Here is a 66498-nt window from a genome sequence, read left to right on the forward strand (position 1 = left end):
AAACCTTGTAGTCATTCTATTTAATTCAAATAAAATTTGAAAAAAGAAGAGTAGTATTAACTGGGAAGAGCCTACATGGGCCTAGGGCCTGTGCTACGCTCTGGTCGTGAATATTGGAACTCAAAACTAATAATAGAACAAATGATATTAGAAGTAAAAAAAAAATAGTAGTTTTGTAATTTTTGAGATTATTAAATGGTTATTGAATGTATTTTTTTCTCCGGCTGGATGGCAATGACAACAGTGACCATGCAGGCAATTGATGTCACATTGATAATGATACGTAACCGAGTATAAATCTAGTTTAGCTGCACTGTCGTATGAAGTATTAGTTATGGTAATTATAGTGAAAGACAAACCGAATAACAATAAATAGTGAGGAAGGGTTAGAAGTTCAGTGATAATAAGGGACAAGTCTATATAATTCTTCGCCATCTAACGATAGTAACCAATCCTTCACGCGTTTTTTAAACCAGTAAAGATTAGGTAATTGAAACACATAAGCGAAGTTGTAACTCAAACACACGTTACGGCACAAAACATGAGAAATATAATACAAATTTGTTACGCTGAATGTTTTTTTTAATATAGAAACTGTAATGCCGACTTGATGCGAGTATTACTCATGTGTTATGAGTATAAGTTGTCAACCCAAAAAGAGTATGAAAATTAGTGTGTAAGTAAATAAGAATTGCTTTGATAAACAAATGTCTTATAGTCATTAGTTTTGCCTCGAAAAAAGTAATTCTAAAGAATATTTTGTACTCTTAAAGAACATTATTTTTAGTACTGTTTTCTGTTTAATAATTAATGGCTCAAGAATATTTTTGAAAGCAGCACCATAGACTATAATACCAAATGACAGTTGGAATTGAACGAAAGCAAAATAGGCCACTTTAATTTCCTTATCTGTGAGTACTTCTCGTAATTGTCTGAAGGCAAAAATGTACTTGCGGATTCTATTTTCCACAAAATTAATGTGTTTTGACACATTCACATTATGATGTGATTTTTTAAAATATATTTGCAGGTATTGAATAGTGTCCAGGAGCGAAATATCCTCTCAAACTGGATACGTAACGTATAACCTTTTGTAACAGTGCATACCTTGAAGGTCGAATTAAGCCTATAAGATTGGTCATCGAAAAAAATGTAGAGTTTAGCCATTAGAGTTCGCCAAGTTCTGACCCACATTAGTAAAGAATTCATTAAATTCGTTGGCTACTTCAAGCTTAATTTTGTCATTGAATAATTTGGTAAATATTTATTTACCTGGAAAGAAACTTTGTTAACCTCTATACCACTCAATTTATTTACAACCCTCCCCCCCCCCAAAAAAAAAAAAATTATGGTTGCCTGTAAAGTCGGTTTTACGGGCGAAGATTTTACGTGACAACGTCTTTTTCTCGGTAGAATATTTATTGATATGAATATTATTAAATTGCACAATAGGAACAAAGAATTGAATGAAAATAAGAATTGCACAAATTTTAACTATAGAAATATATTTTATTTACTAAAACATTGTACATAATTTGAAATTAATTAAAATTTGTTATTGTAAATGGTAAAGTTGAATAAAACATTTACTAAAATTGGAATTTGAAATTCTTGCTAAACACAGTTAAATTCTAACTTCGCGCGTGGTGATTGGTCGGTTTAATTCGTTTGTTTGGTCGCACTGTTATGACAGGTTAGAGGTTATAATTTGTTATTTTAAATGTTTGACTAGCAATACGCGCTGTTTCTTCTCAATCGACTGAATTACGATTGATTGCAGAGTGATTTAAACTAATAATTTACTTAACACTATCAACATTTGTCAATAGTATGACATAACCTATAAACTCAGTTTCTCAACTTTTGTGTCAATCTAACAATTAATCAATCAATCATAGTTTACGATAATGAAATATCAGTGTACAATTATTTACCTTTATTGTTGTAGTTGTTGTAAATGACGAATCTAAGCACTCCACATTTTCACGAATAAACATAGTTATCTGCTTTATCCCGTGCGGCGGACCCACAGTTATCTGCTTTATCCCGTGCGGATCCCGTGGGCGGACCCACTGGACGGGCATCGTAACGTTACCGGGCGTTACACTTTTTCATGAGTGACTCCGAGCCGCAACCTAATTTAAGACGTTGTCACGTCAAAAAACATTTTTAAATCCCCAATAGCTCGGTCGAATTTATCACAAAAATAATATTTTTTAGTTGCTTTAAATTTCTGCTTAAAATGTTCCTGTAATTTACATAACGGGGTTTAAGCTCCACATTAAATGGTTGCTTTTCCACCACTTTCATTCATTTATTTCTTTCTCTTATAGCTTGGACTAAATCTGAAGTAATCCAGGTTTTAGCTTTTTTAACCTAGTTTTAAATTTATTCGACAGGCTATTGAAATTGTAATAATATTCTGAAATTGTAGTGCAAAAACATTTACATTACTGCTGTTAATAATTGATTGCCAATTAGCATTTAAAAGGCTATCATGTGGTAACACATGGTCGATATAGGTGCGATGTGCAGGGTCGATCTGAGAGGAGGCGTTCTGTGCAGTAGTGTGACATATTTTCATGATTGTGGCAACAACGCAAACTCTATAATATAGATTTCAATAAAAGCAGACGAGATTTAAAGTATTTAGGCGTCCCGATTATTAAAAGTAACCAAGTGTCATGTTTTATAAACGCTGACAATATTGACCTTACTATGTATTATAAACATTTGTCAAAAACTGCTGTAAAATGTTATTTACCAATACATATCAGTGACAGGTATAATATTGTAAAATGTCACAGTGTTCAATGTGAAGTATATATCTGTATCACACGAACTAGAAAATTTGATTGAAAAGAGAGAGAAAAAAAACATTGCAAAATAGCATCAACATTTTACAAAATGTAATTACATTGTACATATTTGGATTAATTCAAATAAAACTATAATTTATTTATTATTTTAAATAAACTAAAGCATTCTCAGAATTTACCATAAATTAAAATCAGTCAGTCTAGAGACCTCAACATAATCCCTAACACTGTAATAAGACCGCTACATTGACAACCGCTGAACCTCTCTTTGAAAATATGAAATTGCTTTTGTTTTATGGAGTCTGTGAAAGTATTGTAAAGTCTGATGACATTGACTGACAGACGTCTTATAAAATGACAGTTCTGTGTTCGGATACTTTAATACTGCTAGAACCTCAGAGATGTGGCGTTGTTGATGTATATTTGTATTGAAAATGTAACTGTACTATAGACAAATGTACAGTTTAGAATGCACATTGACTTTTAGCTTTATTTTTTTCTTGGAAAAGTTAGAACTTTAGCCTGCCTGAAAGGCAACACATATAAAGCTCTACGTGGTTGCCTAAAACGGCAATCTACAGTCTCTTTTAAGTTTGAAAATTAATTTAGTACGTGTGATTTCGTGACCCCCGACTACCAATGCACATCAAAGTAAATGATAAAACAGCTCATAACAAGAAGCCAAGGTTAAGCCGAAATAAGCAAATTTGTGTAGGCTTTTTTATCAAAAATCGCCGAATCTCAGTTTCTTACAAACAAAGTCATAGTCGTTACAGTTTAATTTATTATTGATATGCATGCCAAGAAATCTAGCTGTTTATGGAGAGGTTTGGAACAAGAAGAGGCTTCAAGATGACTCATGGAAAGTTGTAAAGTGGAAAATAGGTAGTCGAGGAAATCGTTGATATGAAGTGGAGGATGGTAAGAATAGAGCTGTGTATGTCAGTAAAGAGGATCAGTAAGTTGACTATATCCATATTAGGTAAAAGTGACAGTGAGTTAGTACTACAGACTGATAATCAAGACGACAGCCCTCATGACAACATGAAAATGAAAGAAATATTTTAGATCAGAAAGACCCCAGAGAGCAGTTATTCTTCCCAGACGATTTTATGACAATGTAATATACAGGGTGAACCAAGCATCTCAACAAACAATGAAATCGGAATGATGTACACCCATCATCCAATGGCCAATTCATTAGAGTCTGGCCAACATAATGATTATTCAGATTTGTTATTGTTTAGTTTTGACTTTTGAAAATAACTCCATTAGAAAATTTTAAATATAAATGTTAAGTAATTTATTTTATTTCTTACTTTATTTTGTTGTGCCTTTTGTACTTAAATTAGCTACTGTTAAGGAATGATTACACCTTGTCCACGAAAAACCGGTCGCTGGTAAAGATTAAACTCGGCGTTCCGTTCTTTTCCAAATTCCAAGTAGTTCACACTAATTACATATGTTCACAATACAAGAACTCAATCGCAATTTTTAAAATGTATTGACAAACTAAGTTATTACTTCGAAATATATTTCTCCACTTACAAAACTAAAAACACGTTCCCAGAAATATTCTGATAAAATTACTGTTATTTGGCTTTATTTTGACTGATTCAGTCAAGAGGTGGGAATGAAGTCAGGAATCATGTCATAGTGGCTGATTGTTCAATAATTCCATGTATCAAATGGTCTACACTTTGGAGCCAACAGTAATGAAAGCATTCGTACAAAACGGGTTGACGCCATATTCTACATCAGGGGTGCCCAACCTTTTTTAATCCAAGGGCCACATTGTAAAGCCTTTATGGTCAGGCGGGCCAACATCCCAGGGGATTTGGAACCCCAAACAAAACGTATTGCCCGAGGTTTGTTCCAGAAATCTTATGCAAAATATGAGTTTTAAGGTTACTTGGCCCTTGTTTCCTGATTATTTTAATTTCTTATTATTTATTAGTTGTTAGGTAAAGGTTTATAATATATTATGTTTTTAGGTTCTTTTAGTAGAAATAAATATAAACCCAGACTTTTGGATGTTCTGAGGGAACAATAAAAAAGTCACAAATAAATTGAATACATTGATTTTAATTAATCTTACTAGGATACTAGGACATACAAATTACCACCATAAATGAGGTAGTGGAAATAAACAAGTCACGTGGCGAGTGGTGACCTTGAGTTGGGTAGGGGTTACGTCGCCGCACCGCGCGCTGTGCCGTGCCTTATGCGCGCTCTATTCGCCAGCCGGCAGCCACCACCGTAGTCAGTGAAATCTGTCTGCAACTACTTTACTTCTTTCAACACTCATACTCCACCAAATGAATACGGCTCGTTCTACGTGAAATCGGCTGGACTGCTTGGTTCTCAAAATTTGTATTTATTTAATATTTATAATGCTTGTAAACAAATTTGGTTGTTTTGGCAACAAGGCGGGCCACATAAAACTGACTCGCGGGCCGGATTCGGCCCGCGGGCCTTAGGTTGGGCAGCCCTGTTCTACATTACAGCCCGTAACTACCTCGATGTTCTTGTCTCCACCTACAGATCAAGAAGTACTGCCTTTGGTAGTTTCATTAAAGCCCAAGATATCTTGTGGTAATGATGGATTCTCGTTAAAATTTCCAAGACTGCTTCATGACTTAATATCTTACCCATTAGCATACCTGATCAATTTACCATTTGGAAGGGTTTGATAAGACAAAAGTAAACAATAACAAAACTAAATAATCATTGTGCTGTTGAAACTCTGATGAGTTAACCAGGTGATCAGTGAATTGATGTACTTCAGTTGCAACCTAAAATTCTTCCTGAAATGTCTACTCGGACATATTGTTATTGGAAACATATTGACAGGAACATTGAGCATACAGTAAGAAGTTGTGAAGCATGTTGTGCGATTAAGAAAAATCCAAATAAGGTGTCTTTAGATATGTGGGGCCAGCTAGTCAAGAACTGTCAGCGTAGTTCCAATAGGGGTTACGTCGCCGCACCGCGCGCTGTGCCGTGCTTTATGCGCGCTCTATTCGCCAGCCGGCAGCCACCACCGTAGTCAGTGAAATCTGTCTGCAACTACTTTACTTTTTTCAACACTCATACTCCAACAAAGCAGTTCAACCCTATACAGAGCAAATTAATTTTGCTTGGTAGAACGGATGCAGACACGAATTTATTCTACTTCAGGGTCTTGGCTCTATGTCAAGTAGAGTCGTAGAAAAGCAGGGCGGACTCCATTATATTGTCAAGCTGGACAGAAGTTACATTATAAAAGAGACATAGACCGATTGCTGAAATATGAAGTGGAAAATCAGAAAACAAACTTAGACTCAACTGTTAATTCTAAAAGACATTACTTCAACTTTTCCACACGTCTAACCTTATATTCCTAAAATACAGAAAGAGAGAAATTGTTATCCCCATGTTTGAATAAATAAATTTAATTTGATTAAATTATAGTATTTATAGTAATAGAATTTCAATCAAGTTACAAAGTAATTTGTATTTATAAAAAGTTACACAATTACAGTTTTTTAAAATTAAATAACATGATTTTTAGGGGACGAAGAGTGCTTTCAGAAACTTATTTCCAATTATAATTCTTTTATGATAATCAAAACACGGTTCTATATGAATTGTGGAAACTAAAAGTGTTACTGCACAGTCAACAATCTTGCGGCAGAAAAAAACAAATAATTACCACGATCTCTATGTTTTTGAATCACAGATCTTTTGCATAAAATAAGCAGAAAATATCATATCCTTAAAACGAAAATAGTGTTCTATCTAGTTTTGCAACTACATTGACTCCAATAAGGAACTTGTATTTTCTTTATATGTTTATAAATTGGTTTGGTTTAATGGGCGCTCTGATATAATTCTAAGGTAGAGTACGTTAAGCGGACCCGGTTTTAATATCGATATTGACAAACGACACTACTTAACTAAAACCAAATTTACAAAAAATACAAATTTGGGAGTTCTTAAAAGTATAAGACTAAACGAAATATTTAGAAAACATTGGTACATCCTCTAGGGATTTTCAATTATCGTGACTTGACTTCATACGGCAATGCAGTTCTCAATCGCGTGGACTTCTCTAGCTCATCTGTAGATGAATTTAAAAGACAACTTTTGATTTAACCACTATTTACTCATTTATCACTATTTACATCTTGTGTCTGATAGTGTTCTTAAAAGGTTAATTCAGTGATTTGACAATGATTGATTGTTTTTATCTTTTGTGGCCTGGTACCTAACCACGATTACGCGTAGTGTGTTCAACTAATGTGATGCGTTGCATACACCTCGCTTATATTAGTGTTTTATAATAAAATTAATTAATTATTAATTAATTAATAAATAACTAATTAATAATTAATCATTAGCTCTTTTGAAGTCTCTACTTTTATATGGATTTGCATTGTATCTAGTGTGCTGTCTCATCTTGACCTCAAGTTAGAAAGCGTTTGTCTTCTTCACTCTGGTCTGTCTAGTGTCTAGCGCTTGCGTATTTGTGTTGTGGTTGTGCAGAGCGTAGAGCGTATATAGGTATTTGACTGTCTAAACTTTGTCCTCCATATTAGTTTTGGTTTTGTAAGTAGACGTTTTATTGTATAAGGATTCTAATGTGAAATTTAAACTGAAGTAATATTTACCAGGATTTATGTGGAGTGTTTGACTTGTGTTACTATTCTATAAAATAAAGCTCATATAATTTTGGAAATCAGGTAATACTTAACATTGTCTTCTTTAATAATTCCAACGAAATATCGAAGCTGCTAAATTAAGTATGCTCACAGCCAGAAGACAAAAATTGTAATCCATAATTTATTTCTCAGACAGGCCTTTTTATTTAGTAATGGTAGTCTTGTTGCAAAATTCCTACCAATTCAGTTATTAAGTATTATTGATATGTAGAACGCTAGATGTTAAATACAAGTCTAATTACTACTGCTTAGCCGGTTTTGCCTTATCTGCAAATTATCTTAAAATGTTTTATTCTAGGAGGAATAGAAAGTCATGGATTGTTTATTGTATTCTTGTTTAAATTTATAGTAGTTCATGTTTGACTTATTGGTCTTGGATGTAGAAAAATATTAAACCTTAGCATTTACCATGTTTTCTGGATTGAATTTTGAAAAAAACATTAAACTATACAAGCATTTACCATGTTTTTTGGATTGAATTTCGAAAAACATTAAACTATACAAGTTGGTTGCAGTATAATAAGCAGCATCCATGACAATTGAAACAACTGTCGATGAGAAATATCTTAACTATTGAAAATAAAAACATTTGAGTATCAGTTAGGTTATCCTATTGGGGAATTTGCTTGAGCGTCACTCGTTGTAGGCGAGCGGGACTGAATAATCTTGCTTGAGTGACTCGTGCGCTAACAATCACGTATTTGTTTGTTTTTCCGTTAGATTGCAGTTTTGTGGCCTCGTGCATCCTTATAAGCAATTATTCCGTTTCGATTTGTTATGTTTGCACACAGGTACTACAACTAATAGCTTGTTTTGTTACTGTTTACATTTTGCCATTTGCTCAATTTTCCTTACAATATTTATAACTTTCCCAGCTTGATATCAGTGAGTAACTGCTTTTGTGAAATGAAGGAAAGAATTCTCCCCATGTGTTACCAGGAGCCAAACCCACATGTTGAAGCCACTTAACCCTAGATTACTTAAGCCTTTTTATTGTTACATTATTACTTAAGTGTCGTAATTTTGACGACTCACATATATTTTTTTTTTATATAAGGCCTTAAACATGTTTTTTAATTATATAAATATTCCTGTGTTGGTTTACAACTCTTAAAGCTTTGGTGAAAAAATTTTGAAAGGTTTATCATTGCCACATCCTGTGAAAAAAAATTCATTTCGTACCTAGATTTGACAAACATTTTCAAAATACAGGGTTTGAAAAAAAAATGTTGTATACAAGAAAATTGTTATATTGAATTAAACACACATTTATATCAAATATATACAAGTTGGAGACTACTTTATTGGTATTGGAAAAATTTTTACATTTGTATTATTATTGTTTAGGTAGATTGATAAACATTAGGTTTTCAGTTCATTGGGTACTTATTTGTCACAGTCTAAGCAGCATACGGCCCGGTGCTGTCCACATATTGGATGGCCGCAGTGAACACAATATGTAGTAGTCATTCTTCTGAGGGCAGCTGGACAGTAAAAACATGTTTTTCTGGCTCCTTGAGCTCTTGGGGCTTGTGGTGCTACTGCAATTCCAAGCAGCTCACAAATTTCAGTTCGAGTGTTCCTCCTCAGTTGAGGTATTTGAAGGCGCGATCTCATATGTGGTTCTGTTAGCTCTTTACACAACTGCTTCATGTAAGCTTTTCTTTGGAGTGGTTTGTTTCCCAGCCGAAGATTGTTCATGCAGTAAATCACATATGAGTTCACAAAGGCAATGTTCAATATGCCATAAAAAATGCAGAGGGGCCATCGACGGGTTTTTCTACTGCATGACATGTCTCCACACATTTTGTCTAGCGTATCAACTGCTCCTTTTGTTGAGTTGTATGTGTGGATAATTTCAGGTTTCTTTGTGTTGGAATTAAGTGTCGGACCACTGTGCATGGTAGATAAGAGTACTACTACCTTGTTTCGTTTAGGTTTGTAAGAAACCAAAGTTGTCTCTCGGTCAAAGAGAAACATCGATGACTCTACAGGCTTTTCTTTTCGATTTCCAAGCTCACTTGGGACACCTTTTCTTTTTAGACGGATTGTCCCAACAGTTGTCAATTTGAAGGGATCCTGCAACAAGTCCTCTGCCAGCTTGATGTTCGTGAACCAGTTGTCAGTGGTTACACTTCTGTTAGAGCCGTGGATGCTTGTTGTCAACTTTTTCACAAAGTAATCAGCTGCCAGCTGGTTTCCTGTGAGAGTTTTCTTTCCCAAATATGGTTCACTATCAATCATGTAGTATGTAGTGTTGTCACAGCAACATACAAGTTTGATCCCATATTTGGCGGGCTTGTTAGGAATGTACATCCTAAAAGGACATTTCCCACGAAAACGCAAGGAGCTGCTCATCAATCGTTACGTATCTGCCTGGCTTATACTTTGTTCGGCAGTTCAAAATAAATGCTTCCCACACATCTCGTATTGGAGCAAAAGGGTCAGTGCGTTTGCGCTCATTGCGCGTTGCTTTGTCGTCAAATCTAAGACAAAGTATTAGAAACTGAAAACGATCGCAAGTCATTACACACTTGTACCTGGAGCCACTCCATTCACTGTCGAACATCTCTCTTGCAGCAAGATGGTTGTCTTTGCTCCATGCAGAGTTTACAAAGAGTCCGACAAAAGCTTTCATTTCATCTAAGTTAGTAGGTTGAATGGTATTTATTGTAGGGTCATTGTAGTTGTTACTCACCCGCTCAATTTCTTCGTTGGTATATCTGACAACTGTATTGAACATATGTTCATCAAAAATTTCCATAAAACAAGACAAGGGTAAAATAGAGTTACGGGCATTACCAACAACCTCTCGTCTTGAGAAAACGAGGTTTCTCATTGGTGTTGAAGTATTGTTAGGCTGAGGTCGAGTGTTCCACACATGGCCATTCTTAGCTCGGATAAGTCTGGCATTGGGGATGAACAGATGTGGATCAGGCGTAGGTTGATCAGAAATTGGTTGATCAGGCATAAGTTGACCAGGCGTAGGTTGGTCAGGTGTAGGTCGTTCAGGGCTAGGCAACGTTTCGGAGTTTTTATTACGTGTGTTTGGTATAGGCCTAAGTAAGTCATCATTAGGAGGAACTTCAGGAGAAGCTGAGCTACCTGCAGTAGCTGTAGAGTCAGTATTAGGTAGGTCTAGTGAATTAGTTTTAGGTACTGGGCCGTTATCAGATGATTGACGTAAAGGCAAACTTTTAGGCCTATGTCGTTTTTTACTTGTAACCGACTGAACCTCAATGTCACTATCAGACGATTCACTCACGTAAACTCGCTTCCGGTCCCGTAGTGGAGGTTGGTAAGTTTCATCAGCATCCGTGTCGTCTGCGTCAGTGCTTTCCACGTCATCGGTCTCTAAAATATCTTCTTGTTCACTGCCACCATTTTCACTGTCAGGATCACTATCCTCTTCTAAATATTTCCTTATTTGTGCACTCACACGGTCATTTTCATCACCCATGGTGTATGAAAACTGATATTTACAACTTGGAAAAACTAACTACTAAAATTAACTACAAATAATTACTGCTAAAACACGTATACTATGAAATAAAACCAATCTAACAGGATAAAAACAATCAACAACTTTCAGGGAAAAAAGTTACGTTACTACTTAAGTGTCGTCAAATTGACGAGACAGATATAAATGCGTAATGATAGAACTGACCGGTTGGCGTGCCACTCCGCGACTGGTGTTGTCTACTGGCGGGAGGAAGGTACTAGGAGTGGGGGGGCGGGGGCGCGCTATTTGTCTAGATACAGCATTTTTGGAAACGGCGAGTCGTAATTTTTACGACACATAAGTAATCTAGGGTTAAACAAATCTTGTCACAAATATCTCATATATTTTCTTCATATTCATCGCCTTTTGAAGTCTCAAAATATTAGTTACCCCCTTGCTGTTTACTGTTCACATTAAATTTCTATAACTAATAAGTTGAAATCATATGCAAAGTTAAATAAATTGTAATATCGTATAATTTCTTAGAATAAAAGTATCGAACCATTCGATAAAAGCAACTGAATAACGAGTGTAGGACGCTTATTAAAGTCTACCCATCATTTTAATAATAACAATTGAATGGAACAAACAGTTGTATCTCATCTCCCAGATAACTTATTCAGAAGCTTGTCATAAAATTGTCAAAAAGTGAAAAAATGTAAATTAATTTTGATTGTTTTGTTATTATGCTTTATAATTAAGATAATCCAATAAAAGTTAGCTTTCCATGTAAAAAACGTCGTGTTGTTTTGAATAAATAATTATTGAAACAGATAAACAAATAAAGTAATAGATAATGAACAGTTGCTTTTGATTTTTTTGTTTTTCTTACAAAAAACTTTTCAAATGTATATTACAAAATATTAAATAAAAAATTATTTGGAGAAAGCAACAAACACTATTGTAGAGCAACCAAATAGACTAAAGTGTCCTGAAAAATTGACTAATTTATCTGTATCCAAACTCATTAGGGAGTGCAAATTGCAAATAACTTTGTTTATTAATAATTTGAAGGCTGAAGTGTAATAAGTGTCCAATACTTGGTTGATACTATCAGTTCATTAATATTCACAAGTATAAAACCCTTGCTACTACTTATACCAAATTAGACTACGTTGTATTTAAAATTGTAGTATAAAAAGTAATTTTATGGAGAATAAAAACAATCTAGGATATGTATTTTTATAAAATATAACAAACAAAACAACATAACCTTTACTATTTGGAAGGATAAATGTGTCTGACACCAAACAATCATGTACATAACCACTGCATTTGCTATTATTACAGATCTGCAATATTATTGTCAGTAACACGTAATTCAGTGGTAACTATTCCTGGAATACTCTTGTTTCAGTAATGATTTCATGGCTACAGTATAATAAGAAGCAAATATTTGAGCAGCCAAGCACAGAAGGAGCCGCCCCCTCCATTGGTGGGGAGTGGGAGAAGCATATCCTTGTTTCTGTTTCATCGGCTGTGTGGATCGTGTCTTGCTTGTGCCGTTTTTTTACACAGCAGCTATTTACCTATTCTATAACTATATTGTATTTTTGTGTGTAGGCCTACAAAAGTGTCGCAGTCCAAGCGTAAAATATTATTTAAACAGACTATTGTAGCCATAGACGTATCTAGGGAGCTCAGATGTTTGTGTGGGGTTAGCCGCGCAGTGGCAGTGGCTAAGTCAGGGTGGTCGAGTGCTGAGAAGTAGCGGGGATACTGGGAGAGGGCGGCATCACATCAGCGGACAGGTTTTTACCCCACTCTGCATGAACTAAAATCGCCCAGTGTTTTTTTATAAGCGGTTTACCTATAGCATGTTTACAATTAATTGGAATGTTTTAAAGTAAACATGCCAAGTCAATTTTTGATGGGTTTCGTTTTCCTGATAAAGAGTACATCCATTTATGGGATATTTACAGGAATTTTGAGAAATATGCGTAAAGAGTTCAAAATAGAGGAAGTCTGTCTAATACTGATTTTTTGTGATCAAGTACAAGGATATTGGACAGGGCCATCTTTGTGAAAGAGAGGGTAGAGGGGGTTGTGAGGTGGGTTGACAGTTCAAGGTCACTTGGCATTAGTGAAAGCGTCATGGTATTGCACTGGTCCGCCTCACAGGCCTATCAGTTTAGTAGTCCATCTATGTCTATAGCAGGTTCTCTAGCAACCGGGATAGTCAAAGAATTTAACAATACAGAGAAAGTTATGGAAAGTCAGGGAATTTAAATATAGATCATGATAATTGTCCGGTTATTTTGCAGGTTGTCTACCGGTCACGGAAGTCCCCTGGAAAAGTTGTGGATTTTAATAAGTGTTCACCAAAATCACTGATTATGAGTTTGTCACAGAAATGTTGTGTTTTAAATATCCGTTTTCAGACATTGTGATAATAACTAGTCATGTGTCGAGGCCAAATCTCCAATCTACAGAATATTCAAGAAAGGTTCAGGTCCGAAAATCGATTGACATAGAATTTGGGAAGACTCGCCGCGTCATTAATTATCACCTGATCGTCAGTATACAAATGACAAACTAAAAACATTTTTTCCGTATTTTGTGTTTTAAATATTGTAAATAGATAATATTATTAATGAATAGTCTGAGTTTTAAAATTGTATTTTGCTTGCAATTATTACTAGATTTACGTTAGTAGATATTTACTGCCACGAGTCTACTGCGTATCTTCTGGGACAACAGTTGATCGGCATTACGTAAATTACTGATTGCGAAAGCGTGTCGTACTTTTTGTATAAACAACTATATTTTTTTATATAACCTAATAAAAAATTTGACCTAGTTCAGTAAACCATATTTTGCTAGTAGATCTCTAATTATGTACATACATCACGGCTGTTTATATATACACGACAGCTGATCTACAGTACGCCAGTCACCTATTGCTAAAACGTATTTGTTGTTGCATATTGTGTATCCAAATCCATAGATAGATATCCTAATTAACAAATAATCTTACTTTTGTAAATACCTGGCTGTTCTGTATATAGGAGACGCATCACAGCAAGTATGCTGCGTATATTCGCGGACTGCAGAAGATTGGCAGTATACCGATCACTTAAACATGTTGTCGTACTTAATGTAGAAAAAAGCGTAAATAAATGAACAAATTGTAATTTTTTTCAATCATTTTTCTTTTAGTTTGTGTTTTCCTTGATTTTGCTAGGCAGCAAAACTGTATTGATTTGTGACAATACTTTTGACACACATTATTTATAAATAAAACTAATTTTTGATTTTATAGGTAATAGGATATGGAAAATTATTATTTTATAGGAAAAAGACTAAGAATTTCTTCAAGTATTTTTGCTAGACACCCTCTCTGTAGTGCATGGCAATTAGTGGTTGCTATAATTTGTTATTGGCTTAGAAAGAAATATCATACTCATGTGTTTGTCTTTCTATTAATAACTCTTCTGTTTTAATGTATTTGCTATTTTGTATTTTTGCTGATAAAAAAGTGTAACAGGACAATTAATTCACTTCTTTAAATTCCTCACTTATTCAAAATAAATTTAAATTTACTTAATGTCATTGTAACATTTTTAAATGTTGTTTTTTTGATCAACACTAAGTAAATCATAATTATAAAATACATATTAATGTAGCTGATATATTTTTAAGGCAGTAACTAAACATATATATATATTTGCAAAAGTTAATAAGTACTTGTACATGCATAAGATATGAATGCTTCTTGTAATGACAGGTGGAGAGTGGCTAGAGTACCACATTTTCTTGTCCCGGCAGGCTTATTGCAAGTTAGTTCAGAGCTGATACTGCTGTTACTCTGCTAATTCAGTTGAATGTGTATGGTTGTGTTACAACCAAGTGGTATAAATGTATGTTCTTTGTGCAAAAGTTTTTAAGTGCCAATGTTGTTCAGCTTTAATCATTGCAGATAAGAAATATTTGTCAGTGAGGGTTATTATATTAAAGTGATTTATCAAAATTTTTGTTTTACATAAATACTTTCTTGTAATAAACTAAGTTTTGAATGTTCATGTTAAACTGAGGAACAAATGTCAACTTAAAAATTTTCCAGTTAAACTGAGTATGTAGCATATTTCAATTTTTAACACTATGTGACTTGTCAGGTCATGCAAAGTAGCAGGTTTATGTTTGGTCTTAGTGTAGATGTTTACGAAATCTGTTATAAAAAATACACATACGACGATTCCTAATAAACTCCATAGTAAAATATAAGATGATGTAGTTTTCCACTGTTCATAAAAAAGTGACTATGGTTAACCATTTTGCCAACAAAAAGAACACAAAGAAACAAATTAGTAAACAGAGTATATTGTGAGGATTAATCATGACTTTTTATTGGTAATTTATCAACACATGTGATAAAGTCATTTTGTTGAGTTGGTTAGTTTCATACAAAGCTTAAATATTTTAGCTTACTTGCTTTGTCATTTTCATTACAAGCTAAACATTAAAGGGCATTTTTAGTCTGTTATGTTGACTGAGGTTACTGATGAAAAATGGAATGTGCTAAACATGAACCTATAGTTATGAATATGGTAGTTCAAAAGTTTCTTGAACTGTATTAACACATATTCTTGACTGTCTGTTAAGCACAAATGTTTTGTTATTTTGAATTTAAGTGATGTAAATGTTGTTGAACTCCAGGCAGTTTAAAGAGAGAAAATGGATTGCAGATAACCTTCCAGATTATTATCTGCATCAACATTCATCCAGTCTTGTTCGTTTTTACCACTAGATTCATCGGTTGACCTGTCATTTGTGGCCATAGGTCCAGGGGATCTTCCCTGAGGTTGTCGTACAATATACATAGTTCGCAGAATTGCAACTGTCACTGTCAGACTCTCCATGATACAATTTTAGGCCTACTTACATTTCACAAAACTGTCTTGATGATGGCTCTGGTTTTTTCACTTAATGGAGAATGTGCCCGTTTTATTTTATTTAACTCCAGACACATGCAATACAATTATGAACACAAAGTAAACACTGACCAATGCAACAGAGAAGTTAACATTGAACAGTGGATGACTGACATCTGTGTGTGTGTGTGTGTGTGTGCGCACGCATGTGTGTGTGCGTGTGTGTGTGCAAAATAAGTAGATTTTCATTTACATTATTTTTTTTTAATTTTTTAAGAATTTCCTGAAAAGAGGATTTTGGGATCATAAACAAATATACACAACATCCTAAAAATAGGACATTGGAATTGAGAGGGCCAACAAAATTAAATTTCTGTCCTTGTATGTGTCCGTCTGTTTAAATGATACTTTTTGAATAAGTAAACTTGTAGTGTTAAACATTCTGTTTCATCTCCACCTCTATTACCTCTATATTGAAATTAAAAATGGGAAATATTGTTCTGATATAGGAGTTGCTCTCCAAGCCAGGATTTTATTTGCTGTGGGGTGAAAGTGAAGCCTGCTATGCTAAACTGAGTCCTGCATGTGTCTAAACTACTAACTAGACAGTGGAATGTATAGATGCAGCATTTTTGTCATCATTAGGCTTATTTTTTATTTATTGAAGAATAATGATGAAAGAATTTTACATTTATCCCTACATTTCATTGCGAATACTTTGATACAAGGGCTATTCAGAAAGTAAGGAACATTTTTACCTGATACTGCCAGGCACCTGCCAATCTTGTATATATTTGTGTGGTTGTGCTTGGCACCTCAGTCAGTGTCCAGCCGTGGCAACCTGAACATCTCTCGCACTGCCGGTTTTTTTTTTATATTCAAATTTGAAATGTGTGCTGCAATTGAAAATCTCGTCAGTTGTGAAGTGTGGTCTGTGATTTGTTTTTTGTTGGCAAAAAACTTTAAACCAATAAAAATTAATCGGGAACTGTGTGAAGTACATGGGAACAACGTAATGACTGAAAGTTCTGTCAGGAAGTGATGGCAGAACAAATGTTCATGAACAAGAAAAGAATGGATGTCTGAGCATTACAACTGATGGACTGGTTGCCAAAATTGACAAAGAAATTTGTGAAAACCGCTGTTTCACAATAACTGAGCTTCTTATAGATTTTCTCGAGCGTGGTGCAACAATAAACTCTCAGCAGTAATGCCAAACATTGCAAAATCTTAGGAACAACAACAAGCGGCCAGGAAAATTGTCATCCAAAATTTTGCTTTTGCTTGGCAATGCTCGACCTCACACGGCAAACCATATGCAAGAACTCTTGAACTCTTTCAACAGGGAAGTTTTTCCTCATTTCTCTTGAAAATCCTCATCGTGCTCCAAGTGATTTTCACTTGTTCTCGAAAATGAAGACCTGGTTAGCAACACAGTGTTTTGAGAACGATGAGGAGCTCTAAGTACTTGTCACTGAGTGGCTGAGATCACAGGCAGCAGAATTCTATGACACAGGAATTTCAAAGCTGACTGTCGATCGCTATTATGTGTCTCGATTTGTAAGCTGATTATGTAGAAAATTAGTATTTTAGTTCCCCTTTCAGATGTATATAATTAAATGTTTTTCTTGTACTTGTTCTTGTTTTTTAAATTCCAAAATTTTCTTTACTTTATGAATAGCCCTCTCGTATATAATATGTTTCATTTGGAAAATGGTATAGGTTAAAACATTTTTATAAAAAAATATCAGTAGGCCTAAAATATTGTAAAATATACCAGTACAGGCAGATTCTAAATCTACTAAAAAAATGTAATTTGAACTAATAATAATATAAAATAGTTAATGAGATTGATAAGTTAAGCTTAAGTATATTTATCTTAATGTTCAGTTATGTAGTTAGTGTATCAGTATTTGATATGTTACAGATCGAGTGAGACTTGATCAGTGGCAAGATGGATAATGACAAGACTTTTCCCACAGACGACCCCAATGTCACACTCACCATACGGCTCATTATGCAGGGCAAGGTCAGAAAATTTCATTGTGGTATTGACTTAAGATATTTATACTTATTCCATTAACCCCTAATGAATATTGAGATTCTGAAATGTTCTCATTATTTAATGTGGTACTTATTTTACCTCATTTACTCTTTGCTGTGACAAAATTCGGAAACTTCGGCTGGATTCAGTAGTTTATATATGTATAATTAAAAACTGACAAAATTCTTTTTTATTTCACTTACATAACTATAAGTTCTCGCTCACCAACATAATCTTCCATACCTTTCCATGTCAATTTATCTCAGCTTACGTCTGGATTTTCAAACTCTTCTTGAGCGTAGTCTAGGTCAAATTCAATGTCAGAATCTTCTAAATTGTTATAGTCTATATGGCTGTCAATTTTACTGGCTGATATTAATTATTCAAGCCATAACTGTTGAACAAATTGTTTAAAAAAAGTTGTAGTTGAAGCTAAAATTGTGGCAAATGACAGTAATGTATCCAATAATAGACTAAATTAAAGCTGCATGGGCCATCGTTAAAAGAGAGCTTGGTGTTCAGAGTAATAAGAATGAAAAATTTTATTAAATATAAATGGTAGTAAAATTAGTGACCCTTAAAACTTGTTGATCATTATAATTCTCACTTTGTTGGTGTTGTGGATGAGTTGAACGTACCCAAAGTTGTAATAAAAACCAATGATAATATTAGAGCGAGTGTTCAAACACCAGAGTTAAATTAGTTTCATTTTGTAACACTAGTAGAAGTAGAAAAACTAATTCTTAGTTTAAATAAGAGTAGGGCATGTGGTTAAGATGGTATTCCCATATCTTTGTTAAAATTTTCTGTTACAAGTAGTAAGTCCAATTTTAGATCGTATAATAAATCAATCATTTAATCACGGACACTTTTCAAGTAAACTTAAATTATCAGAGGTAATTCCTGTGTTTAATAAGAATCACCTAGTAAAATATTTTTTATAGACTCATCTCGTTACTGAGCAATATTTCAAAGATCTTTGAGAAGGCAAATTATAAGTTAACAACATTTTTAGAAATTAACAAACTAATATGTAATGAGCAGTATGATTTTAAGAAAAACAGAAGCACTGACTTAGCTCTTACATTTTTGATCAATAGTGCTTCAAGGTCCTTGGATGAGTTGCAGTCTACATCAGGTATTTTTTGTAACTCATCCAGGTCTTTGACTGTGTAAATCTTAAACTGCTCTTTTCTAAATTATCTCAAATTGGAATCAAAGAAAAAGCATTAAACTGTTTAGAATCATATTTGAATAACAGAAAACAAAGAACTATCATGAATGATAATTCAGTTAAAATTACGTTTAATTGGGAAAACACAGCTTATGGTGTCCCACAGGGTTCAACTTTAGGTCCAATTCTTTTTCTAGTCTACAGTAATAATTGACCAATTGACTTTCCAAATACTAATTTTATTTTATTTGCTGACGGTCCAAATATACTAATTCAAGAAAACAACATAACGAGCATGGAGGAATCAATCATAAAAACTCTAAATTTGAACACCCACGTTTCATCGTTGAGAATATCTTCATTTTCCTGGATGCAGTCCAAAATTTCTTGTGAAATTTCCGGTTGCGACAGTTTTTGTTCCTTGCTAAAGACATTCGGCACCAGCTTCACACACACTCTTCATAGCAAGGTCCTCTGTTACAATGGTGTGGATGGTTTCCGACTGAAAGGCTGGTCATCTCACTGGTTAAACGCCTGTTAGAGTCCAAAACTGTTTTCACTTCGACCACCTGAGCATCGGTTCAAGTGGTCGTCTGTTGCAGTGATCTTCTTCTACGAGCACCTGGCCTTCCTTAAACATTTTGTGCCACTAAAAAATGTTACGTTTACAGCAAAAATTCACAGTGTAGCGTGACTCGACGGTCTGCTCCATGCTGGCATGATGACACCATAAAAAAAAAATCACACGTTACAAAAATTCACCTTCTGTTTCAACGCATGCCCAAGATGATTTATTAAAGTGTGCCCAAGTGGTGGGAGACCTCTCTACCTAGGCTGACCAGTCGGACCTCCCTCCACCGCTCCGTTGAGTATACAGCGAAACAGTACCGATACTTATTGAACAAACCCTTGTAAATGTCAATGTGCATAAATACTTTGAATTTGAACAACATAAAGTAATTATGTTTAGCCTAATACAAATGAATGTTTTATTTTACCAGGTTAAGTAATTTTGGATTGTCAGTACTATTTTTTGGCAAATGAAGGATTTATGGTTTAAAGTGCACTAATATACATTTCCATTACCTACTCTTTGATTTCATTTACCTTTGTGGAAAAAAATTAAATGAAGAGATTTTGATTTGCGATTAAAATTTCTTGGTGCACAACTTTGTCCTCAACATAGGAATTAATTGAAAGTTGTATTCTACAGAATATATGTAGACCGGAAATGCTATAGTGTGAATCAATTCCTTAGCTCAATCACAGTGTATTCGCCTTGTTCAACTAAGATCGCCATACTATTGGCAGGTAGATTAGGTCAGGAATTTAATAATGATTCACAAATAATCTTACATGATGTCGCTGAGTTTGATTGCATGGAAATGTTTGTGTGCTGAATACTGACTGTATATTTAAAGTACATATTCTCTATGGTTCAGTGTTCTGCCATATTCTTCAAATCAATCTATAGGCTCTTGATCTAAACATTTTAAATACTAATTTCCCAAAATGCTCAAGCATGAACCAGAGTTATTTTTTTGTCTTACTTGTTTGCTGATGAATCAGGTTTCAGTTTATTATTATTTAAACACAAATATCGTTTACTAAATAACTAATATAAAACTGGTGTATTCATCAATATTTTTGTTGTCTAAATATTTATCATTTCTACTTTTGAATAAGATTACTGTGGTATCTTTAGGATAAGTAGGTTGTTTTCATCCAAACTAAATTAACTACTTGTGATAGTAAAATATAAAGTAATAATGTTGATTTTTTGTTGCAGGAAGTTGGAAGTATAATTGGCAAAAAAGGAGAAATCGTCAAAAGATTTAGAGAAGAAGTAAGAATATTTGTTTACCAAAATAGTATTTCATATTCTAATTTTTTTCATGTGTCAATCAGTAATGCTACAGCTAAAGAGTCCTTTGTGTATTGAGAACAATGACATTTTGCACACTAATTGTAAAGTATTTATGATGGTTACTCTCAAAGCTTTGAGGCCAGGAGATAATGCCTGCTACAATAATCTTATCATTCTTATCTGATTGTCAGAGCACCTATCAGTACCTGACAGCAAATTGGAGCTAATTAGTGTACTATTTCATCTGTTTCGGAGAGGGAGAGAGTAAGAGAGTAAGAGAGGGAGAGAGTGAGAGAGAGAGGGAGAGAGTGAGAGAGAATTGACAATTGACAATTCGTTTATTTACCCTTCCTTGGTTTGGACCAAGGGTCCACTCCTCCACCAAGACAGGCTTCAAACTTTCACAAATTGAGAAAGTTACAATTGAGAATTTTACAATTGAGTTGTGGTATTATAGCACACACACCAAACAGAGTATTTCTTATTTATTTGTTTGTGTTAGGGCTATCTAAATATTCTGTAGATTATTTATAATTACGTAGTTAACTCTTGACACATTGGACTAATTTCCATGATCATTCAAATTACCTTTTAATTACATAAATTGAAAAGTATTTTGAAACATCAAGAAGTCTGTCTCAATGGATATTTTAGTGTTTCTAAAAATTGTATTGTGAATCATATTATAGCATAACTAGGAATTCACATGAATTATAAGTTGTTAGTCAGAAGATTGAATAATCAAAATTAAATTTTAAATTTTATCTCAAGTTACGAATTTGAAAATTTGTATATTATGTTGTATTATTTTTGTTTACAATTCATAACTAAATTTTAAAATGGAGTTTATTATTTAAACTTATATTATTAATAAAAATTTGACAGCTTCTTGAATCAGGACCTGATTATTCTCGAAGCATTGTATTTTACGCATTGTGGTCTGTGAAACTGTGTATGAAGATCAAAATATTCTTTGTTCAAGAGCCACACCTAATGCCGTTTGATCCAAGGTTAACTCCACTAGTGTAGTGGAGTTTATCTTGGTTAGTTCTATCTCTTTGTCACAGCAAGCCTCCAAAATACTTAACAATGCACTGGTCAATTAAATTTGGCTGATCGATCATCTCAAGCCTCAACAACTATACGAGCGGTACGCTGTAAGAGGTAAAGCGGAAGCGTGGTAGTGGCTGTGATATCATGCTGAATTTTTGTGTTTTTAAGTTTTATTCAGTTGCCGAAATGGGGTTGCCAGAAGAACTCCTATTCTTAAGTGAATAGTATTTTGAAAAGATGTGTTTAAGATAGATTGCACTGGTCTAAAATATACAGTGTTCATCCTATAAACAGACTTAGAGTTTGATTCGGTTATCATCTGTTTGGCGATTTGGTAAGAAATGCATCCCGTGCTTTTGATGCTTTAGTACATCAGAATGTCAGTGATTTTTTACCAGAACTGATGACAACTTTGTTGTGGTGCAACATGATGCACAGCAATGCCAGAATGAACTGAGGGCTGAGCTGTAGGCCAACCATGCAATGTCTAAAATTGGCAGTGGATAAGCGGCATTGTGTGGTACCACCCTGCTGCTCACTTTTGTTATGGCCAGTGTCCAGCTATCTCCATATGTACAATACAAATATTAAACTTCAAATCAAATCAAATCAAATTTTCTATATTGCCAAGACATGGTTAACATGTATAGCAAGCGTCAAATAACGTTATTTGTAACTAAAATTTTTCCATCCGTTCTACATCAAAATTACTCAATCACACATAACAATTTCACCTTCATTCATTTTCCTTTTTTCCCAATCATCCCCACCACCAGCGACCGGGGCGACATAATACCTATTGGAGCTGGTCTCCCAAGTTTTTTTGCCAAATACTCGTCGACATAATAAAATGCCTGTGTCGCTAAAAAGCGTTTTAGACGAATTTTGAACTGCCTTGGGCGTTGGTCATTTTTTAAATTCGGTGTGGCAGCTCAATGTTGATGAAATGAACTCCTGCATGTGATGGCAAGGGCGTTCATAAATCACCGTTCTGTGTTGGGCCAATTCGGTAGTTTTCCCCTGGCTCTGGTCTGCATATGTAATGTATGTCCCTTGGCCACTTGTCCTTACGCATTTTGACATACAATACTGTGTTGTTTTTTCGAAAATGTAGAGACTCGGCAGGGTCAACAGCTTCAAACTTTTTGAAAGATTCTCTGCATGACTCTCTGAATTTCAAATTGTGCGATTATTCGAAACGCTTGCTTTGCAATCTGAAGACCCTCATCAACTGATTGTTTGCACAAGCACAGAACGGACAGTAAGCACAAGCACCAAGAAGTCAAAAAAAAACAACACAACCAAAATACATAAAAAAAGCACACACAAACAACGCAAAACACACCAACAGAACAATAAGAAGCAAAACACAACACAACTCACTACAACACCACAAAAAAAATCAACAGCAACAAAGCACAAAACAAGAGCAAAAAACCAACACCCTGGAAGCACGCACAAAAAAGAGCAATATCTCCGCCAGTCACAAAAACACAAGCACACAAGCAAAAACAAGCCCACACGCAACAGCACAAGCACAAAAACAACTCAATAAAATAGCAACATAAACAAACAGCACTACGAAGGCCAACAAGCAAAAAAAACAGCACACAAGCAAAACAAAAAACCAAAACAGAAGCAATAAAAAACAACAAAAAAAAAAAGACGAAAGCACGCAGCACTAGCAACACACAATACACAAATAAAAAATGCAGCACAAAAAAAAACGAAAAACAAACAACGCTCCACAGCGCGTGGGTGAACTATTTACACAATTCCACTCCTGTAGGTAAGGTTGGGGGTAAATCAAGCCATAATACGCCGTCATCAGTACCAGAGTGGGGCAATATTTGCCTAGATTCCCTCAAAACAAAATTTCCTTGAGGATAATTGTGGCGCAAACAGTGATCAATTTTGATTATTCCAGTCTACCCTCGATCAAGGTGTATTCCAAGGAATCTCGAACTATAGACCCTCTCTCGTATGGAGGTCTGCCAACATAGTGGCAGTACCACACCGAAATCCACAGGCCGAAGAGCAAAGTTGATGACATTGGTCTTCGTTGTGTTTGTTTGGAGATTGAGGCTGTTGAAGTGTTGAACGCAATTTGTTGACATAATCAAGAGCGTCTTCCAAGAGAGATAGTTGATTTTTCACTGAAAAGTGAGTCGTGTCATCAGCAAACTGCCACGGCCTTTCCGTGCATTAGTGATGATCAATGCATTGAACATATAGCAGAAACGAATTGGGCTAAGAAAGGTCCTGAGGAACCCCCATAGTCAGTGTCGGATTTTTGTTTGAAAGTTTATTTGAGATTTGGACAACTTGAGTTCAGGTACGCTTAGAAATGATCTAACACAAGTGTGGCACGCCTCGGATGCCGTGTGTTTCCAAAATGTCGAGCAGATGTTCGTGGTCAACACAATCGAATGCCCTTAGATAGGATCCGAGAAAGACACCTAAGAGTGCATTCCGATTTTCTATACCCTCAACAACCATTTCAACTAGATTCGCCACAAGCTTCGGTAGTAGATTTTCCTTTTCTGAATGCCGAATGTATACAGAGAATCGGTTGTTTTGATTTAAAAACTTCAGCATTCCTGATCAAAAAAGATTTGTTCAAAATTTTGCTCAAACAGGCAAATGGAACAGTGCCGATAATTATTTGTTGAACAGGGATCGCCCTTTTTAAAAATTGGACTTACTTTCGCGATTTTTATAGGAGTGAGGGAAATACTCCACTTGTTCAAAAGACAAAATTACTTAAATGTGTTAGTGGTCTCAGATATGTTTTGAAACATTTCTTTATGAGCCACATAGACGTCATTCAATATCGTTCGATTTTTGGACGTGAGCGGTCTAAAGATTCGATCAACCTCTATCTTCTAAAACCGGTACCTATGCCATGACGTTACTGTGTAACTATGTATTTCTTCGCCTAAGATTCACTTGATGCTGCAAATGGCCGGTGTTTAGCTCCGCAAGCCACAGACGCGAAAAATCTGTTGAAACCTACGTTCGCCACCTCCCCGAGCCTCACATACAAGTTCATCTCCATTTTAATTTTGATTTGATCACCCTGTCCCTTTTGTTTATTTTTTGAAGTGATGCCCCAAATTGGTTTTTGAAACATTTATTGAAGATATAATTGAATTTTGAGACATCCATGAGCTTACGCTGCTTGATCACTTTCTTATAAGTTTTTTTTTGTATCGATTGAAAAAGAGTTTGAAATATTCAGCGTCTCCGAAGTGTTTTTATTGATTTCGGAGAAAAATTTTATTTCTCTCTCGACAGACCAATATAACCTTTTGTGATCCAATTGCTGTTTGCCTTTTTTTGACAACTTGATTGTTTTTCGTAGGACAGCATAGCACAAATTTAGATGATAATTTAGACCTCGTTAAACGTTGAAACTGCTGTTCTCTACCTGAAAAAAAAAATTTTTTTTTTTTAATTATTGGGTTGCGTTAAATATTTAGAAAGTTCCACGATTCTTTGTACAGGGAAGTGTTCAGTAAGAGTCAATGTTTTCCAGGCGCCCTCATGTCTCTACTGTTTTTGTGATTTTGAGCTCCCTTTCGAAGTGTTTTCCCACTGATTACAGCCTTCTTGGCCACAGTGATCCGAGATTGCTGTGTTGACCACCTGGACACCGCGACACCTGGAAAGTTGGAAATGATGTTGTCTATAAGCAGATTGAGTAGTTGCCGTTACTCGCGTTGGAGACTTGACAAGCAACTCAAGGCCAAAAGACCTCAACAAATCACACATCTTTTGGTGATTGGAAATTCTGGTTGTCCATTGCGTTAATATTGAAGTCACCTCCCAAGAGGATAAGTCTTTTCTGTGATTGGTCAAGTCTGTAAGAAAAGTGATCAAATTTAGAAAAAAAAAATTTCTTCAACTTCCACTGGGAGGACCTGTAAATTCCAATTACCCCAAAACAATGGTTGAGTCACTGCCTTGAAGTTACTGATAACCAACTGCTTCAAAGTTCGCGATCCAACGTTTTCCTTGAATTGAAACATTGGAAAGGTGAAATTATTTTTCACAAAATAGCAACTCCCCCTCCTTTGGAAGTGGGTGTCCGACGTAAAGTACTGCCCATTTGTAATTTTTGGAATGTGGCAAAGATGTTATGTATTTGTTGTTGAAACCGTTTTCGTTTACAACAAGTAGCATCTGTTTTCAATCTTCACACATGATGTTGAATTTCCTCAAGTTTTGTTGTTTGCCGAATGAGAATTTTGGTGAAGCAGTCAAATACGTAGTTTTAGAATGTGAAATTTTTGGAATTTTTTGATTGTAGTTTTTTCTACACCTGGCGGTCCACAACCTCCCCGGCGCTTGAAAGTGCGGTCCCCCTTAAAAAAAGAGAGCGTCCCTTGAGGGCCGGTCACACCGTCCCCCGGATACACGGTCCCCTCCCGCTTCCATAGGTGACATGCTGGGTGTCTGGGGGATGTCTGAGGGGTGTCTGGCCCCCCGGTCTCCCCGTTGGCAGCCACAGGCGGCCTGGCACGATGCAGAGGGGCGGCGGCCGTCGGAGCAGTGACTGAGCGGCGGCCGCGCAGGGCTTCCGTCGTTCCCGCAGGGGCGGTCTCAGCTCCATGAGCCTCCCCACCACCATCTCAGCCAACAGCCGCTTACCCCCGCAATGAGAGATGCTGACTCGTGCCGCACGTGAAATGCCATACGGCCGATTTTATTGAAGTCAATCACTTGAATGTTTATAGCGAGCGGCCCAGTTCCCCTCAATATAACAGATACACAGAGCACGGTCCTCGTCCTGGATGGGATGGTTTTGGGTGCCCAGGTCATGTCTAATTGGCAAGGTGAAACAGACCAAAATCCATGAAAAATCAGAAAAAACTTCAGCCCCCTTACAGCGAGCTCCGTGTTAGCGGACTGTCTGGTAGCGCTGTGTGCCTCCAGTTACTGTATATGTTGCGTTGTTGCCCACTGCTGATCGTACGAGCCAGCCGATTAACACCTCGTAGTGGGTTCCGGGTTCAGAGATGGTGTGTGGCCCTAAGCTCACGATGTCCAGCAGGGCCGGCGCCAGGCATGCACACTTGTAAGATACAACTAACAATCACCGCCTATCATCTACCACACTTAAATTCCGTAGCAGATAATTTTCTGTGAATTCTTCATTGGCTGGTAGTGGGATATTCGCAGGACTGTAACTAGCCAAGGCTGCCAACAACGATGAGAACCTGGATAAGCGTGGATTATGGGTGAATTTTGAGCTCCTGGAAACATGTGTTGATTAGGTGTGAATTTTTATTATATCCCTGGTACTTTTACTAGAGATTGGTTGATTCTGATACTTGATATCGCAGTTCTTTTCACTCAATTCATGTACCAACAGAAGTGCTTAAAATATGCTTGGAAAATAACGATTTCACAATATTACAACAGTAATGTGAGGAAGCTTAATCTCGAATCCAAATAAGTCTCTTCACGGATAACAATCAATTGGCAGTACACAAATTATAGATTGCTAAAACATGTTTTTGTAGTTCTTTGTGTATAAAAACTATGTTGAAATACAGTAACACAATAAAATGATTTACGAGGGTAAACCAAATATGAAAGGTAATTTTGCTATTGTTCTTAGAATGTAAGTCCAAATTAGATAACGCTATTTGGAGTTGATGTTTGGTTTATAAGGAATGGGGATTCTGATTAGTGTTCAGTTCAGCATTTCTGTCAGTACAGCCATGATCGAGCAAGAAGTCCCTTTGTCTGTTGCGGAATGGATTATCATAAAATTTAAAACCAATGTAAGCATTAAACTGTCTGAAATTTTAACGCGTTTGCGGACATAGTTTGGGGACAGTATACTTTCTCAGAATCTTGTGTTTATGTGGGCAAGAAAATTTAAAGGTAGACGAGAACGGGTTGAAAACAAAAATCATGATCGATGCCTTAGGACAAGCGTCACAGATGACAATATTCATGCCTTTCGAATTCTGCTGGAAAAGTCCTTGCATTGATTATTTTGGACCATATTTGTTGATTTTCTGCATGGTCAACAAACGGTACAGTGAATGTGGCGGCTTACTCCTATCAGTTGTTACGGTCGGCAAAAGCCACCTATCGAAACAAAAGAAGACATACCCATTAGAGATGTCATTCTCCTCTATGACAACACCAGGCTCTAAGTTTTGACTTTGACAAGGGGAAGACTGGAAGAAATGGGCTGCAAAACCCTTAAGCACCCTCCTTATAGCCCAGACTTGTCCCCAATGACTATTTTTTGTTCATGCCTATTAAGGAATCACTGGAAGGAAAACAATTTGAGAGCAATGAAGAAATCGAGGAGCACGTGTGCAATTAATTGGCTTAGAACTCGCCCTGAAACTTTCTATGACCAGGGAATACTGAGACTTCCAAATCGGTGGCAAAAGTGTGTAGAACATGCGAGAGAGTATATTGAAAAATGTTAAAAGAATAATAAGTGTATGAATAATAAAGGTGGGAAAATTACCATTTATATTTGGTTTACCCTCGTACAAATAATATTTTAATTGAAGTTTGTATTATCTTATATTTGCCAGTGTTTCTGCTGGTTCTATGCATGGGTGTTAGCTGCTCTGGGGTAAAAAGAGGATTGCAAATTTTTATTTTATGTATATATTGTAGTTTGTGTAGTTGTAGATAGATTCTTTATAAATATAAATATATATCTATAAGTAAATGGAAAATATTCTGGAAGCTCATTTTACGAGGCATGTTTTTAAAGTAAGTACCGTTATGATATAAAAAAATCAACAAACAAAACTTTATTTATCTGAAAGATATTTATCTGAAAGTGCATTCTTTCCTCTACTTTCTACATAATTTCCATTATTATTAAGGCACTTGTCGTATCTTGGGACCAGCTTTTGTATGCCATCGTCAAAGAATTTTGCCGCCAGACTGGACAACCACTGTTGCACAGACGTTTTTACTTCTTCATCATTGGAATGACGCTTCCCCGCCAAATGCGTCTTTAAGTGCAGAAACAAATGGTAGTCGCTAGGCGCTAGATCGGGACTGTATGGAGGATGGTCCAGTTGTTCCCAGCCAAATGAAGTGATGAGCTCTTGCATTCGATTAACTGAATGTTGACGAGCATTATTATGGAGCAAAACAACGCCTGCACTCATCATGTCACGCCTTTTGTTTTGAATTGCACAAGCAGTTTTTTTAAAGTTTCACAGTACGTGGCTGCATTAATCATTTGACCGTGAGGCAAAAATTGACCAACAACACACCCTGTCTGTCCCAAAAGACAGTGCACATGATTTTCTGGGTAGAAACTGTTTGCTTGAATTTGACTTTCCCAAGGGATGTTGAATGCCGCCATTCCATTGACTGTTGTTTCGATTCTGTTGTAACGTAGGCTACCTACATTTCATCGCCTGTAACGATATGGCTTAAAACATCATCCCCCTCGTTACTGTAACCCTCGAGAAAGCTCATTGAACTGTCCAATCGTTTTGTTTTTTGCTCATCATTCAACATTTTCGATGCCCACCGTCAACACAGTTTCCGATAATTTAAACGTTCGGACACAATTTTGTAGAGAACACTTCTTGATACAGCAGGAAATTTTTCAGCTAAAATCAAAATTGTGAACCGTCTGTTCTCTTTCACTTTACAGTCCACTTTTTGAATGAGATCATCGGTAATGACTGCAGGTCGCCCACTTCGTTCCTCATCATGAACGTTTGTGCGGCCATCTTTGAAGGACCTAATCTTGATAAACCGTCACCATTGTACTCTCTTAAGGGTTAAATACATTATTATAATTATTTATTCACTTTAAAAATGGACTAAAGAATAAGAAATTTTCAACTGGGAAAACTGAGGAAAAACTGGAAATTTAAAAAGAGGTTTGAGTTGCCACCCTGTTTAGTTTTCATTTTATAGATTATAAAATGAGCATCCAAAGTACGTATATTCTATATGTCAAAAATAGAAGTGTATTACTTATAAACTTAAACTTGGAAATTTATTGATTCAGATATTACTGCTTGTTGGATTCCCATTATGAAATTAGATTTATTTGAATTCAGTAACAGATTATTTGTAGTAATGTAATAATATATAGATAGGAAATGCAATGCATAAGACTATTTTCCAGTTGAAATTATTTATTGAACTAGTTTAGGATAAGGAAATTTTACATGCCACTATGTTGCTGAACTGGCAGTGGTGGAAAATGAACACAACTTCATTCCAGTAATTAGTGAAAGCATATAAATTATTCCTTGTATTTATTCCAGTATTAAAAATTGATTTAAAGTTAGCAATAAATAAAAATGTAATAGCAGGGTGATGTATATTGATTGGTGTGTTACAGTCTGGAGCGAAGATCAACATTTCAGACGGCTCTTGTCCTGAGCGTATTGTGACTGTTACTGGACCCACTAACTCCATCTTTAAGGCATTCACACTCATCTGCAAGAAGTTTGAAGAGGTAGAGTAATGGATTTATCTTTAAATCTTGACTATTAAGTATTTCCCAAAATGGCAGGCTCTTTTGATAACAATTTTATAAGGGTTCTTTTAAAAATTTATTTCTCATCAATCTTTTAAAATTTATATGATTTAGAAATAAATGTCAATGTCATTGAAATAAATGTAGCATAAACTTAAAATTGAAATATTGGATGAATAATGGTTTCTTTCTAAAAGATACGTATATATAGAAAGAAATAAAATGTTATAAATTGTAATAGACATTTTGTAATATATGTATTTTTTAAGGCAAGAAGCTTAAGTTTTTGTTTTTACAAAAATTAAAACTGCATTATAAAGGCAAGAATTTTTAATCTTGTTTGTCCAAAAATTATAAATATACAAAGCACATTTTTATTGGTGTTAACAAAGTGTGCAACAATGTATTTTTATTTATGAACAAACTAAAATACGTTTGGCCTACCAGCTCACTCCAGGGTCATTCCACATCAATTCAACTAAAGAACAATCACTTTCTCACCAACCAACTCACCAACTACCCATGAAGATAAGTCACCATGCCAAATTTTAACACTCTACCTCTTACCGTTTCCTTTTTATAGCCTTTTGAAGTTTTGCATTTCCGCAAATGGATATCGCAAAATGAAGAACGCTTACGTTTCGAAAATAATTTGTAACTTTTTGATTTACCATTAAATCTCCATGAAAATGTATAGGCTTATTCTTAAAACAATGAAGATTCTAGAAAAAATACCTTAAACCTCTAAGTTAACCTACTAGGGCTGAAAAAAACATTTTGTTTGCATCTTTGTATTTTTTTTTTAAACGAAGACATAGTTTAGCGTTACATTAACCCTTTGAGCCCCAGCCGCCGGTATATCGTTGGTAAATTTCACTGTCTAAAAACCCTAGGCCGACGATATATTACGGCGGTAAAAATAGTGCGAGAAACCCCAGCTGACGATATGTCGTCGGCATGATATAAGTTATTATAAATGGCTCTTAAGTGTTTAATTTTAGCGACACCAGTGGTTTTAGAACTTATAATTTTATTTTCATACATATACAATATGATTTCATGGTCAAATGTTACTAAATAATATTTACACTACTCCTAAAGAAAAAGTAAGAAAATCAGCTGTTACTAAGAACAACATCTGCATCTGCTGTGACATTGTTTACGTTTAGTAGACTGTGTTGTGTTGTTCCACTTCTGTGTTTATTTTGATGTTCGTTACGTTTGTGTGAGTAGACAGTTATATTATTGTTTCGGTACTTTCAGTATGAAATATTGTTTTATTTTGTAAATAATGGGTGACTCAAACCGGTACTTTGGGATTATACCGACCACACCAGTATGAAGAACACAAAAATATAAATTTATAGAAACAAACATGATAGAACGAAAAAACAACTCTGTAATTACAAAATTACAAGCATTTCCAGGTATTGTGATCGGTATTGTTGTCGCTGTTATCTTATCTTTTGTCGAGAATCCCGATTACGGCAGGCCGCGCGGCATCACATGATTTGCAAGGTACATAATTGCCTTTCCATTAAAATTCAATTTATATTTCTGATCAGCCCCTCTAGAATTTGATATTTTACTGATAGGTACTATCTCGAGGGATGTTTTTCTTTCGCTGATGGCCGGAGGCACTCGCATTTTGGGTGGCAGAATGTGATCAAGAATAAAAACAAGTTTTGAGTGTTTTTTCAATAAAGAGTTTAGTTTTAGTTTGGTAATGTTTGTTTTTGTTGAATTTTTGTGTTTGGAGAAATGTAGAGGTAAAACACGGAAGTACAAGAAAGCGACGTGACTCAGCAATCACGTTATCTACTAGGCCGCTCGACTTTGACCTCTGTCTGAGGCTGGGAGGGGTTTGCGATAAGACAATTCCTGTTTTATATTGACGAAATATTGTTTTACGCTAATCTAGTAATCAGTAGAAGCGAAATGTCAAATAACGATTCATGTCTGGGTGTGGTCGGTATAATCCCAAAGTACCCTCAAACCTATCAGAACATTCAAGTGACATTGACAGACAATTGAATATTGACTTTTCAGATGACGATTCAGTATTATCTGATATTTTTGACGATGATAGTGACCTTGATCCGACGTATGATCCTAAATATGATAGTGACAATGGCAGAAATGTATTCCTATTTAGTGCTAAAGCCTTAACACCTGAGATACCATCTACATCAGGTCAGAATAATGTTACACAACCTAGGCCTAGTACGTCACAGGTTTTGTGTCATTAAAAAAAAATATTTTACAAAATATTTATTATTGAACTAATCTGTCTGACAATTTTTTTGCATGTTTGCAATAACATGACAAATGAAATAAAATTATTTCCCACAGGTTAATTGTTCCTTGTTTTATTTCTAAAAAATTTTAAATGTAACTTTTTTCTTTTTTTTAGTTTGCACATATGCGTTATTTTACATATATAAAAGTACATAAACATTTTTTAGCCCTTATTGAATTTTTTATTTGTAAAGTACCTTATTTCAAACATTTTAATGTATTATTTAGGCCACTAGCTAGTATATTAGTGATGGTATGATTTTTCAAATGAAATCGTACAAAATCACTGAAAAGGCCTTGGAGTTTTTAGACAGTTACTTGCAAAACTAGACTTGGTAAAAATTTGCACAAACTATATTTTTAGCTCCGGGGCTCAAAGGGTTCAATATCATCGAAAGGGTATGTGATAATCACAAAAACTTTTTTTTTCTAAATCCTTACTAACTGGGCTATCAAATGATGAAAAAATATTAATGGGGTTTTGACACCTTTCTTGTGTTTCATTACATTAAATAATAGGTTTCCAATTTATTTTTTCCGTCCAATTATACTGAGCAATAAGGATTTCCAGGGATTATAATGATCTCTAGGCTTGCATTATTATTAAGGATATCTGAAGGTATATTTTATTATTCAATTCATAACATCATATTTTAACCTGAGGAATCATCTTGTTCAAAGACCTTAATTTCAAACAAACTCAAAAATTAAAAATAAACAATAGGTGTTAACTTACCTATATAAACGGTTTAATATTTCCAACATCTTAATTACATTCCAAATTTTACAGGAAAACATTTAATGAAGTTTTGAAAATTTCTCTTCAATTGAGCTGACACATTTTTCTGGTAACCTATAGGTCCTTCCGGTCGAAGTGTGAGGAGGATCAACAATTGCAAGTACATGAGGTATTGGCACGGGGCAAATGTCCTCTCGCTTTGGCCAATGAAATGATGGTGATGGCCCTGCATGATGCATAAATTTAACAGTCACACCACCTTCTTCTTTATTCATTTCAGTTATGATTCCAAAGTACCATAGATTATCATATTTACAAGCCACATAGCATGATGGATTCAAATTTTCTTCTGTCACAAATGATGTTGATTTATTCCTCAAGTTAAACATCAGGGCAGGTTTCTCATCGGAACTGATCCTCCTTGCTTCCAAGTTCCCTGAACTGTCTATCGGCTTAAAGTTATGGAAGCTTCTGGTTCCATGGACTGTTTGTACGTCCTCAACATTTTTACATACCAACATTTTTGTCAGGTCTTTGTAGTTTTCTTTAAAGTGTTCTTATTGTGATCATATTTACGTGTGAGCACTCCAGATCTAGGATTAAAATCAATAAATATTTATACTTAACAGACAGAGAAGAAAGTGAATTAACATATTCGCTGCTGAAAAAAAATTGTAAAACTTTAAGCTGTGCTAAAAAAAATTATAGTTAACCCTTTGAGTGCCACAACACCGCTAATTTTGCTGGTACGAAAAGTGCATAAAGTGCACTAATTTTGATGTTTCGGATTTTGATAATATTTTATATAGTGCAAGGTTATTTTGTCTCTTTTTATGACTGGACTGTCTCTAATCATTATACTCTACTACTACTACTATCTGATGATAGTTCAGCACAGTTAGTTGGTTTACTCTATTTAATAGTTATGGAACTTTTTTTGTTTTATATTCAAATGATACTTATATAAAAGGTATTACTATTATTTGTATTTACTACATGTTAATGTGTTCATTTAGTTAGTTAATGTATGTATGCTAAAACAATAATGTACTATTTGTGGTTGGATAGATTTGGATTTTCAAAAAAATGCTATTTTGCAATAAACTATTAAATGCACATTGATAAATTATCATAGAACAAGCAAATTTGGTTATGCGAGAATTTGCTCTTTGCTGCATTCAGAATAATGCTGATAAAGAAATCAATGGTTGTGTTATTGTGGTTATGGTGGGAATTGTACAGTTATTGCTAGATGATGTTCATTTCAAACGTGTGTTGTGAATAGTTCCAGGAGCTGCAGAACGGCGGTGGAGGGGGTGGCGGACCAAGACCGCCCATCACCCTACGACTGATTGTCCCTGCCTCACAGTGCGGCTCGCTCATCGGCAAAGGGGGCTCCAAGATCAAGGAGATCCGAGAGGTGACTGGGGCAAGTATCCAAGTGGCCAGTGACATGTTGCCCAACAGTACAGAGAGAGCTGTTACCATCACTGGTACCAGCGACGCTATCACGCAGTGTATCTTCCACATCTGCTGTGTCATGCTTGAGGTAATAGAGAAATACATTTGATTAAATTAGTAACAGATGTTGTTCATTTTAATAATATATTGAAATATCGTATCAATTATTGAGACAGATTAAAACAAAAGTTGTTAAATTGATTTGGGTCTGTTTTTTGCTTTTAATATTAAAGCAGTCTTCCCTCATACATTTGAAACATTTGCTACTTCATGTCTTCTAACCACTCAATGTGTCTATTGTTATGAACCTGCTCACTGGTGGCCATGGAAGTTTTCAGCCTATCCTTTAACTATCTGGTGAACTGGTCATTGCCATTTGCCATTTTTCACAATCTATTTAAAAAATATATAGTACAAATATAACTAACTGCCTAAAATAATACAAACACTTACTCTATGTTGTTTACATTACACAAAATAACAACCTACTGTTCAAAATCAGGCATAAAATATACCCAATTAAAACACTTGTGGCACTATTTTGCATTTGTATCTTTAAAATGGACCAAATTTATGGTATTTAACAATGAATTTGTTACCAAATATCATGAAACAATAAAAACAGGCTGTTGGATGAAAAACTGCAGAGATAGCATTTTGGGATGTTGGGACGGTTATCTGATTAATGAATAAATACTTTCTTTATTAAAAATTTTATCAATAATTAATTTAATTTATTTGAAATCAATACAAATGAGAAAACACATTGAGTAAATATTAAATATGGACTATAACTCGTAAGGGAAACCACATTTAACATTTTAATACTATTTCCAAAACCTAGACCTGAGATTTGTTAGAAAAATAATAAAGCTAAGTTTAGCTCAATGAGATATGTATTAACAATTATACACATCTTAATGTAACATTTTGCAAAGGGTCTAAAATGTCTAAAACTGGTTTGGTGGTTTAAAGACGTGCTTCTGATGATCAAAGAGTGGGAAGTATTGGAACAGGCTCGGAGCAAATAGCCTAACAGTGAATTGAAAGCTTTACATTCAGTAGAAACCACTGGAAATTGAGGATTTTACTCTGTATTTTAACTCTGGAAGCGTGGGGAGCCAAACAGGAAAAATCACTTATTGACCCAATGTGTAGACTACATTCTTGATCAGGGCACTGTATTAAACTGAACTATTATGAAGGAAGTGTGTTTTAAATATGCAGGAATATTAAACCAGAATTAAATACGGGTCATTCCATGTCGAATCAACAAATGGTCTCTGGACATTGACCTTTCAGTTTAAAAATTTTTTGTGTGGAAGTTATACCTTACCAAGACAAGTAAAATGCACAATTTTACACTTTTTTGCTTTGGGTTTTTGAGTTACAGGCTTTTAAAGACCAACAAAAAGGCAGATTTTGGTGATATCTCAGTATTTTCTAATCACCATAACTACAAAAACGAAAGCACTCAAATGTGTGACATTCTTTTCCATTTGAAATGCTCTTTAATTTGATATATCACATAACTATGTTTTTTTTTCTCCCAAAACTGTTTTTTTTTTTTTTAACAAAAAATAGGTCTTCTTAATTTTTTCCAAATTTTATAATGGGAAGTAAATATGTTCTTATTAAAAAAAAAATATTTTGTTACTGGAGTACTGGTTTGGTGTGAGCAGTCATTGCCATGTACATTAAGTAAGCTACTGTGTTCTGCAATAATTTAGATGTGAAATTATCTCCCTTTGCCAGTCAACGTTTTATTTCTAATTTGGTTAATACTTCTAAATTTGCATATGATTTTACAAAACAACACTTTTACTACTTTTCAGCATAATCCCCTTGAACATTTATGCATTTGTTCCAACAGACCACAAGCTTTTTTATACCAGCTGCAAAGAACTCTGGTGTTTGAGCCAATTTCCCTCAATTTCTTGGCGTTCTTGGTATTCTGGAACCAGTTTCCACACAATGCCTCCATCAGCGGACCAAACACTTGGTGCTAAATCGGAACTGAAGGGAGATGAGGCTGTACTTTCCAGCCCATTTTGTTAATGGTTTCTTCTCGGGTTAGTTGAGCAATATGAGGACGTGCATTGTCTTGTTGGAGAATCAAACCTCTCCTCTGAGATCCACAACGTTTCTCTTTCATGGCTGGCTTCACTTTCTTCAAAAGCATATCTGAGTAGTATTGACTGTTAATTGTGAATTTTTTCATGACAGGTGAGCTGGTTTGCTTCCACTCCAAAGCCTTTTTGATTCTGACTTATAATAGTGAACCCAAGTTTCATCACATGTTAAAATTTTGTTGAGGAAGTGCTCACCTTCTCTTTCATGACGTTCCTGTAGCTCTGTGCACACTCTCAACCTTGTTTCTTTGTGTAGTCGTGTCAACTCCTTTGGGAACCATCTTGCACATGTTTTGCGGTACTTCAACTTGTTTTTAATAATGTTATGAACTGTACCCATACTCACGTGAACTTTTTCAACTATTATTTCCACAGTGACTCAGCGGTCTGCACGAATTACGTCATTAATTCGACTTTCCAGTGAGGGAGTTAAAACTTCAACTGGTCAGCCAGGACAGTGTTTGTCAGTCACTGAATCTCAGCCATTTTTGAACCCTTATATTATTGGATTCTGAAAAGTAGAAAGTAATAGTCTGTCCTTTAAGAATTTTGATTGAGAATGTTGCTGAATTAGTGTTATTCACAATTCTAATGACATTAGTAGAATGATGCCTGGTAAATCTGATCATCATCACCATTAGAAATAAAGATAGAAAGGTACAGGTTCAAAAGAGATTAGATTTAGCAAATTTCAAAGAAATACATTGCTTATGTAAATAAAGATTTAGCACATTTCAAAGAAATACATAACAAAAAAATAAAAATAAAAATTTCCAACAAGTCAAATTAATTTTTCGAAGGTTTGTAAGCTTAGACCAAAGGTCATCATCCTTCTTGGGCAAAGTGGAACACATAAAATGTGTTTCTGTACATTGTACCATAACATAAAATTAATGATGACGAGCAAAAATGCAAAATTTTATCCTGGATGGTCAATATCTTTGAAATCCGATCACTCCTTGTGTCTGATCGAGATAAATATACAATCCACCTTCCTAGCGCTGTTACATCAATATGTGTAAAGAATTCCCAAGAGTTAGTGAATTAAAAGACTAACTGTATAATAAATTTAATAATGAAATAAATTTACTTCATTTCAAAAATTGAAACTGTAATATTGTTTATGAGTGTAAAGTAACTGGCATGATGTATCAGTAAAGCGTTTTATTGCAAATCTCATAAAATACAGTATTTCAATAATATTGGGTTCTAATTATTATAAATATGATGATAGTACTGTATGAATAGTACTGTTTCATATCATAAATAGAGCATTAAAAAAAATAATTTTTGGTTTTGACTAAAAAATAAATGGGAAATAAAAGTTTGTCTTATGTATGGTGTTAGAAATAATTGTGCTTGTGTTGCAGTCACCACCCAAAGGAGCCACTATTCCTTATAGACCTAAGCCTTCTGTGGCAGGTCCTGTTATCTTGGCTGGTGGTCAGGCATATACCATCCAAGGAAACTATGCTGTGCCAACTCATGGAGATGTAAGTAAAGTTTGTGTTGAGGTAAAACACAAAAAAACACCAAATAAAATTATTATTTCCATAATACATTGTCAGCAAACTAAATAACTATGGAACAATGGATGCAAATATGTTTGTCATCTTGTGTTAAGGTTTGCCTGCACAAGACAATAAAAATATTCATATTTTTGAATCTACGGGAAGTTGAAATGCTTAAAGTTTTCTTATTCTACAATTTTAAAAAGAAAAATTACAAAAATGTTAATTAAATATTTGGAAGAGATTATTATTCATCATGACATTTCTGCTACGGCAACCTGTTAAGACTTTATTTATGTTTTAGATGCATACGTCATTTACATCGATGTTTTCATACAAAGATGTTTTTCTGCTACAAGAATTTAGAAATTTAATGAAAACATTAATACGTTAATGCAGTTAGAACCCCTTAACACTAATAACATGATTCTGAAAAACTAAAAACCAATTGTTAAAAGTAAGAAAACATTTTATTTTAGAAAAAAAAAATTGATCGGAATAATCACGATTCTAAACTAAAGTTGGTGTCAAGCGGAACTTTACATTGTAATGTGATTATTTTGTTTTAATACATTGCAGTGATTAGGAAGTATGTTGTATGTACACAAATTGTGCTTTAGTTGTAAGGTAGAACACACATCCTTTGTGTTGTCTAGACTTTTCAATGAAAGGTGATTCTGCTGTTATTTAAAGTATAGAATTAGAAAAATTGTACTAGGAACCTCAGAACAACGATTTGGAAGTTTATCCAATATTTTAATGATATCAAGTCCTAGATCTAATAAAATATTACTAACAAGAAATTATTACCGCAATACTTTACTTGACATTCATTATAAACCATAATAATTTTTTTTAACAATTAGCAGTATCAAGCTAAAATACCGGATAAAAAAAATATAAACCAATTCATTACTGTTGCCTTTTAAATTAGAGAAATTTTAATTTGGTGAGCAGGCTTGGGTGGAAGTTGATGTTTTAGCACTGTTACAGGGCAACAAGATGAGTGGGGGCCCTCTGGCGGGTCTGGCGGCACTAGGGCTGGGTGGCCTCAACTCTGCTAACACTGGGCTCAACCCTGCAGGTGAGAATTTAAGAAACAGCTATCTTGTTGTTTATAATGCACATATTGTATGCTACAAGAGTGAGGTGGATGAGAGTGAATTTTTGAAGTCGAGTTAGGAGCAGACAGAAATTATTTTGACTAGTCCTGTTTCTTCAAAACTTAGACTGTTATTTGAAAGAAGTATATCATCAAATTTGACCGAATAATAAATATATTTTAATATGATTAATTTATGAGCAAACTCCATTAATTAAGATATTTTAATATTTTGATATTAAATTAAAATATTTTAATATTTGGATATTAGATAAAAATATTATAAACAAAAACAAAAATAAAATTTCTTAATTATTAGAGCGTTGGTTCATAAATTAAGCATTTTATTCCAATAAGAAGAAGCTGGTAGAATGTATATTTCAATATATTAAAATTTTCATTTGTAACATTTCTTATCCAATTACTACTTTGAAAAGGGACTGCTTATTTTGGGCCCCCAACAATCTCTAGTACAGGATGTTTAGTTTATAGAAAACAAAAATTCAGTTTTATTTTCACCTCCTAGCATGATAAATGCTGGTTTTTGTACAGTTTTAATATGGAAAGCCTAGCAGCAAAAACCACAATGTTATAACATCTATCAGGGTGACCACCTGACAGGGAGTAAGCCAGGGATTCAATGGACCGGGAATAAGCCGGGAATCTTCCTGAGAACCGGGAAAATTTCAAAAACTTTTTCTGTCTCCAAGAACTTATAAAACCAAGACATAATTTGACAGCTCCTTGAATCAAAACTGATTAATCTCAAAACATTGTATTTTATGTGATGTGGATCGTTAAATTGTGAATGGAAATAGATATTTGTTCGCAAGCTTCATCTGAGGGTTGCCTCCACTAGTGCTGTGGAGTATATTTTGGTTAGTTCTACTCCTGTGCCTTGGCAAGCCATCCCCCCTCTTCTCCCCCCCCAAAATAAAACACCGTAACAATGCATTGGACAATTTTAATCGGCTGACTGAACGTCCCGAACTTCAGAACTAAATGAGCGGTATGCATTAAGCGGTAAAATGGGAGTAACCCCATTATAGTTGTGTTTTTTTGTTTAAAGATTATTCTCTTGTTAAAGTGGGGTCTCCGGACGATGTGTCCAACTCTTATTCTTGAGTGAAAATAGTGTTTTGACAAGATGTGTATTAAATAGATAGCACAGGCCTAAAATGTACAGTATTCACTCTATAAACAGAGTTAATAGTTCGGTTCATTGAATAATATAATATGTTTGATGGTTTGATTAGACCCGGTTTTTTCAGTATACCAGAATTTTAGTTGAATTTTTACCAAGCCTGATAAGATTGGAGAAGAAATTAGTGGGCAAGCTACAAGTAACACCAAAAAAGGTGTGTTTACATCCGACATGTTGCACAGCAATGACAGAATGAGCTGAGGGCTGATCGGCAGGAACACATTTATTGTCTAGAATTGGCGGTGGATAAGTGGCATTGCATGGTACCGCTCTGCCACTCACGTCTGTCGTGGCTAGTGTCAAGTGTTCCCTATATGTACAACACAAACATTAAACTTTGTCGCCCCTTGATCCAGTGCTTACCGCCCACAGTTTGTATTGCGGCCGAGGCCTTGGTTGGTTTATAAACGAGTGTTCCTCATACGTGTTCCGTTTGGTTTTCAGATTACATAGGTTAAAACAAAGAAAGTGATTTTATGTTATGATATTACGGTCACATCCAAACCTTTAGTGTACTGCGCTCACACTGACAAAAAATTGTTCAAGTTTTGTACCCGGCACTGTAAAAATTGCTTTTAAACCGGTGCAAGAGCTCAACAATGTCAGACAGTTGCGCAAGAACTTGAGATCAGTGTCGGTTATTAAAATTTCAAATAAACATTGCTGAGACATCACAGCCGTGTGAACAGACTTCATATTAACTCTCGGAATAACCAGCGATATCATGTATATTTGACATAGCCTATTGCGTGTCTGTTGAGTGGCTTGAATAAAATAATTTGATACAATTGTAGCAAGTACTTGCGACAGTTTTTGTGAGTATGATTGCTTATCTTGTTTATATTACGCAACAGAAGTTGTACAAATTCTCTTGCAACTTAACTTGCCAGTGTAAACATGGTCTTAGGCCATATTGTTTCGTGGTTCATGACTATAATCTAACGAACTCATTATGACGAGCCACAGTCTTTCGTGCATTTATTTACTTTGTAGTTGTGTTGTCGTAATTCTATTTGTGAAAGAGCAAAATCTTCCCGATTTTAAGCTTTTGGTTGATTAGAAAAAAAAAACTGGAACAAAATATACTGAGAACAAAGTAAGTGACAATGGCCATAATAAAACTTTTAGATTTGTACGTATTTTATTAATCATATAAAAAAGGCAAACTCAAAATTGGCATTGGAAATATAATTAAATTGAACCAGCAGTGGTCATAAACGTGCAACCCCTATTACAGGTAAATTGCGTGCAAAGCAGTGGGTAACTGTTGGCAATGCAGATATTAGGGACAATGTAGTTTAACTTTTACTATGTATTGAAAGACTGTTAGGAAACCTATCTAAGTTTGTCTTTTGACAAAAGTAGGTTTCTCAGACCTGTCTAATATATATATTTTCTTGATCAGGAGAGTGGCAAAATCTGCTTTAAAACTAAAATACTAAAGACAGGACTGAGTAAATTAAAATTATCATAAATATACTTTTTAACTTATTTTCTTGATTGTGGGGAGAAGGCAAATTCAACATTGGCGTAGAAAGTATAATTCACTCGAACCAGAAGTGCTTGTACAAGTGCAAAACTTATGGCATAGCATATGAAGCTGCGTGCAACTGCTAGTAAGATAATATTTTGATGTGGATGTTTGCATATTTTGTTGTAGCATTGGCGGCTTTGGCAGGCAGTCAGCTCAGGACAAACAATCCCAACCGTGGGAACCAACAGAACACCAATCAGCAGACCCATGAGATGACAGTGCCCAACGATCTCATTGGCTGTATTATTGGCAAGGGTGGTACCAAGATCGCAGAGATCAGGTAAGCTTTCCGTCATAGCAAAATATTTATCAAGACTATTGTTAGAAACCCCAAAATGTTACTGGCAAATAGGACCAATTTATTTGTGTAACAGGTTTTTTGTTTTTAGAATATAGTACCTAAGACCACTCTTCTTAATTTCTAAGTCAATAATCATTTTTATAATTTTAAGTTTTGTTTACTACGCTATGATTTTTTTATTATTACTGTAATTGCGTTTCATAGGTGTATAATACATTTTATAAGACAGATGTTTACCTTACCAAGCAGTTCATCAAATTAAGTTTTTATGATTAAAGAGGGTGATTAATAATAAGAGTCCTGATTTAATAGGAAAAGGAAGTTTATATTTTCAAAATTGGAGGGTTATTCCTCTCATTCTTAATGGATATATAACAAAATAAACACACAATCTGATATTTCACGCCCAGTTAGAAACAACAGGAAACCATAACAGAACAAAGAAATAATACTGTCTTGTTAGAAAAGGCTTCAGGCATTTCTACATTTTATCTTCCCTAAAAGTTTTCATCTCAACAAACATAATTTTTAAAGTTATTTTCATTAAGAATATTACATACATTGAATTTATTTTTGTATAATATAATGGATATGTATATAATTGTTTGATCTCTATTGGACACCAATAAGTATCTTTTTATGTTTGAATTTTTTATGGTTTCTTATTGGTTTGTGGAGTCACTTAGGAAGTAGAAGCCAAATTGTGTTTATGACAAAGAAGCTTGTATATACGAAATAGAGTTGTGTTGACATTGTCTTTGGTAACCAACAGGCAGATAAGTGGAGCGATGATCCGTATCAGCAACTGTGAAGAGAGGGATGCCGGGGCTACTGACCGTACCATCACCATCACTGGTAACCCTGACGCTGTGGCTCTGGCGCAGTATCTCATAAACATGAGGTCAGTCATTTTATATACTCCTGTACATGTATCTTTGGTTTCAATAAAACTATTGAAAACAATTCGGCAGAGACTATTGCTTCTAGTTATATCATACAATCAGTTTCATAAACCACTACATACTTAGAAAATATTCTTTTTAAGTGTGATCACAATATTAGTTTCCTACAATTATTATAAACTTCATCTAATTACTGGAACGTAGAATGCTTGATTAGAGATAATTTTATAATTTGCAGGAAACTTTTACACAAACGGTATTGTCTACCTGACAGTCTTATTGACATCAATGACTGATCCAGCTGGACATATCTGGTGGTGCTCCAGCCTTGGTAAACACATCACAGTGCTGTCACATTAGTGTGCTCAGCCTTCTAAGATTCAGCATGTGGCTAACAAAATAAGCCGATAACTAGTTTGGTGCTCCTAAGTGGAGTAAGTAACTTGCTAATAGTTGAAAATGTAAAGATTTTTCGTTATGAGGGTTTTGCAGTTAGGAGTGATGATTTTACTTGCTTTTGATGACTTGGGAGCATTATTTCATATAGAAAATGTATTACATCAAATCTTAAACATATTTTGTAACTGTACAGGAGGGAGACATGCTGTAATGCTTAATTCGTTTTATGTGGATTGTCTAAAATTGATTATCATTGGTTTGTATTTTAGTTTGATATTTGTATTATTTGTTTTTATGTTTGAGAAATATTCCAATAAGCTTTATATGACAGTTCAGGTTGAAGAAGATTATTTAAATTATGTCTACTCATTCAAGACAAATTTGCCTTGGTAGACTGATGTGGTTGTTTGTAGTAATACTACACTAGGAGTTCACAACAGTTGTGTGCTGGGCAATTTTTACACAGTTTTTATTTCTTCTGCTTGGCAACATTGTAGAGTCAATGGCTTCATCTGGGGGATGTGTTTGGTCATAGTTTAGTATTTTTGTGAAAATGGTTTGTCTACTGTGGAATTCTTTCAACACTTTCTGACTGAGTAAGACACAACTGATTGAGTTGTCATACTGAAAATTGCCCTAAAAATGGTACTTTAGTGAAGATGGGAATTTGTTTTTTCTTTTATTAAAAAGCGAGTGAATGTCGATTAATGACACCTCATTCTGAATATTGGTCAACATATGATTTTTATGCAACTGTTAAAACATGTGCATTTTCAATAAAGATTGAGATGATTATTAATAAGTTCACTACTAAAAAAGTCGAAAATGGTTTGATTGTCAAACACTACTATTATACATCAACTTAAACATGCAGTTACTTTAACAATGATGTGATGTGATAGGTCATATCTCGTATTTGAGATTGTAGCTTATTGCAGTTTGAAATCTTTGATTGATGACAGGGACCAACTAGAAGGTCCCCCCACTTCCACCTCCTTGTCTTCCCCTCACACCCCAATTGAGTCAAAGTACGACTGGCTGAGAATCATCAAGGTTCTAGGTCACTATAGTTCGAGACATATAATTAAACATCTGGATATATATCTCATTTAGCCTTGAGATATATTCGCATGAGTATAGAAGATTATTTTCTTGCAATGACCATAGTATTAAAATCATGAATTGAACCTTCATTAAATTATTAATATAGCTAAGTTTGCATGATGTCTTATACTATACAAAAACAACATAATCTTGTAAACCATAATCCAAAATCCTACTTGGCACTGCCACTGCATACCTCTAATAACAATAGGCAGTAAACTAAAAGTTCTGTTTGCTAAAGATTTAACTGTTTAGTTTCCTGAAAGACTTACCACGGTGTTCTTTTTTGCAAAAAAAAAAAAAAAAAAAAAAAAAAAAAGAAAAAAAAAAAAAAAAAAAAAAAAATATAATCACTTACCTTGTGTATTTTATTGGTCTACAACTAAAAGAGGATACAAAAGAATATTGTTTTGATATTATAAATGAATGATTAATTATACAATGGATAGCAAGAACATTCCCTTTTCATGAGAGTATGTGCTCTGACCAAACACATCATTCCAGTTTAAAACTCTGGCTATGCAAAGAGGTATACAATGGTTGCCTAGGGTTAACTCCACCCAGCACTGCCCAATTCCCTCATATATATCTATATAGTCTTCTTTGTTGTTTATTTGTTTCTTCACATCACCCACTTTAACCCTTCAGTTGATCTTTCCACTATCTCTTTAAGAATTACTAAATTAAAACCAATGGTAGATGTAGCCAAGCGTTGTTCTGAAGAAATATTATTATTGTTAAGTAACTGATAATAGGTTACTTGTAAATATTTTTGATAGTTATCTTTCTAGCACATATTTGTGAAAAAACACATTCCTTTTTGTTCCATGTACCATATCTGGAAATAATTCCAAGTCTTGCATTTTGTTTTCCTGGATCATTGTCCTTTATGAATTCTCCTTTGGTGATTTTATCCCAGTTTTCCCAGGGTGTTATATGGTTTTGTAATTTAAGATTAAGTTAAGGTTGATTCTATGTGAACATTGTATTATAATGATTGAAAGAAAAGTACATTGTATTTAAGATCGTTTTCTGTTCCATATTCCTGTGAGTTACATTCTTGATATTTTCCTGAATCCATCAACAGATTATTCCTGTATGATCATCTGATTAACCAGATTTAGCAAAGTATATGTATATTTTTTTAGAAACTTAAAAAATGTTCTTCTCTCTTACATTCTAATGTAGATTTAGTAATGGTAGTCACTGACACTCCTGTCTATTCCTTATTCCACATCTGGATGTAATTCCAAGCATTGCGTTTAGCTGTCCTGTGCAAAGAAGTGTCCTTCCTTCAAATACATTGAACCTATTATTTCCCAAGGCTGTTGTGTAGTTTTGTATTGTGAGATTAAGTTAAGGTTGATTTTCAGTAGATTTGTATAAGTAACTTTGGAACAAAAAGTTTATTTTATATTATGAACTCTTTCTGTTCAATCCTTCCTCTTGTGAATCTCTCAGTGGAGATTTCCTGAATCCATTTTTAACAGATCATCCCTCTGTAGTCATCCTACTTACTAGGCCCTATACATATATTTGTTGTTCAATACAGTTGTAACAATTTACACATATTTGTTACTACAGACACTTGATTCTAATTTAAAAGTACGAAACCTTTATCCTTATACTTTACTCCTTTATACTTAAACCTTAAAGTTTAATAAAAATAAACAGCTAAATTATAGTTGGTCGTTAACATTAGAATTAAATTTTTGCAAAGTTTAAACTAATATTATAATATAATTACTTTATTTAAAAGTAAAATATCTAAAGCTATATAAAAATTTACAAACTACAATTAAATTTAAAACAGATCTAAATGTACGCACTGGAAATAAAATGTTCAGTTAATGTTACTGTCAAAATTAATATAACAATTTTAAATTAATTTAATCATGGCAGGAAATTTAAATTATATAATCCGGACAACATATACCTTTGTTTTAAACCACTTTATATAAATAGTTGAAAAATAACATCTTTTTAGATATTTTAATGCAAATACTTAACTGTGTTTAATTTTTATTGCTCTTCTGCAAACAAAAAAAGCCAGGTACTTATTTCTGAATTCTGGTGTTTACATTTTGAAAAAACTCAATCTCCAAATCGTTGCGTATGATCATTTCTAAACAAATTTCATGGTTTAATCTAATTTGTACCAAGTAATAAAGATAAGGACTAAGTAATTGTGGGTGTGACTTTTAAGATTTTGATTTAGTGCTTTCAAAGAGTTTATTGTCCGCAAAACAATGGGTATCAATTATATATCAATTTATAAAAGAATTGTGAATGTTTTTTTACCTGGCTAATATTTCCCCAAAAGTTCTAAGCTACCAATATACATATTATATATATATATATATATATATATATATATATATTAATATATATACATGTGTGTGTCTATATTCTATATATTCAATATATTCTATCCAAAATATTAGTGAAAGAATAAAATCAAATGTTGTTATATAATTATTGTAGGATTACCTAGATGAGTAAATTTAAATTTTAGCTTGTTACTTTTCTGTTTAAGAAGACTTCAAAAAATAGTTTAGTATCATAAAATTATCTATACAAAGCCAGGGCTTCCAGTCTTCAGATTTACGGTTTGTAGTGCTTATGGTTGTAAGCTGTTGTTCATTTCTCATTCCTTCAAGAAAGTTGTTTGATCCTGGGTAATCCTTTCTCCAATGTTTCCTATGGTATCTTCTGTGATATAGATTTGACTAAACAACATTTTATTTTGTTGTAGAACTCTTTAATTAATTGGTCTAAGATTGCAATAGTAGTTTAACTTAAATGTTGTACATTAGAATTGTTTGACTACCTGGGAGTTTAGTTTGCCCTGGATTTTTTCCCTTCGGTTTGAGAGGAAGATTTTGCAGACAATCCTTAGTGTTATACTGAAAATTGATATAGATGTGATATATTTTATATAAATTAAATTAATTTTAAATCTTGTAATTTTTCAACTGATATTAACATGGTATTTAGTTTTTAAACAAGCCACATAAAATATATTGAAATTAATATTTAACTGTCACAATTTCTTATTGAACAAGATATTTTGAATTAATTTGAATATTAAATAATGTTGAATTCTAAATTTGAGACCTGTTAGGTTAATAGAGCTCCCAATTGATAACTTTATTATTGATTTGGTTTGCTGTTTTAACTGAAGCAAATATTTACACGAGGACAAATGTTAAGGCAGAGGATTTTGTTCTCCACCAGGACTCTATCCCTTTTATTCCAGACCATTGCCTCAAGTTCCAGGTTTCCAGCAATTAGCTAAAAGTACCATTTAGCACATGTGAATTCATTTAAAACATTTGTTATTTATTTTTTAGTGTCGAAAAAGCATTAGAATATATTTTAGTTTGAATATCGAGGTTAGTTTTTATTTGGAATTGCTGATTTCTTATTGTGAAGTTTTTTTTAAAGAAAGTTTATTTGGCTTTGTAGAAGGACTAAAAGTATACACAATTGAATCAGGAAAAGCTTCATAGTGAAGTTTTATCCTACACACGTATCATTATAGTAGTGAAATTAGTCAGTTTTGAAGTAGTTTATGTAAGTTTCTGACAATGCAGATGCTAATGGTACTTTTATGCGTCTCACTACCAAGCACTTTCTTGTGTTTGTCAATATCCTGTTCTAATATTTCAGAGATCCTGGCTCCTACCTGTCTAGGTCAAGCCAATAACATTTATTTTTAATCTTTAATTGTACAATATTTTTTTAAGATTATTTTGTATTTTTGAATTTACTTTTAATACTTATCAATCTTATTTATTTACACATGATATATTATTTTTTGTTGCGATTAAACACCAATTCTTTGCATAAATAAAATTGATTAAGCCAATTTGCATCTTATATATCTAGTCAGAAGTTTAATTAAAAACCGTTGTAATTAATTTATTATGATCAATTTAATTAACTGGTGATTTTGAGTCAATAACATTTAATATTGGCTGGACCTCAGGAACTTTCAGTAAATTGTAATAATGGCAAGGAAAAGATTGGATTTAAAAATCTGCAATAACATTCGTTAATATAGTTTGAAATATGTTTTTCTATTTCTTTTACATTTATAATTATAATTTAATATTAAAATAAATGTTTATTTTAAAATATTGAAAAAAGATTTAAAATATAATGAATAGATTATTTAAGTATTATTAAAATGAAATATGTTTTAGAGCTTTTATTAATGCTAATTATTTACTTTTTGTATTTTTTATAAAAGAAAACCTTTCATAATTTTGTACAAAGGTAACATACAATTTTCAAGTTAATATTTTACATTGGTATCCTGCCTGTTCTTAAGAATTGATCTTTTCCTAATGCCTATTTGTTTTATTTTCCCTTTCATAATTCATTGTTTTATTACTCCATGCATTGTCTATTTCAATGTCTCTGCTTTATGCCTGTCAAACTTTCCTGTGCTTAATAAGTTTTTCCATAGTGTTAATTATATATGTGGTACTATTTATTCCTCATAAAAATTACTACAAAACATTTTTATTTTAAGGAGTTATCATGCATTCGCCACTTTATGGTTTTGTCAGTTTTGTTCAGAGTAAGAATAAAGTATGGATGTAATTTTATTGTTTTTAAAAATAAAAATGTAAAATAACCACAACTATTTATTTATCTAGCGGTTTCCGGCTTCGAGAGAACTGGTTGTGTCAAATATAATTAATTTATTCAAATATTACAATACAAGTATATTAACCAACCGATAATAATAAGTTGTTATATATAACGTAAAAGTGCTTAGTTAAGTTAATGATGTTTTTATACTATTTCAAATTTAATTTAGTAACACTAATGTATTTCCTACATTAAAAGAGATCCACAGAGAAAAATAAAATATTTTAGTATTTTGAGAATATATGTAAGGGTCATTAAATTTAAACTGGATATTTGTTTCACAGCGGGTGAAGATAGTATTTGTTCATGAGTAGGCTATTGCTAGAGATGGAATTGGGAGAGTAACAGTCAGCAATGTCGGTTTATCAGTTTACATTGACAGTTGCACAAACTGTTGTATCTTTAATTTTCAATATACTTTTTAATAGTCAAACCACTTTATTCCATAATATGTACAAGGTAAAAAGAATAGTGTCACTACAATAAAACTAAATACTAATATTAATCTTAAAATATAAATATAAAAAATGGCAACATTAGTTTATTTAAATAATAAAACTTACATTTTAACAATAATTATCTTCAATTCTTCTTAAACTGAATTAATTGGTTTTTGTATTGAATTATTCCTCAAAAGAATATAGAGACAAATTAGTTAAGTAATTCTTTACTTCTTTTTTTAATTTTAACAGATCTGTTTCCATTATAAATTTTGTTTGTAATTTATGTAAATATCTTACACCTCTGTAATATGTTTTCTTTTTGTAGTTTGAGAGTGGAGGAAGTAATCTTTCTCATGTAAGAATCAGTTTAAAAAGCCCTGGAAGGTATATAATAGGAGTTATGACTGTTGTTCTAAAAATAACCAACCACAAAATAGGAATAATAATAAAACAATTCATCACTACATTAGAATGTGGAGAGTGATCTACAGTTATTGATCTAGCAATATTCAACACTAGATCACAACTTATTGTTAATTTAGTAAAGTGATGTAATACCACAACAATCACTCCAAATGCAAAAAAATTAATGTTGTGGTTATGCAACAATATGATACTGTAGTAGCTTCCAGCTGTCAGTATCTAATGCGTGATATTGATCTTAAAAACTATAAAACTCCTTCTTTTCAACCACCAAGTTTTATTGTAATTTATTGGGTAATATTTATTATACTAAAGGAATTTGTGTCACACGATACTACGTCACGGTTATATATTTCTTCAAAATTTATGTCACATGGAATTACGCAAACATGCCATATATGCAGTATTGAGTAATAATGATGTTTTTTTAAATCATTATCTGAGGGCAGACATGATAGGGTAGCCTTTGAGGGTGCCATGTAAATTGGATTTTGTTATCTTAAAGAACGTAATACAGTGCAACCTCATTTATACAGATTAAATGAGACAGGAAATTATCCTGATAAACTGGGAATACAGTAAAAACATATATTACAGACAAAAAAAAGTTTATTTGTTACAAAGATACAGTAAAAGAGAGCCATAATAGTTTTATACAGGTGAATAATAGAGACAAAAATAAAAAATGTTGTTTACTTTTTTGTATTAAACTCAGTCACTAATTTTTTCTTAATTTTAATACACTGACTTTCAAGAAGATTTGGTCACACTGACATTTCAGGAACGTCCTCTTCACTGACAAAAGTGTTGGACTGTCACTTAAAATAAATTATCCAGCCTAGCTGCACAGTAGCATCAGAATGAATCTTGATATTTTCTGGTTCTTCATTATAAGAATTATTTTCACTGTCCTCTGTCATTGTTGAAGAACCATCTTCTGACACAATTTCTATGTTGGTCATCACACTGTGTGCTATTGTGAATCTGAAACCAATCATATACATCTTCCTAATTTATAATTATCAACCTCTAATAAGTCTTTTACAAGATAGGAGTATGCCATAACACTGCGTAACAGGCTTTGCTGAGATTGCATGCAAAATTCAAATCTATAACTCATTTCATTTTTCGAGATATCCTGCAGGTAGATAGGAAGGAAAATCAAAGAAATGTGTATACTCCCCTGCAGGCAAAAACGTGTCAGCCTATTGAGTCATAACCTTTAATGGTGCTCAACCGAATTCCATAGTTGGACATCATAGAACACACTTTTGTGTGTGTAGAAATTAAGTTTCATGCAAAATTATAAGTCAACCAGTCAACCAATGAAATCTTTCTCAAGATATCTTACCACTTAACCCTTTGTGCGCCGCCGCTCCCGCGCGCCGTCGTTCGCTAGACCACCAGACGTTTGAGCACCGCACGGATCCAATACCGCCACAGCAAAATCACCTGTTTTTGCATGGTCACATGTTAAATTACATAACTTTCGTAAATTTTGAGCTAGCCTTTTAGTTTTGGTTTTGTTTTTGAGGGGAAGAGATGTACTTTCAGTTGATGTAATAAATTACAGTTTTATTATTTTTTTTACATTTGTTTAGTAGTATGTATGCCTGTCGTAATAAAAAAAATAAAAAATCTTAAGTTTGAGGTCCAAAAACACACTGAATAAGTAACTTGGGCTCAAATAACGTTTTTTAACCTAAAAGTACGTATTGTTTTGAGCATATACTAAAAGTTACAAATATATTCCACAGAAATTGCATAAAATAATGTAATTTAAGTAAAATTCAAAAAATTTCAAAAATTCCGCTGTAGGATGAAGATACACTTGTTACTATAGAAACAAGTAAATATCAATATTTTATTGTTGAAATGAAGCAGAGCAATACAATTCAAAGTTGATATAAATATATTTAAATATATTTTATATTTATATTATACTTTAAGGACAAAGATGTAAAGTTCACAGAGCCACTATAGTGGCCCGCGGCGCTCAAGGTACCGCATACAACAAGCCACTATAGTGGCTCATGGCGGTCAAAGGGTTAATGCATTCCCATTTTTGTTCATTAAATTAGGTTTCATAGCAGTGTTTAAAAAATAAAAATTTTGATGAGCTAAGGAATGTACGCAAATGTGCGCTAAAATTAATTCTTGTCACTAAGTTTGAAATCTCAAATGTTTGGATTCAATTTGTTTACAAATTTATTTATTCTTACATTTTCTCATTGCCATTAAGGTTACGTATAAGACCAATTTAAAAATATTCACTAACCCTCATGGCCAAATGCCATGAAGTGACATGCACCATCATCAAACTCATTGTTACTAATTTATAATCGAAGCTTCATGCAAAATTTCAAGTCTATTGGTCAAGTGGTTTGTATCATCTGGAGAGGCAGAAAAGTAGACAAACAGACAGAAATGAAATTTGTCCAGCTCCTCGAGTGATGCTAAAGTTCAGCCAACAACATTGTTAATAGTACAACAAAGTGGCGATTTGTTACATAATGTGGTCTGAACTGTCTTGGTTTAGACCATCGTGAGACAGGTTAGTTTTACCCAATTGATGAATAGTAATCCTGTTCAATACGTATGGGGTTAAGACATTTGGTTCATGCACTCGGTCAAGTGGCCATTGGTGGGAAACTACTATCAGTAACATTATGTCTGAACACCTGTGAACCCCAAGAAGGGTTAACTCACTCTGACTTTACTCGGCAGTGACATTCCTCATAGTCACTTTTGTCGCACGACTCTGTGGTCGCATACCGTAAGTGAACAGATGATTGTAATCATGTCTGTACCAATATTTAATTTGGATTGACCCTTCAGTGAGTTCGATGTTGCTACTTGAAAACATTCTGTCTGATGTAAGTGTCTTATTACACGTTATTTTGTGTTACCCTGAATGTAAAACGTGTTAGTGGAAAACAAAATGATCCTGAAATTAAAAAAAGTGGTTTATTCTTCAAAAGATTGGAATTCGCAAGGTGAATGGGGTGTCGATAAACGAGGTTGTACCTTAAGTCACATTTGTTAATTTTAACTAATGATAAAAAAGAGGAAAAAATTACTTTTTTAATATAGTATGCTTGAAAATTACATACCATAAACAAAATGAAGGAACTTTGCTTATCAAACTAAAAGAAGTAGAATCAAAAACCTGATTAGTTTGCTTGCTACTCCAACTCTTATTGCCTTCTTTGCTTCAGAAAATAATTATATTAAGTGTTAATGGGAAGTTTGACATGGCAAAGCAAGTGATAAGCAGAACTGTTTATAACCTGACCTAACCTCTGTCCTCACTGCAGTGTCGAGCTGCAAAAGGCAAACCTTGAGGCCCAAAATCCATCAAATCCTGGTGCCGGCTCTACTGCGACCAACTCCAACAACTCCTCCTCATCTAGTGGTCCGAACCCTCTGGCCAGTGCCATCCCTCTGGCTCAGCTTCTCTCCAAACCTGGAGCCCTGAATGCCCTCTCATCCTTGACTGCGTTGGGCGGTCTCACTGACTTCCTGGGAGGTATCGGAGGTAACAACCCACCGGTGCAGACCACCGGTGTTCACCGCTCTAAGAATTACCAACCGCGTGTGCGCAGTCCGGGAGGGAGTTCGTCACAAAACGAGGGTAAAGTCAAGAGTGAGCGGAGCAAATTTGCGCCGTACTAGACTCTAGTGTAGTGAGTAGACTTAGTATTGTATTTGTTTACAAAGTCAGTACTAGGGTGTTTCTCTAGGTGAGATTTTAAATAGTGACGTGCGGTGGGGAAAGTTCACAAGTCTTTTAATTTATATGAATTAAAATAATAAGTTTTCAACTGAAGGCAAAATCTTTCATCAATAATCAAAAGATCTTGATTAAGACTACACGATTAAAAATAAGGCAAAGAAATTTTTAGGTCAGGGGTATAACTTTCTTGGAGATGGTATTTTGTTTGATGGGAGAGGTCAAATGTTTTCATCAGAAAGATTTCAATGGAAGCTCAGTCAAAAAGCAGGAAGTATTGAAGAGTTATGTAAAACATTACTTTCTATTATTGATTAGAAGGTGAAGGAAATAAATATCTATACTGCATTTTCCCCTGCCCTTACCCACCGCACTCCAAACCCTTTTCCTGTCAGAATTGTATTATATGTAATATTCAAAAATATTTCTGCAAATCTGAAGTTAATTGACATTTTGTATCTTGATTATTAATTAAGGTATTATGAATATTTTATATATATTTTATATGTGAAGATTTCAATTTAATACTAAAAGAACAAGTACTATTCTTTTCAAGTTGTCAAAAGATAAGTTGGGAAAAAATTGGCTTTAAGGCATAGTTTATGGTAGTCAGTGGGAAATATTATTAAAGGAATAATGCATTTTATATGACACTAATTAAATGGACTTATCCAGTAAGAATTTGCAAGCTTCACAAAAATATATCTTTATTTCAGAATCTTTGTTTTTTATACAAGGCAGATCAAATCCATTATTAACTTTATTTAAAATATAATTTAGTTATTTGTTATAAAACCTTTTACTTATACATATACAAGTATTTAATATTTTTTCCATTATTTAAAATAAATTAAGCATGTTCATTTACATTTTTGTCCATATGGCAGGCACATACATAGAATATGAAGTCACTTTTCTTAAACTATTTGGTTAATTATTATGATTAATTTTATTTTCAAATATTAAGAGGAACATATATATTTTACCAAGTATATTATATAAATTAATTGTTAAACTTAAATTGCTTATGTTATACATAAGTAATATTAAAAACAAAATTTATTTAAGTCAATTCTTATTAAAGTTAACAACTCACAATGATCTAAAACATACTTTTTGTCTAAACTATTACAATAATTTTGAGAGTACTTCATTTTCTGGGTCATTGAGTGCCTACTTCATTATGACATTGTTTATTAAGCTAAAATTTGTAACAAACATCCCTGTATATTACAAATTCAAATCATACAGACAAAAGGAAACTATCCACCAAACCAAAATGATTCTTGGTCCAATTCCAAATTCCTACAAACTGACCAAATCTGTCAACTAGACCCTGTGTACCTTTTTTAGGATTTGAACAGTTTTTTTTTAATCTCTAATGAAATCTTTGATTTGTTCTAATCCTACATTATAATTATATGTAAATATAATTTTATATAAAGCATTTTTGTTAATGAAACGAAAATTACAAGTTGTGGTGTTTTTTAATATTTTTATTGGTTACAGTTGTACCTTTTTTATATTTTATTTTGAGCCGTAGTGGGGTTTATACATCTGTTTTTCTTTTTTCTATTGTTTGTTATTTTTCTTTATTCAATCAGTTGGAAACTTTACATTGCATAACTTGAGATAGGTCATGTATTGTATATTTAATATAACTTATAGAAATATACCACTCTAATTCCAATACAAAATGTTCAACACATCAGCCTTTCATTTAAATCCTTTTTTTCCTCCTTCGCCTTTCAGATCTTGACCGTCTCCAATCCAAAAAACCCTATCAGAAGATATCCAACCCCAAAACAGTCAGGTGACAAGGTAGGTTTAATTTAGCCATCAAGATTTGTTTTTAGTATATTGCACTTACGCTTGTCCAGTTCCTTAACCCAAAAATCTTCCTTTAGTTGTATTTACTATTGTTCATGTTTGGTTCAAGAAATAGTTAGTTTTGTATCAAACACACTTATTTTATAAAAAAGTAAACTAATTTAGTGGAATATCTAAGAACTCGACAGAACTTAATGAAAATCTTAACCAATCCATGAATATTCATCAAATAAACAGAACAGTATGCAGTTTAGTTTTTCAATAAAGTGAAAATGGTGGTTTCTCTAGGTTGTTATTAACAAATTTGCAACGGTGACAAACTTCAAAACGTTGCTGTACAGTAAAATACACAAAAAATCAGTGCAGTATTGCATTGAAAACATACTATTAGGAAAATAATACTGCTCCTCCATAACCCTGGATTTTGCTGTTGGAATTCCTGTAATATTTGGTATTATTTTGTTACTTGTGCACATCATCATTTAAACCTACACATAGATTTTTTATTATTGAAGTAAAGTGTATACTGTTATAAATTTTTTCAGTACACCGCAAGGAACATTTATATGCATTTTGTATTTCAATATAGGATTTTTTGGCATTATAAATAAAAAAATTAATTAAATCAAATAAATTCTAAAGTAAAGCCTTATAAAAAATAGAAACAATGTTATTGTTTATTTTTCAAAATATACTAAATGTTCCTAAAAAATATGTGTATACAAAGTAAAAAATGTCACTTTTTATAAAATATTTTTATTTTTAAATTATATTTTTCTAAAAAACATTGTTTTTGTGTGTAAAAACATAAAATTATACTTTTTTCTGTGTTTTTACACAAAAACATGTACACATTGAAATATTTTCAGACATATTCAATACAGATATTATACTTTGAAACATTCATTATTATATACCACTTGATGGAAAATTTCACGATGAAAACATTTATGTTACTTGATTCAATCGCAACTCTATAATAAAATAAAAAATAACAAAATACAAGTGACTAGTAATTTGAGATTATAGCAATGCTGCTAACTGTGTTTGCAATGGATGTCTCTCCTCGGACCAGAGTGTAATAAACAGATGCTCTTGTTGAGGAAGAAATTCTAAATGCAGTGATGTAGCTCCAGCCTTTTCCCGAAAGAAATGTCACACGTCAAAATTAGAAGACAAAATCTTATTATTTACATTCTGTCAAAGTGAGCAAGCTGAAATGACGAACCAACGTTTTGTATTCCAACTGTATAATTTTGATACGTATTTATTACTTGATTATTATTCAATAAAGAATACATCAAATTAAACTTTGAAACATTCCAATCAATCTGTTATATGATTTGCCCCACTTAAATCTGAATTTTTATAGCAAAAGCTTGATTAAAAAGATTACTGTAAAACGACCAGTGTTTTGTTATTGGAGGTACATTTTTAAGCCACTAGTCGTTTAACAGATCCAGGGTTAAAAATACAATCCTTTATAAATAGAGAAAAATATTTTGAACTACACGTAATATTGCAATATTTTGGTAAAAAATCCCAAAACTAGTTCATAATTACTGTCTGTGCCTATTAAAAAAACAATTTTACCATATATTCCATATGTATAACTCTTAGCCAACAATAAAACATGCAGCATGTTTATACCTTATTCTGAACAAGGATGTATAAGACATACTGAGAATGACCAAAAAGTAACTATTATAACAGAAACAAAAAGGTTTCACGTATTTTTTTAATATATTTGAGGATGATAAGCAATAGATCCATTCCTTTATCCACTATTATACACCTCGTGTTGCCCTCAAATTGATTAGATATGAGGGCGTTTTGATGAGTTAGTGACTTATTGAACCAAACAAAGTTTTTGCGGTAAATAAAAATTTTATTTTTCAATATAATCGCCTTTTAGTTTGATAAATTTTTTTCCTTCCTGAGGGAAAAGGACAGTTTGTCCCCGTACTTAGTCCTAAAAGGACCTTTGCGCCTCCCTTACTTTAATTTTGTGCTCTCAAAGTCCGAAGCTTTTGCAAAAACCAATCAGATTTGAGGGCTCCTGTTCTCTGATATCCTGGGGGCTGAGGAGATATGCTCCCAGGTATCTTTTCCGAGTTTCTACGATGGCTCTGCTGACTCCTCCTCCTCTCCACAGAGTCTACACTTGTTACTCTGGCTAAGGCCTATCTTCAAAAGATGCTTCCTTAGAGGGCCATGCCCTGTCAACATTCCTAATATTAGTCTTATATCCTCCTTATTCTGGTCTAAGAGAGCTGTCCACCCTTTAACGTATGGAGAGATAAACAATTTGGATAGTCTTAATCCTGAGACTCTACTCCAATTATTGTGTCTTATCCTCTTTTCCCAATCTTTGACCAGAGCTTTAATGTTGGAGAAGGCGCCACAACCTGGCTCAGGCCCCACCATTGTGGATCTTGCTCCCTTTTTGGCAAGGATGTCTGCTTTTTCATTTCCATGAATGCCTTCATGACCCGGTACCCAATCGAGTGTTACTCTGTTATTCATTGCCAGCTCTGCTAGAGCATTCTTACATTCCCAGACCGCTTTAGAATCAAACGAACAGGTATCAAGTGCCTTCAGTGCAGCCTGACTATCAGAAAGTATTAGGTATTTTAATCCTTTTCTCCTCATTTGTATGAGCCTTCTGGAACATGAGTCTATTGCCATGACCTCCGCCTGAAAAAACCGTGGCATGTCTTCCTAGGGGCACAGCCATGTCAACTCCAGGTCCGTTTATTCCGTATCCTGCCCTAGAGTCAAGGCGTGAACCGTCTGTGTAAAACTTCAGGACTCCTTTTGTAGGGTAGGCCTCCTTTTTAATCAATTTATCCCTACTTCCGATAGAGACCATATATGGGTTGTCAAAGGAGTATTTCTTAACCATTGCGTCTGACACTTTGGTTAGCATTTCAATATCTTGCAATATCTTCATGTGGCCTTCTAAGGAGGTAGCATTTATTACCTTTGTTCCTAGAAGCTTCATTGCACTTAGAGCAGCTGTTCTCACCACCTACTGCCCCAGAGGTGCGGAATTTATTGATGATAAATTTAGTCAAGCTTTTTTCTAATTTTTTTATTTCCTCCAAATGATAGATTTTCTCAAGGCTCTCAAAATAGGCATTTGTTTCAGTAATGACTTCTTCATACGACCCAAATCTCCTACTACCCAGCCATTTCTTTAAGTTTAGAAACAGGAAATAGTCCCAGGGAGCTAGATCTGGAGAATATACTGGCTGGCATAGCAGTTTGTAGTACAATTCATGGATTTTTTTCATCGTGACTAGACAAGTGTGCATATGTGAATAGTCTTGATGAAACATCACTTTCTTCTTCGCCAAATGCGGCTGTTTTTGCTTCAATTCAACATCGGATCTGTCCAAAAGCCCTCAATAATATTTTCTGGTGATTGTTTAATCTTCTCAAGGTTAATCAATGTGAATGACACCCCCCCCCCCAAACATCTTTGGCTATGACCTTGTTGGCTGACAGACTCAACTTAGCTTTCCTTAGTACACTTTCACCCCGAGCAATCTCTAGCGTGTTGTGATGGAAACATGTTTCGTCCATAGTTACAAAACTGTGCCTAAACTCGTCCGGATTATGGCTGAACACTGCTAAACACTCATTTGAAGTGGTCACATGGTTGCGCTTATGGTAAAGTGTGAGCAATTGCGGCACCCATCTCACGTAGAGTTTTTCATGTCGCAGGAAATTAAAAAAGTCACTGAAATCGAACCTCCCTCGTAAACAAAGCTGGCTACACTATGCTAGGAAAATGGCAAACTAGTTTGTCTTCTTGCTGAAATTGTAACATCATTTCAGTTTCACATACCAGCCAACTTATGTCACCAAATTTTCCTGAATAAAGATAAATCATTTCTTTTTAACATCCCCTCCAAGCACAATTGTTTCCTTTTATTTAGCCATATATGTATAAAAAATTACTCATAACGTATTTTCTATTAAGACTGTTATATATGCTCCTACACCATTTTACAATGAGCCGTGTGTAAGGGTTTACAGACTTTAGGACTAAGCACGGGGACAAATCGTCTTTTTCCCTCAGGACAAAATAAAAGGGTTTACAGAAATGCTTCTTGTAAATAAACCATTACACTAATCAAAGAATGATTTACCCTGGAATAAGAATATTTCTTTCTGTTTAAACATTATGTATTTTGAGATGAAGTCCAACTTGTTCAATGTGAGTTTTTAACTAAATTGATGTACAGGGAGAATGTCTTTATTTTATTTCCTATTATTATGAAATTGCATTTAGACATAAAATAAATTGAAATCTTAGTATTACCTGATTCCATTGAGACTAACATCATTGTGATATTATTATTATCATTATGATATAAATAGAGTGTAAGCCTGTGTTGTGAAATCAAGAAACAAATTAATATTTTCACAATTGAACGTTCGTTGAATAACTTTTCAGACAATAGTTTAAAAAATTCTGGTGTCTTCCCTAAGCTCTTGAGTTCAGTAGCATTAGGTAAAACTGACTTGCTAGTAACCTGGAACTCAAGATGGGGTAAACTCTAAATTGTCCTGATACTCTTCAGTCTCTTCTGCATTGCCTTAAATCACAAAGCAGCAAATCATAATAAAAAAATTAAAATTATTCTTCATTGATGCTGATTCACTAAGAGACTACTGTTGAATGAGGCGGGGAAGGCAGGGTCCCCACCCGACCGTGAAACCGGGAATAAGCCATGAATTTCGTTCATCGTAAAACAACCTTAAATGAGCCATGAATTTAATGTATAAACCGTGAAAATCTCTACAATTTACGATTAAATGAATCAACATGCCTCACGCAATGACTTTCGTTAGGCCTGGTTCATACATGAGCAAAAATCATGCAAACTTAATCGCTACAACTTGCGGTGATCGATCTTGGCGCTATTTACTAGTATACAAGATTAAATGGAGCAATTTACTGGTTTTAGCTGGCCGACCGCTGCGTGTAGGACCGATGACCACCAAGACGTAGTTGTGTTTGGGGGAGCATTGAAAGGTTCACACTGGCTACTAGTTGTCGCAGTCAATCCGTGAATCTTGTTGGGCGTGAAGACTTTTTTCGAATATTGGATGTTGTTGGAGAGGATTCCATAGATGCTCAATAATAAACATTAGCCTACTTTTTGTACACTTCAATGTAAATATGTTATCGTTTTTTTTGCAATATTACATATGTGGACTAACCACTAAATCAAAACTTCTATTTATTTTTATTTGATTGTTTTTATCAAAACAAAATATACCCATACTCATAAGTAATTGTATACCTGACAATTTATTATTGTTATTTATTTTACAATTAATAGTACTTTAAAAGTAGATTTTCTCACCAGTGTTAGTAGTTTTGCATGGCAAGAAAAGTTCATTTAATAATTATTTGGTTATTTTACTAAAGGGAGCATGTCAAATTACACCTAAATTTCGGTACTAATTCAGTTGATAAAATGTTATTGTGTTTGCTGTTGAAAGGATATTACTTAAACCTAAACTTCTTGCTTTATTCTAGCTTAACATATAAATAAATAATCCAACTACTCTTTTTTGATTGGCTAAAAGAGTAAATTAATTAATTTCTCATACGTTCAATCCGATTTAAATAGTATCTACTACATTTTTTTAATAATAAAAGTTATTGGTATAAAAATACTTACATGAGACGTAAGAAAGAAAATAATGTGTATTCTACATGAATAATCAGTGAAGTACCACCGTCCACCTCGCACCCTACTTTCAGATCAAAATGTATAGATTCCCGAGTTTGAGCATTAACCATAGAATAATTATTAAAACTACTATAATGGGAGTAACATTAAAATTTAACTTGTTTATTTCTGCGTTTAGATATATAAAGAATTTTACTTACAAACGATTACTTTTAGTTTTTATGGGAATAAAAATGAAAAAATTATTAGTTTTTAGCACTTTTAAACCAAACTGCAACTTTGAAAATTCATAACACTTTTTAGTTATTTTGTAATGTGTTCACTTTTTAAATATTTAACCGATGAAATACAACAAAGTTTTAGATTTTTTTCTGAATAACCGAAAAAGATTAAAAAGATAAAAACTCACGGTTCCACCCGACCTTGAAAACTGGGAATAAGCTATGAATTTCGTTCACTGTGAAAAATCTTAAAGAAACCGTGATTTTAATGTACAAACCATGAAAATCTCTACAACTTGTGATTAAATAAATCAACATGCATCACGCTGTGACTCTTTCATAAGGCCTGGTACATACGTGAGTGAGAATCATGCAAGTCTAATTGCGACAACTCCCGGTGATCGGTCTTGGTGCTATTGACTAGTGTACCAGATTAAATGGAGCTATTTACTGGAGCGAGCACGAGCTGGCTGACCGCTGCATTGTAGGATCGTTGATCGTAAACAACCCACTATTACTAGATTGCAGCCGACAGTGGCGTTTTGCAGTCCTAGGACATAATAGTGTTTGGGGGAGTATTTAACAGTTGACACTGACTACTAGTTATCGCAGTCGATCAGCGAACCTCATGGGCTTGCAAATTTTTCTCAAATATGGATTTCAGTGGATTCGATTGGAGAGGATTCCATAGATGCTCAAGTACATATAAACATTAGCCTACTTTTTGTACACTATAATGTAAATATGTTATTGTTTTTTATTTACAATATTACATATATCTGTGGCCTAACCACTAAATGATAACTTCTATTTATGTTTATTTGATTATTTTATTTTCACTTATAATCAGATAGATCACCTTAGAACAATATACCCATATTTATGAGTAATATTATTTACTTGACAATTTATTGTTGTTATTCATTTTACAATTATAGTACTTTGTAAGTAGATTTACTCAGTAGTATTAGTAGTTTTGTGTGGCAAGAAATTTGCATTTAATAATGATGTGGTTATTTTACTAAGGTGAGCATGTCAAATTACATCTAAATTTCGGTACTAATTTGCGTGATAAAATGTTATTGTGTTTGCTGTTAAAAGAATATTACTTAAATAGAAACTTCGTACTTTATTGTAGCTTAACATATAAATAAATCAATTAATAAAAAATCCAACTACTCTTTTATGATTGGCTGAGTAAATTAATTTCTCCTACATTGAATCTGATTTAAATAGTATCTCCTAGAAAGTTTTAATAATACATATTATTGATATTAACATATTTACTTGGGACGTAAGAAAGAAAGTAATGTATAGCCTACATGAATAATCAGTCATCAACTATGAGCTCTAACTTTTTGTTTTTTATAAATATTTGTTGTTTTAACATTCACCTTCATACATTTTTTACAATTTTAATGGGATTACGATTCTACTTAACTGCAGGAGTAATTAATTTACTGTTTTCAGTTCTAAAAACATGTCAATTTGTATTTAATACAGTGTGTCCAGCAGCCTGGAAAATCGGGAAGAGCGGGAATTATGCTTGAATTTTACCTGCCTCGAATAGGGCGGGAAATATGCTTGTATTTTGTAGAAAATCGGGAGTTTTGATTTTTTTAACGCCGCTGCCGTTACTAATGCAAGGCGCCCACTGCGACCGTCCCGGCCTTTTTGTCGAAATACACGCAATCAAATGGACACCCGCCCACTGCGGGCAGCCCGGCCCGGCCTTTTTGTGAAGTCGAAATACACGCAATCAAATGGACACCTGCACACTGCGGGCGGCCTGGCCCGGCCTTTATATGAAGTCGGAATACACACAATCAAAGGGACACCCGCCCACTGCGGCCGGCCCGGCCCCCTGCCTTTTTGTGAAGTCGAAATACACGCAATCAAATGGACACCTGCACACTGCGGGCGGCCTGGCCCGGCCTTTATGTGAAGTCGGAATACACGCAATCAAAGGGACACCCGCCCACTGCGGCCGGCCCGGGAAGACTCGGTTCACACAGCACCCGAAGAGCCGACCGAGGCCGAATAGGCCGGGCCGGTCGCAGATGGTGGTTGTCCATTTGATTGCGTGTATTCCGACTACACAAAAAGGCCGGGCCGGCCGCAGTGAGCGGTGCTAGGCTGGAGTGAACCCGGCCCGGCCGCAGTGGGCGGTGCTAGGCCGGAGTGAACCCGGCCCGGCCTTTTTGTAAAGTCGAAATACACGCAATCAAATGGACACCTGCACACTGCGGGCGGCCCGGCCCGGCCTTTATGTGAAGTCGGAATTCACGCAATCAAATGGACACCCACCAACTGCGACCGGTCCGGTCCAACCCAGCCCGGACCGGACGCAGTGGGCGGGTTTTCATTTGATCGTATGCATTTTGACAGAGTATAAAAGTCCGGGCTGAGCTGGACCGGGCCGCTCGCAGTGGACGCCGTGCTTAACACAAATGAAGATATTGAAGCAACAGTTCGATTATGTTCACATTAATGTGAAATTGACAGAATACAAATGAAATTTGGAAGTAACTCGCAGTCGCAAAAAATGGCGTTGTAGTAGGTTTGACGAGAGGTGGCATTTATATATAATATGCTTGATGTTAAAGTAATTTTAAGAGTGGCTAAATAACCTACGTGACTATATATTGTATTTATAATATTCGCATGTTGAAGCGGTTGTCAATTCTTTGAAACATAATGATGAATATTAAATGTTTCAAATTAAGGTAATCGGAAAACGTGATCATGTGATCAATTATGATGTACAATTGGATGCCTATAGGATTTATTTTAAATTTATTTGAGATATATAATTAATACAAAACTTTTTTAGTAATCTAGGTGTTTATTTACCCTTGCTATACTATTAATGGTTGTTTTCATTTAACTCATTGTCAATAGCCTTATTTGTTTAAATTAATTTGTGCAAGGAGTAAAGGTGCAACACATCGTTAGTAATTCAATTGTTAAATTTTTATAACTTTCACACATGTTTTCTAAAGAGAGTAAAACTTTTTCTGTGACAAATTTATTTTTTAACACAAAATAAATTGTAAAAAGTGTTCAACATTTGAATAGCTCATGTTTTGGACTTTTTGAGTTTAATCCTTTTTTACAAAATGAGTATTAATATATTTTTATTTATTTTAACAGTTATTTTGTTTTTATGAAACTTAATTCACCTAAAACTAATCTAACCCTCAACTGGTTTAGAATAGTATTGGGTTTGATGTTGAAAGTGTAAGTAAAACTTCTTTAACTTAAAAGTGATACTGTTTCTTTACTATCCTGTGTTTTTGAGGGTTTGATTTCAGACTTCAAATAAAAAATCGAAATCATTTACCTATTTGGATATTAAAATGTATTTGTAACAAACTGTTACAATATAAACATTAAATTAGGCTTTGGTACTTTATCATAATTTTTTATAGGCCTACAATGTTTTTTTACTATTTTTTTAATAGTAACATTACACTGAAATTCATTTTAAACTAAATTAAATGCCACATTAAACATAGTATTGTTTAAATAATTAAATTAACATAATTATTTTATAGGTACGATTACAGTTCAAAGTTTTTGAACACAAGGAAGTTCAATTATAAGTTTAAGATTATGAAAAAAACCTCATTTACTGTAGATTTTTCAACAACGAATTATAAAATGTTAATAATGTATAAGGACATTAGTAATTTAAACAGAGGGCCTACTATCTTTGAGCATTGTCTAAAATAAAGGTATGTATTCTTTTAAGCAGTTATTTTAAAATATCACAATGCTGTTATTAGGCTTTAAATATTTGAGAAATCTTTATTGTTACATGGAAAGTAAACACTATTTCGTGACTTGATTTTGGCTTGTAAAATTGTTAGTTACCGATAAAGAGCCAAAAGTAAACCGCGACTGTAGCCTTGAATTTTATAATTTTGAGCCTTGAAAACCTTGAAATGTGTTTGAATTTTAGATTTGGTCATTACTGGACACCCTGTAATAGTTTTCTACATTTGGTTGTTGCATTATCAGTTGTGATATCTAACATTTTGTTTATATAAAAGTTATATAAAAATGAATATTTATTTTAATGGACAATTAATAAACTATTTATTGATCCGAAACATTAATAATTGTGATGTCCAAGATGGTCGGATTGTTCATAATTTCTTCTACAAACAGTTGTATATCGAACACACCGGCATTCATATTACATGATGAGTGGAGCGTCCGCCACTCTCGGCGATCGACTGGCAGCCCCTCT

The 66498-nt window shown here is 33.9% G+C and overlaps 1 protein-coding gene across 6 annotated transcripts; it reads left to right on the top strand.

The window, feature by feature from the left end:
• The first annotated feature begins 7305 nt into the window (after nucleotides 1-7305).
• On the top strand, nucleotides 7306-56184 carry LOC124367137 (poly(rC)-binding protein 3-like). 6 transcript variants are annotated; one of them, XM_046823802.1, is made up of 10 exons: nucleotides 7306-7409; nucleotides 17823-17924; nucleotides 20903-20959; nucleotides 30393-30509; nucleotides 34853-35116; nucleotides 38531-38653; nucleotides 39665-39755; nucleotides 42638-42791; nucleotides 43585-43713; nucleotides 54063-56184. In XM_046823802.1, the coding sequence occupies exons 2-10, from the start codon at nucleotides 17850-17852 to the stop codon at nucleotides 54418-54420; spliced, it is 1368 nt and encodes a 455-aa protein (XP_046679758.1). In that variant the 5' UTR covers nucleotides 7306-7409; nucleotides 17823-17849; the 3' UTR covers nucleotides 54421-56184. The 6 variants fall into 6 exon arrangements, with proteins under 6 accessions (XP_046679758.1, XP_046679747.1, XP_046679775.1 ...); XM_046823791.1 differs by having other exon boundaries at nucleotides 7371-7543; XM_046823819.1 differs by lacking the exon at nucleotides 54063-56184 and adding an exon at nucleotides 43953-45501 and having other exon boundaries at nucleotides 7371-7543.
• Nucleotides 56185-66498: the final 10314 nt, after the last annotated feature.

This window comes from Homalodisca vitripennis, chromosome 1 (genome assembly GCF_021130785.1).
Source record: "Homalodisca vitripennis isolate AUS2020 chromosome 1, UT_GWSS_2.1, whole genome shotgun sequence".
NCBI lineage: Eukaryota > Metazoa > Arthropoda > Insecta > Hemiptera > Cicadellidae > Homalodisca > Homalodisca vitripennis.

Coding starts and splice junctions, on each gene's coding strand:
- LOC124367137 (XM_046823802.1), top strand. CDS start 17,850: ATGGATAATGACAAGACTTTTCCCACAGACGACCCCAATGTCACACTC. Junction 20,960..30,392: donor TCAAAAGATTTAGAGAAGAA/GTAAGAATATTT, acceptor GGTGTGTTACAG/TCTGGAGCGAAGATCAACAT. Junction 30,510..34,852: donor TCTGCAAGAAGTTTGAAGAG/GTAGAGTAATGG, acceptor TGTTGTGAATAG/TTCCAGGAGCTGCAGAACGG.